Raw genomic sequence first — 71,647 nt, 5'->3', positions numbered from 1 at the left:
CTTTTTACTTTAAAATTTTGCATAAGTGTGTTTTAATTGTGCAAAGGGGTTTCATTGACATTTTGTATATGTATATGATTATTTTGATCCTATAACTCTCTATACTTATTTTTCATTATGTAATAAACAAGTATTACATGAAATGATAGATACACAGCACCTAATAAAGTAGGTCTGAGAGACAGGATGCATAACAATAAGTGAAAATAATTAGTAAATGAAATCAGATTTTACGTTCCATTCATACCACCCTTTCAAGGAATTTATTCCATGAAGCTAGTGTACATGGTCTAGATATATAAGCATGGGGCTCCTTTCTCCTAAGGAAATGCTGAACCATAAAAAGCTTCTTACTATCTCATGGTCTGCCTCTTATTGGTCTATTTGGGTAAATGAAATATTGAAAATTAAGTATTTGTTCACTTCAAATTAGTATGTCTGGGTTCTGGGTTGATTTCAAGAAGTTTACTCTTTTATATGACAGTTCAAGAACATTACTAAAATTTTAAATCATGTTTCAAACAACTTAACTAATTTGTTCATCACATTACATCATGTAATTTGGGATGACTTTGGAAGTGATGACTTTTAGAAATGAAGATGCCAAATAAAGTATTTCTAAACTATACGCATTCCTTTTCAATGAGAATTATGAGTAAGATCTTATATAATATAACCAGTGTAAGATAATATAACCATATAATGTGATATAATATAATATAACCAGAAATGGTCAGTGGAGGGAGCAAGAGTTTACAGTGACTTTGTTGTCTTTTTTTATGAACTCAAAAACAAGCCATGAGTTTAAAGTATGATGAATCCCAAGATATCGAGGAACAGTTTATATTGCGTCTGCCTCCGGTAAGCAACTTTTATATCTCAGAATAAATGTCTTAAGTGTAAAAGTGTAGTCTGCTTAGGTGACATTTACATTTCAAGCTATAAAAACTCAGAACATTTGCTTCCCAGAAACCATGTTCCATTAAGCAGTCCTTGTAGTGCATATTCTTCTCACAATATTTCTTTCTTCCTGTATATACCATCAATCATGTGGGTTAATTCCCTGTCAAAACAGCTATGACAATGACAATTACAGATCATGCAGTCATTTATCACAAACATTAACAGACAATTTTCTGGACAGTCAAGGTAAGACTGTTCTAAAATTCTTTCTGTCATCTCAGAAGAGGTGGTTGGAAAGACTACTGCAAATTCATCCCCAAGCAAGGTTGTCAAACTCATTTTAACATTAGGCTTGACTCCTTTTCTCCATTGATAACCATGTTCAAGTACTATTTCATTTAGGAGGCTATGATAGAGGTGGTTGGAAAGCTATTATGTATTATGGTTAATTAATGTGTGTAGTGAACTGTAGCTGAAGCCTCTCCTAAGAACCTACAGTGGTAGGATAAGCAGTAAGAAGTAAAACTGAAAAGCCGACAGAAGGCACCAAATGCAGTTCCTAAAAGATAATGACGAAATCTGAGTTGAGTTCATTTAACTTGTTTTATACAATTCATGGGCTCTCACAGTATAATAGCATAGTTAACATTTGGGAAATGTAAGGTTTCATTTAAGGAAGACCCTTTTTTTAAAAATTTGAATTAGAAACAAGCTAGCTTCACATGTTAATCCCAGCTCCCTCTCCCTCTCTTCCTCCCCTCCCTCTTCAGCCCCCCCCAATCCCCATTCCGTTCCCCAGGGAGGGTGATAAGGAAGACTCTTAACTAGACAATCTTTCTGATTTTTAATTTACTTCCTTTTTAGGAACAGGCTTATGCTGTTAGGAATATTATACATTCTAGAGGTGTTGCCATGAAGGATAAACTAAAAATTGACTTTGCTTGTAAGTAGTTAATATCAATTTACAATATATTATACAATAATTTGATACAGATTGCTATGTACCATACTATACTATGCATTAAAGGTATGAAAAAATAGAGTATGTTATCATTCTAACCTTTAGAAACCATACATGCACAATGCTACAATCAAATGCTTTATTTATTTATTTTTTTTTGGTTTTTATGAGACAGAGTTTCTCTGTACTGTTTTGGAGGCTGTTGGGCCAGCCTGGCCTCGAACTCACAGAGATCTGCCTGCCTCTGCCCTCCGAGTGGCTTTCTTTTTTAAAGGAATGTATTTCAATGAATGAAATTTGCTTTTAGTGATAACAAGAAAACAGTTGCTACTTTTGTCACCTTTGCTACCATTAGAAACAAAGTTATTTTTGAACTAATAACCTACAATATGTGAAAACAATATATGTATATATATGTGTCTTTCTGGAAGTTACTAATTGGGTATTGATTTTTAGCTTTTCAAAAATAGCAAGCTTTGTGGAAGCACTTGTTTATCACACATACACCTTTATTATTCAAATTCTTGGAAACTAAACAGTCCATTGGAATGTCAATATTAATCTTCTCTGCTTTTCTTTAGCTGATGGACATCATGCAGTTGTTCAGGTAGACAATGTCTCACTGCCTGCTAAGCTGGTTAATTTGCCTTGTGTTATCGGAAGCCTGAAAACTGTTGATAGAAAAACATTTTATAAAACAGCAGATATTTCTCAGGTATGAATTTTTTTGAGACAAGGTCTCCTCATATATCCCAGGATATCCTCAAATTGAGAATGCAGCTGAGGGTGATTTTAAACTTTGAATCCTTCTGATCTCAACTACCACCTGCTGGGCTTTTAGACACGCCTTTCTGCACTCTTGTGCTGAGGACCAAACCTAGGGCTTCGTGCATGTTAGACAAGCACTTTAGCAACTGGGTGACATCCCCAGATCTACAAAATCTTGTTTAGCGTTTTAGTGCTGTGGACCAGGTCCAGGGCCTCATGCATGCTACGCAAAGTGCTCTATTCACTGCTGAGCTCAACCACCACCACTAGGCTGATTTTCGTAATCTGGTTCTCATACCCTTTGTGGAATCTTCAGCCTTTCTGCCAGTATTCTGTTCTACTTGGCAAATGGCTAGTTAACATTTATAATCACCGGATCAATTGCATGGGAACAGAATGCCATGCTCTGGTTTGGTATCTAATACTTAACTTCTTATTCCTCTACTTTTACAAACTCCTGCTCCCTGTTTTCCATCTATAGTGACTTTCATCAATTTAAGAATATGAATGGCTAAGGCCTTTTTCTTCATTTTCTACTATAGCAGTGTGTTAACTCTGAAGAAAGTTTCTTACTTGTCATCTCTGTTGGTGCTTTCTGATTTCCTCTCTAAATCAAAATGCTAAAATGTATGTGTTTAATGATATTGCTTCCGCAGTGGTAAACACTAGGTAAAAGTCAAATCTATATATCGTGCTGCAGGGAGAAAGAAGAGAGAGAGAAGGGGGAGGGAAGGAGGAGAGGATGGGAAAGGGATATAGTAAGGAATCTGAATGTATATTACATAGTACTTGGTTTTTTGGAAATGCCAAGAATCTTCTGTGCTCCAGATTTCTTGTGGTCTGCTCATGTTTTATTGCTAACCAATATTTAGGGCGATAGTAAATTTGTCTCTTTTTGCTAAATATAGATGCTTGTATGCAGTGCTGGTAGTGAGCCTCAGTCATCCCCAGAAGAATCAGCTACCTGTACTGATCCTACTGTAGCTGGAAATGATGAAGAGAAGATAGAGAAAAAGAAATATAACTGGAAGCATGGCAGTAAGTCATCAATCTCTTGCTCATCTTGGCTCACTACATTTATCTCTTGAATTGCAAATCTCTATGAATCAGGGACCTCTTACCTGGTTCATAAACCTTATTTTTCATTTTTAAATATTTTTATTTCATTTTACATTCCAACCACAGTTCTCCCACTGCTCCTCCAAACCCCCCCTCGCCTCCTCCCTGTACTCCCCCCCCCCCCACTCACCTCCCCACTAGCCCAACACCAGTCTGCTCCTTCTCATGGGAAAGGACTCCCATAAGGAGTCAACATAGTCTGACACAATAGGTTGGGGCTGGGACAGACCCCTCTCCCAGGTATTAAGACTGATCATGGCATCCCACCATGGAGAGTGGGTTCCAACAAGCAGGCTCATGTACAGGGATAATATCGTGGTCCTACTGCCACTGAGCATGGCATCCCACTTTAAGGAATGGGATTCAACAAGCTGGCTCATATACCAGGTTTGTATTATGGTTCTACTGCCAGGTGCCCCTTAGCTAGTCCAGGCTTCACAACTGACTCCTACATATGGGGGGCCTAGTTTTGTTTCCTGGAGTCTCCACATTTGGTATGGAGTTCATGGGTTTCCATGAGCTTGGTTCAGCTGTATCTGTAGATTTCTCCATCATGATCTTGACCTCCCTTGTTCATGTATTCTCTCTTCCCTCTCTTCGACTGGACTCCTGGAGCTCAGCCTGGGTCTTGGTTGTGAATCTCTGCATCTGGTTCCATCAATTACTGGATGAGGGCTAACCTCTTATTTTTAAAGAAAAAAAAAGTCATGTCATGAGCATGACATATTTCTTTTTTTATTTTTTAATTTAAATTAGAAACAAGCTTGCTTCACATGTCAATCCCAGTTCCCTCTCCCTCCCTTCCTCCTCCGCCCTCCCCCTACCAGGCCCCCCCAGTCCCCCACCCAATCTCCACTCTGATCCCCAGGGAGGGTGGAGGGTGAGGCCCTCTGTGGTGGATCTCCAGAGTCTGTCATGTCATCCAGGGCAGGGCCTAGGCCCTCCCCCAAGAGTCCAGACTGAGAGAGCATCCCTCATTGTGGAATGGGCACCCAAAGTCCATTTGTATGCCAGGGATAAATACTGATCTACTACCCCAAAACCCCATAGATTGCCTAGGCCTCCTCACTGACACCCACATTCAGGGGTTCTTGATTAGTTGCATGCTGGCCTCTCAGCCATCAGTCTGGGGTCCAAGAGCTCCCCCTTGTTCAGGTCAGCTGTTTCTGTGGGTTAAACCAGCCTAGCCTTGACCCCTTTGCTCATCAGTCCTCCCTCTCTGTCACTGGGTTCCAGGAGTTCAGTTCAGGCTTCAGCTGTGTGTGTCTGCCTCTGCTTCCATTAGCCACTGGATGAAGGTTCTTTTTCCCAGACTCTCTGGCAGTGGGATATTTCTTAATCAAATTCATGTAGATATAGGACAGTCATCAGTCATATGACATATTTCATCATGTGTTTATTTTAGTTACTCCACCACTTAAGAATGTCAGAAAGAAACGATTCCGGAAAACAACAAAGAAGGTTAGTCTCCTGCTGTTTTTGTTTCTGCTGGGTGAATTAGGAAAGGACTATGAGAGGGAAAGAAAGGTAGAAAGTCAATTGGGAAATTCATCGATTCATTTATATGTCAAATAAACAATACCCACCAGATGTTGTGGTACGTACCTACCTGCAATCTCAGCTCTTGGAAGTGAAAGCAGAAGGATCATAAGTTTAAGAAAAATCCCTGGCTACAGAATGAGACCTTGTCTCAAAAATGGAAAAAAATTAAAAATATGCACAAGCCACAGATTTATGAGCTAGCAGTTGGGACTAGAGCAGTAACAGTAGTAACAATGAGCAGTTGTTAGGGAGTTAGAAGAATCATGAATTTGACATTTCAGCTCATGCTTTTAATTTTCAACTGCTATCAATTTAAAGGCAAGCATGTTGGTTACCTGTGATCTCAGCATGTGGGAAGCTGGAGCAAGAGGATTACCTTCAGTTTGGAGACATCTTGGATTACATTGCCAGTATTAGGCTAGTTAGGGATACATAGTGAGATGATTTTTTTCTAAAAAAGAGAGAGATAAAGTTTTAATTTGAACTCATCTAGGACTGAATAAAGTAGTTCTGCTTAAATCCATAACCCTACTTCAGGTGAGCTACAGGAAGAGTACAATACCTTGGAATCATTTAAAAATTCAGTAAAAAAAACTTTGAAATAATCAGATATTCATATGCAGTTGGAAGAAATAGAAGTTTTCCATGTACTCTTTTCCACTTTTCCCCTTTGTAGCATCTTACAAAACTACAGAACAATATCACAAATGAATTAGTGAAATTCACTAATCTTAATGAAATTTCTCATCAACCTATACTTATGTATTTTTATATGTGTTTAGTTCTATGCAGTTTTGCTATATGGCTAGATTCATGATCCATCTACATTGTCAAGATGTTAAACAGCTTTATCACCACAAAAATATTATTCACAATTGTCCTTTTATAACTATTTATACTTTCTTCTTGCCTTACATCCCTGGTCTTTTCAAGTTTATTTACATTCATTCAGTGTGTGTGCATGCATGTGCGCAACAAATGGAGCTCACAGGAAAATTTGAGAATCGATCCTAAGCATCGAACTCAGGTCATAAGAATTGATAGCAAGCATATTAGTGTTGAGCCACTTCATTAGCCACAAACATATTTAGTTTTATCAGGAACTGCCATACTATTTTCAGAGGGAGTATCTCTTTATATTAACACCAATCGTATATGAATGCATTCTCTACCTCCTCACTTGCATTAAGTCTTGTCATTTTTATTTTATGTTAGCCATTTTTATAAATGTGTAGTGATTTTAATATGTTATTAATTTGTATCTTTTGGATAGATAATTGCCTTGAATTCACAGCAACGCTCCTGCCTCATTGTCTGAATGCTGGGACTGCAAATACGAACCATGACACTTGGCTTCTTTGCCCATTTTCTAAAATGACTTGTTATTGTTAAGTTCCAAGAGTTCTTTTTCTATTATGTTCATTAACTAGTCTTTCATCATGTATGCATGGTTAATTAATAACTTCTCATAGTTGATAGCTTGAGTTTTTAGTCCTCATCACAAGAGTTTGGTTTTTTTTTGTGTTTCTTTTTTTTTTTTATTTTCCAGTTTAAATTTAGATAAGAAACGAGGTTGCTTCACAAGTCAGTTCCAGGTCCCTCTCCCATTCCCTCCCCTCCTCCCCACAAGAGCTTGTAGACAGTAAGATTTTTAGTTTTGATGAGGTTTAATTTATTCATGTTTTTGTTTTAAGGAATTTGTTTTTTTATTATTAAATATAAGGAGTGTTTTGCTTAGCCCACATACTGAAGATTTTACATTTATGCCTGAAATCCATATTTCAGTTTTATTAAAGCACAAGCTTTAATTGAAGATTCCCCTTCTCCCTTGCCTCTTCCCCCTCTCCTCCTCCACCTCTTCCTTGGGAATATGGTATGGGACTGTTTATGGCTTCTTCATTCTGCTCCACTAATCTGTGTGTTGATCTCTCCACAGATACTGTAATGTGGTAAGTCTTGACATCAGAAGATTGACTGCTACCACTTCATTTTGCTTCACCAATATTGCTTTAAAAATTTTAGAATCGGTGTCCTTCCATATGAATTTTAGAATAAGCTTGCATATGTCTACAGAAAACCTTGTCAGAATTTGGAAACTGTGTTAAAGTTGTAGGTCAGCTTTTCTAATTTATGTGTTAACATTAGCTTAGTAACCTGCCAGTCAATGAAATTTGTCTACCAAACATAAAAGAAGTTAAATATAGTTATAGATCTCTTTAAGAGTGACTTAAGTAGAAAAATGAAAATATAACATTGTTCTTTGCTGTGCTTTACTTCATAGGTTCCTGATGTCAAACAAATGGATGAAATCAGTTTCAGCGAGGTACAATAGTGGTCATAATCTTCGTTGTTTACTTTAATATGCTTTATATAAACATATGCATACATATATATGCACATACACTGGGAAATAATTCTTTAATGTCTTATGACAACTTCTGGGGGTAAAAAACGAACAGTTTTGCTAGTGTTACCATGCATTGCAAACTGCTTTCCCCCTTGTTTTCACTTCAAAAGCCATTCTTTGGAGTTCAGGGTTCAATTTACCAAACAATTGCTTGAACTAATGGGATTTCTCATCAAGAGCCTTCATTATATTTGTGTCATGAGAAATTAATTGCTGTGAAGTAATCATTTGAAACTGTGTTCAAATGAGAGCATGCAGATAGGATCTGATTTTTGTAGGAACACTTTAATAATAAAGATGGAAAAATGAAGTCTGGGAATTTGAATTTTAAACCAAGTTATTTACAAGTAACTAACATGGAATTATTGTCTTTGCCAATGAGTCAAGGCAAATAATAAAACATAAATGTTGAAAATCTTTTTCATAGAGTCATAGACAGATAAGGTTAAACATTTCAAGTGATTTAATTGTGAAAAATGAGCTTGTTATAAAAAAGACAGATTTTGGATAGATTCCTTCATAAATAGCACTATTTAAGTTGGACGAACATTTAACACAGTCTAATCATTTCAGTCTGTTAACATACAGGAAAAAGGTATTTACATAAAACTGGATGCTGACTGACATTACTGTTATCTCCTTCCACGCTTTGCTTCAGTATGCTGAATCTCCAAACGTGGAAAAAGAACTGAAGACACTGCTATGCTCAGATGCTGAAGCCACCAGTGTCCGTATCCTTTACATAAAAAACTTGCCCTATAGTCTGGTTCATCTCCTGCGCATATTCTGACAAATCTCACCTTTGCTTGATGGCTTTGCTTTTGTTTGAGATGTTGAAGATCAAATTCAAAGCCTTACTATGCTAGGCAAACTGTGCCACTAAGCAGCACGCTTAATTCTCACTTCTAGTGTTTAAGGGTCAGGTTTGACGTGTATAACTTAAGATTTTTGAAATGTTATTTTCTAGCTAAAAGCGGTAAATACAGACAATAGAAGTATATTTATGTGTGTAATTTAATATAAGGCAGTTCTCCACACTAGGAATGCAGATACAGTTATCTAAATTTGACTGAAATTTAGTATTAAGAGCCCTTTTAGTTAAAGACCCACTTCCCTTTCAACTGTGAGTTCTCTCTGCCTTTGCTTTTTCCTTGACTATTATACTTTCAGGCTGGGAAGTCATTGCTGATGATGAAACCAAGGAAATAGAAAGTCAAGGGTTCATCTCAGGCCTGCCAGGAACCCCACAAATGCGTGGTCCTAGGTCATCAGGTACTTTATTGAAGATAGAGGAAGAGCTTCATATAAGGGAAGTGTTCAGTGTGTGATAGGTCCACAGACTCACGGAACAATCACAGAAAAAGGGGCCTTTGTCCTTACTCCTCACTGGTCCTCCAGTGCTTTTAGGGTTTTTAGATTGGAATTCTTTTCTTTTTAAAACAATATTATTTTATATAACAATCCCAGTCCCCTCCCCCTCCTGTCCTCCCACTCCTCCCCCTTTTCCCCACCCTATCCCCATCCACTGCCCAGAGAGGGTGAGGCCTCCCATGGGGAATCATCCGTCACATCATTTTTAGATTGGAATTCTAATCTTCTATATGCCCTGATATTCAACTTCCTATGGGCCCTTATATTCTCTAGATATCTTGATAATTGAATACACAGAAGAAAGTTAGTGTTTCACATTCCTTGTCCTTATTTTACAAAGGGAATACTCTTCCCATAGGAAAATAATTTATAAAATTCACTGGTTGCCCAGTGAATTTCATCGTAACACATGTACTTCTATTTGGGGTAATGGTCATTTCCAAAGCTTCAGATTGGTTCATTTAATCCTTGCTTAAAATCAATAGACTATGATATGCTTCGAGAGATGCTTGGTGATTCTGGCAGTAACAGTAATGATGTGGAAGAAAATGATGATAAAATTGAAGATGAGGATGATGAAGAAACAAGTGATGGTGATGATGAGGATGAGGATGATGAAGAGGATGAAGAGGATGAAGAGGATGAAGAGGATGAAGAGGATGAAGAAGAAAAGGAGATAGACAATTCTGAAGCGGCCTTAGAAAGAGAGCTGCAAGTCAGATTTATTCAACATGGCTTCTATGAAACGGACAAAGATTACAGGTTAATAAGTAAGTCAGAGGAAAAGACAAAGGAATTGGGTGGGGGTGGCAGTATAAAAGGCTAACTCTGAACATGCATTATGTGCAATGCTTAGTTTTCAGAAGTTTTTTATCCCTGGAGTTTTACTTGATTTGTGACTTGGTTCATTATTTAAAGCTATATTTATATACAAAAATCCTTTCTCTACTTCTTTTAGTCACAAAAATTCAGAAATTGATTCATTACAAAGAAAAAAAGCTCCAACAGATTTATAAAAAAGCACAACGCCAGAAAGAGCTCCTTAGGAATGTGGAAAACTTGACCCTTAAGGTAAGTTCTCTCTAGCTGTTAAAAACATCCTGGTCCCTTGCTTTCAAAATTCCATTTCTGTGTTTCCACTCATGCCATCACTATGTAGTTCATTCATAAACCCAAATAACTTCTTAGAAACTTACACTAAAACATTCCTGTTTTATTTATCTGAATAATTTTTATAATTAAGCATTTTTTATGGGGAATGGGACTGGGTGACCGGAGGTAATGACCCATACTGAGTACTTACTATGCAAACAGTGCATAAAAGAGTTATGCGTTATTATCTAATCCTCAGTTCTCCGCAACATAGATCCTGTCACCATTCCCACTTTATAACAAATTAAAACTAGCTGGGTGTTGTGGCACATGCTTTTATCCCCAGTACTAGGGAGGAAGAGGTGAATCTCTGTGAATCTGAGAACACCTGGCCACACATACCAGGTTCCAGGTTAGCAAGGGTTGCACAGTACGGCCTTGTAACAACAACGATAACAAAAAAGAAAAATAGAATTAAAACTCCAAGAGGAATCATAGTAATTGCCAATACATAGAAAAAGCCTGTTGCTTATATCAAAATTTATTTATTTCAGTAAAAAATGACCAAATTAATTTAAACTTCTTATCATGCATGCTGAAACATGAACGAATTATTTTATTTTTATGGATACATTTTTCAGAGTTTCAGCAAAAGGAAAATATATTGCTATGTCACATTTACTCCCATCTTGATAGTAAGCACTAATCGAATTCTTTGCTGGATTTCATTTTTTTTTCTTTTTTTTTGTGGAGCGGCAGTTGTCAAAGGGAAGCAGTTTGGCATAGAGCAATCCCCACTTTGGCTGTAGTCCTTTGGAATAGCCAAAGGTGATAGATATAGATACATCTTGAAAGATTCACATATCTGATGCCATTGTGATATGTGGGATTTACATATATGTGGTTTGTATGTAGTGTTAGAAGTAGCAATATTCTGTTCTAGTGAGAGGAAATGGAGGGTTTATACAACACTAGGAAAAATGTAGCATATAGACATTTCACCCATTTACTTGAGGACAAGAAAAAAATGTTGTAGAGAGTACATAAAATAAGATTGGATTGTTAGGCAGCAGTTTTTATGCTCCAGTTTTTCTAAAAAGACCGTTCTTCCTATGATTGACAGCTTTCTTATCAAATATGTGACAAACTGTGTTCTGTGGTTATCTCTTCCTTTAAGATACATCTTTTATCACTGATACAATTTTTTCCAGAGGCATTTCCAGTATGTTTTGGGGCAGCTTAACATATTGGAAAAACAAAAGCGTGAGGAGGTAAGACGCATGTTTTTAATTAAATAAATTGCTATGAAGAACTCACCCATCTCTAATCTAATTTCAGGCCGTTTGTCTTACAAGAATAGTGGTAAACATATATTCTGAGTAAAAATAGCAGGGTGGATGAAGATATTTTTGAAAATCTGTTCATTCAGCAGTTATCGAATACCTCTGGAGTGAAAAGCACTGGATAGAGTGTTGAATAAGACAGATAAAATACTTGTCCTCCAGCTGACCTGAGCTAGTGGAAGCTCACTGATTCTGGACTGACAGCGGGGGGAGCCTGCATGGAACTGAACTGGGCTTTCAGAATGTGGATGACAGTTTTGTGGCTTGGGCAGTCTGTGAGGCCACTGGCAGTGGGACCAGGATTTATCCCTAGTGCTTGAACTGGTTTTTTACAGCCCAAGGTGTACCTTGATCAGCCTAGACGTAGGGGGGGAGGGCCTTGGTCCTATCTCAAAGTGATGTGCCAGACTTTGGGAGGTTTCATCCTTTCTGAGTAATAGATGGGGGTGGGCTGGGGGGAAGGTGGGGAGGACAGGAAGAGGGGGGGAGTGGGAACTGGGATTGGTATCAATTCTTTGATATAGTAAAAAAAAGAATTTTGTCATACTTTTGGAATTGTAATGAAGGATGGTTTTAAAAATAAAGCTTAGAATACCAGAAAAAATTAAGATAACTTTTATAATGCTTCTCTGCCTCTCTCTCCTTACAGATTTATCACCTGCGAGAACAACTGAAATGTTTTCTGAGGGAGTGAGGAAACCCTCAGCATAGCTATAAGGTGGATTCACCTTCCAGATGAAGACCAGGTGGAACCACTAGATACTTTGTCTTGACCAACTGTATTTGCTTATTTGAATATTTTTCACTAGTTATAGTAAATTTAAAGCTCATAGTAATATAGAAGGGAACATTATAAAATGCATTATAGGTTTAGAGACCTCCTCACTCAACATGAGATTTTGTTTTTCTTTGTCAATCTAAGATTAAATAAATATGTGTGTTTATTTTTGTCTTTTGTTCTATATTACCATGAGATCGTTCAGCGGTGCTTGTCAAAGGCAGATGGTGTAGCCTAGAAGGATGTACAACTGTTTTACAGATGTTAACTTCTCAAAGCTTGTTTTGAATATTCCCTACAATATACAAAATAATCAGCTTGTCAGGTTGTAATCCCAGCATTCAAAAGACAGAAGCAGAAGGGTCACAGTTGAAGGCCAGCCTGGGATATATACGAGACCCTGTCTCAAAAAGCAAAATAAAATAAAAGATAAAAACATGAAAACACCCCTAATTTCTACCAAGGGTTGGATCCTGTCACAATTATTTAAATGCTTACCTCTCAGCAATAGGTGCCAAGTTGTGCCCTTCGTTTCTCAGGTTAAAGGCTGCTTTCCTGCTTACCGAGGATTTCATACTACTTATTTTCACTCTATGGTTAGGTATTAAGGGGGGTAACTGGTTGTTATTCTTTTTTTATTTTTTTTGTTTTTACGAGACAGGGTTTCTCTGTTTTGGAGGCTGTCGGTCCAGCCGGGCCTCGAACTCACAGAGATCCGCCTGCCTCTGCCTCCCGAGTGCTGGGATTAAAGGCGTGCGCCACCAACGCCCGGCGCTGGTTGTTATCCTTTAGCTAAGAGAAGGATTAGAGCAAAGATGTTACCCTTATTTTAGTCTTCCCACTAGAACTCCCATAAGAAAAGATTAGTAAAAACTAAATTCCTGTAATACCTATGAAGCCTTCCTTAATTACCCTGGATTATTTCTTCTTCTTCTTCTTCTTCTTCTTCTTCTTCTTCTTCTTCTTCTTCTTCTTCTTCTTCTTCTTCTTCTTCTTCTTCTTCTTCTTCTTCTTCTCCTCCTCCTCCTCCTCCTCCTCCTCCTCCTCCTCCTCCTCCTCCTCCTCCTCCTCCTCCTCCTCCTCCTCCTCCTCCTCCTCCTCCTCCTCCTCCTCCTCCTCCTCCTCCTCCTTCTCTTTTTATTGATTCTTTGGATTTCACATCATGCATCCCAATCCCACTCATCTCCCTCCCTTGCTTCCACCCCTCAAAAACCAAATTTAAAAGTGAAAACAAAAAACCAACCCAAACAAAGTAAAACAGAAATCTTAGCATGGAAGCTGTAGTGTGGTCCAGTGAGTCACACAGTCCACCCTTTTAGTCTATACATCTTTACTTGTACATGTTCATTGCAAAGAGTCACCGGTCTGGTTTGAGGCCTCAGGCTTCCACTACACGATGGATACCGGGCCCTCACGGAGACTCCTCTTGGATGTCCTGTTGTTGTCCTGTGTGTGGAGATCCTGCAATTTTGGATCTGTGGGACCGGCCCCTTCACATGCTCCTACAGTTCATAGACGAGGTGGATTGGGGTGGGCTGCCTTGCAGTCCTGGTTCTGGGCCTGGGTGGTAGCTGGCTTGATCAGCCTGCCAGTTCTCTCTCATTGTGACTACCCAGGCAAGCTCTCCAGCACTGCACCTCCCAGCTCACACGCTGTAGCAGAAAGAAAGGAATGGGGCTAATTGTGCTCTCACACCATCAGGTCCAACTCACCCACACTCATTCCACGAGCGCCAGCTCTACCGTTTTGCCTAGTCGAGGTCCAGGGCACGCTCTCCAGATTGCTGCATTCGGCGAGGGGCAGGGCCAGCTCTTCCACTGTCATTGTCATGCCCCTGAGGCCAGCTCTCCCACCTGTCTCAGGTGGCAGGGAGGTGGGAGGAAGAGGGCACATTTCCCTTACCCTTGCCACCCCATGGCATATGAGGGAGAGGGTGGGGGCCGCTCTCCTGCTCTCACACCCACAGGTCCACTCACCTGTGCCCCCACCGACAGGATCAGCTCGAGTATGCAGCCCAGGTGAGGTGCTGTGGGCGCTCTTCCCGTGTGCTGCAGCTGAGGCCGGGCGGGCGGACCAGCTCCCTCCCTCTCCTGGCTCCAGGGTCACCTCTCTCACCTGCTGCAGAGGGCAAGGGGGGGGGGGAGGGGAGGGCTTTTTCTCATCCATGCCACACATGGCAGATGAGGGGCAGGGTCAATCCTCTTGCTCTTATACCCCCTAGGCCAGCTCATGGCACCCCTACCAACAGGGTCAGCTCTATTGTGCTGCCTGGGTGAGGTGTAGGAACCACTCTCCCGAGTGCTGCTGCCAATGTGGGGCGGTTCTCCCACTCTCGTGACATCAGGGTCGTCTCTACTACCCACCACAGGCCGTGAGGGGTGGGGGAGGGGGGAGGTCATCTCTCCCTTTCCCACTCCACCACATAGCAGATGAGGGGTGGGGTCAGATCTCCCATGTGAGTTCGAGGCACCAGATTACCTGTGGGGTCAGCTCTATTGTGCTGCCTGGGTTAGGTACATGGTCCACTCTTTTGTGTGCTGCAGCTGGTGACGGGTAGGCTCAGCTCTCCCAGTCTCCTGAGCCGGGAGCTGTGGGTGAGCCACGTGCAGCAGGTGGCAAAGGGGGAGGGGCAAGCGGGGCATCTTTCACTTGCCCCCACACCACCTGACAGACCATGAGGCTAGGTCTCCCACTCTGGTGTCTTCAGGGTCAGCTCACCAGCACATACGCTGGCAGGGCCCGTCCTACGGCGATGCCCTGAGGAGGTACGGGGCCTGCTCTTCCAAGTGCTGCAGTTGGTGAGGGGCAGGGCCAGTTCTCCCCAGCACGGCAGTCAGTCAGGAGCATGGTCTACTCTGTACAGCCCTATCCTCACTGCTTTCAGTGATAACAAGAGCCGCGGATGTCAACACAGACTGTGGCTGTGGCAAGGACAAGGAACCAGACATGGCCCCTGGCATCAGCTCAGTCCTGGATGACACCATGGCCCTGGGTGCCATCACAAGATACTCAGATCTGCATGGCTCTGGTAGAGGTTCAACCCTCAGACTACCTGGCTCTAGGTAGGGTAGCTGCCCGAGCCCCCGACGTTTGTGTGGCCCTAATTGACAATAGGACATGGACATCAATACAGACCCCCAGCTGTGGGTGGACCGTGGACCCAGACATGGTTCTTAGCAGCAACCTAGGCCCAGATATCACCATGATCCTGGTTGGCAGTGTATCCCACTTAGATTGGCATGGACCCAGCAGAACTGTGGTCCTTGAACCGCCATATGTCCCCAGATGTGACCCCAGATCCTTGGCATCCGCAGTGCCTTTGATGGAAACAGGAGCCTCAGACATTAATGCAGACCCTGGCTGTGGCAGGGCCCTCGACCCAGACATGGCCCTGGCTATAGCTCAGGCCTGTGCAACACCCTGGCCCTGGATGGTAGCACATGTTACTCAGGTCTACATGGGCTCAGTAGTATAGCCCTCATGAACCAAGAAGGCCACAGATGGAGGCCCAGATCATGGGTATCAGTGTGGTTTTTGGTAGCAACATGGGCTCTAGACATCAGCACAGACTCAGGCAGCAGTAGGACCAAGGGTCCAGACACAGTCCTTGGCAGCAGCCTCTGGACTGGATGTCGTCATGGCCCTAACTAGCATTGCAGATCACCTAGATCATCATGGCCCCAATGGCAGTGTGTCCCCCAAATACCAGAATGTTCCCAGGTGGCAGTCCAGACTCTGGGCATCTGCTCAGCCTTCAATGGTAAAAGGAGCCACAGACATTGACACAGATCATGTCTGAGGTAGTGTCATGGACCCAGACATGACCCACAGCTGCAGTTCAGGACCAGACGATACCATGACCCGAGGTGGCAGCACCGACCACCCAAGTCTCTATGACCCCAGCAGTGGCAGCTTGACTCTACAAGACCAACATGGTCTCAGTTGTTGGCCTGGCTTGCCAGCCTCTGCACAGCCCTCACTGGCAACAGGAGTATGGACATCAACTAAGCAGGGCCATAGACCCAGATATGACCCCTGGCAGCCATCTGGGCTGGATGTCATCATGGTCCTGAGTTGCGGTGTAGGAATCCTGGATTGGCATAGTCCCTGTAGGGGAACATCCCTTGGACATCTACATGGTCACAGGTAGTGGCCCAGACTCTGGGCATCCACAAGGCCCTCAGTGATAACAGGTGCCACAGATATATCAACACAGACCCCAACAGTTTCATCAGGGTCATGGACCAAGTCATGGCCTTGACTTTAGCCCAGGCCCAGACATCCCTGGGTAGCAAGCAGAGTATCCACCTCAGCCCGGATTTCACCACCCTTGCCTCTTTAGATCTGTGTCTCTCCCCGGCACATGAATTCTTCTCCGTCTCCTCCTTTCATCACACTGTGCACTGTGACAGTCCACATGGGCTTCTGGGTCAATTTTGTGTTTGTTCTCCAGACCCTGCCAGGCCTATAAACCTTGAGTTGTTTGTAAACCTGGACTTCTTTTTTTCCATATATTTTTTATTTAACTTTTTACGCATGTCACTTTCAGTTCGCTCTCCCTCCCTTCCTCCCCTTCCCCCAATCCTTCCAACCCCTTACCCCAACTCCACCCCCCCCTCCACTCTCCAGGGAGGTCAAGGGCCTCCATGAGGGATTTTCAGGGTCTGTCACATCATCCCAAGAAAGGCCCAGGTTCTTCCCCATGTGTCCAGGCTGAGAGAGCATCGCTCCCCATGGTATGGGTTCCCAGAGTCCTTCTGTATGCCAGGAATAAATACGGCTCCACTCTCCATGGTCCCACAGATTGCCAAGGCCTCCTCTCTGTCACCTAGGTTCGGTGGGAGGGTGTCTGGATCAGTCCCATGCTGGCCCCTCAGTCATCAGTCTGGGGTCCATGTGTTCCCCCTTGTTTAGGTCGGCTGCCTCTGTGGGTTTGCCAGCCTGATCTTGATTCCTTTGGTCATCATTCTTCTTTGCAAACCTGGACTTCTTAAGGCCTCCACAGATGTAGTCTGACCCCAGATGGCGTACAACCTGACTTACAGATTGTGACTTCTTGAACCTTTTTACATGGAAGGAGCAAAAAAAAATCCTCCAGGCCTTCTTGACCTAATTACCACTCAAAAGCCTCATATGCTGAAAACACTATATTGTAGACAATGTTTTAACATAAAAATGTTGGGGGGGGCACATTAATACTGGAGCATTTTCTGATAGGCAATGACACAAGATGCCATATGTACTGGATTTCTATAGGGGAAATGATTGGTGATGGTATCCTGAAATCTTGCTCCATCCACATGGGTCATTAAGGTAAAACTTAGTGGCAAGCTGACTAGGGTCTTAGTGGAACACCCTGTGACTTTCCCAGAACACCTGAAGTGACTTGTAAAGGTGACTACAAGACTGGTTACTCACCTCCCTCTCTTGATGGAAGCTACCATAATGCAGAGTCTCATCTGCCTTCTTCATTCTTGTAGGGTGGAAGACTTTCTGCTTCTGGGGGTCAGCTGTAGGCAACAGGCATGCTCACCTACAATATAGCACTGCCAACTCAACAACAGGGGTTCTACCATCTTTGATGTCATCTGAACCCTTTAATTTCACCAGCATGATTTGGATTTTATAGCACTATTCCATTTTTGTTGTCTCTGTAAGTAATAAACTGTATATCTGGGCATCTTGTCTTATCACAAGCTGACATCTTGACAACTCTGAAGATGTAGAAAACTGGGTAAATATTAAAATAATTTTTTGAATTAATTATAATATTAATTATAAATCTATAGTTTGGTGGATAGTATTTGTTGAGTGGGATAAAATATTAAAATGAATTTCCCCTATTCAGCTTTACTTTTTGGATGTGCTGCAAAATCTTAAATTATAAATGTGACTTGCATTTGTACTGAACAGTATTGCAATGGACAGGCAAGGAAAGAAACATTGGTGCAGATGAAGGACTAACAGCTTTCTTTTGCCATGAAATGGCATTAAATAGGTGATCATTATAAGTTCACGGGGCTATTTTAACACAAAAAATATACAGCCACAATCTCAGAATAAAGGATAGAATGTAACTGAATAAACATGCTTCCATGGAAACTCACAGCAGTAGCCCTGATTTTTCTCATATTGTTTGACCTGCTAGAAAAGCTCCGAGCAATGAGAAAATTTAGGAACCATTACCTATCCTATGAGGCAAACTGTCTTTTGGAAGGGGAAACTTGAAGGGGCCACAAACAGAGGTAACTGTGGCCTGTTTGGCAATATACCTGTGCCTTCTTGACCTATTATCTTCTCTTTCCATCCAAAATACTGGAAGAGGGTAGAATGTCATAATTGGAGAGAATAACCAGAGGAACCGAAGTAAACAAATACAAATTTATTCTTTTTAAAGCAGAATTCAAGGATAAAATGGGAAAAGCACCACAGTGAGTGGCAACTGAAGTTAACCCATTTGCTCCTAGCCCCAACCCTTCATCCCAAACTTTTATACAGTTGCATGCCATACTTGACACCTCCCCTCCCCCGGAATCCTGCCCCTAATTTTCATCCTTTTGATCCATTCTTGCAGCCAGTAAACAGCACAGCAGACTTCAGTCTGCCCTTATCACTGTCTTGAGAACAGCAAGGACATTCATAAGGTCTCCTTTCAAATATGGCATCTAAAAGAGGAGGAGGCCACTGGGAGAGGAGCCCTGGCCTTGAGTCTTCCCTTCTCCCACAGTCACAAGTGTTAAAACAGTGAGAAGTCTTTCTCTGTTCCAAGCACCAGGTTTCTGCAGGGAGGCCCACAGATTGGGCTACCCAACTGAGGAGCTAAGTTTCCACAGCCTTAGGGTAACGTCTCCAGGCTTTCTCCCAGGACTGTTCATAACAAGGCAGCAATTTTGCTAGTTATCTGTCCACAGTATCAAGGGAAACTGGATGGAATTACTGACAGAAAATAGTCCCAGATCTACCACTGAAAATATGAGTTCAAAGAATGCTCTAGCCTGAAGCTGGGCATGGAACCCCCAAACCCTTTTAAAACATATACCCCAGGAAGCAAGGATATTTCTTAAAACTAATCTGATCTCCCAGGCTTGGCCTCTGCCTTTCCTGAGTTTGTTTTTAACATTTGTGGTCTGCCAGACCGGTTCACAGAACACACGAAATCTCAATCAGGTTTCTCCACAGGGAAAGACTGCCTCATTCTGGGTCTTGCGAGAGACACTGAGAGCCTTTATTCCAATTTTTGCATTCTGAAGAGAGGGGTACATTTTCTCCTGGGTGGAAAACTTTCTAGGGAACTATGTACAGCAGCCTTATGTCTTCCAGCCAGTCAGCCTTCCCTAACAGCTGCCAATTAATGTGAATCTACTCTGCTCTAACTGAAAACACAGCTACCTTCCCAATGGCTTATTGTTCCCCATCGAATTCTGTCCAGAATAAATTGCCTACACTATTTGATGACAAGTCCAGTAAACACATTCCTCATCACTGATAGTAATCTCATAAGTCAGAAGGTTTTCCTTAGGCTACTAACCCAGCAACTCACACACTACCTTCCAGTCTAGGGTCATACATTACACAAGACTCCTTTAGGAGCTACAACACACAACTTATCCCAAAACATAGAACACATTTTGCTAAATTCAAGCCCAGTGTGGACTGACCAAGGAACCATTTTCATCACTGCATGCAAACTGCCTACGTATGCAGCAGTTACTGCTACTGGCCCTTGAACAATATACTCACCTCAGGCATTGCAGGTAAACACAAGATGGCAAAGTGCCAGTGACTCCCTTAGTGAGGCTTCAACCATGACCTGCTGCTTCGGCCTACCTCCAGCACAAATCCTACGTAACGAGATCAACATCTTTTCTACCAAGTCTAGCCCAATGTAGTTGTCACAGACCCTCAGCAGCCTAAGAGCTCTTGAGTGGGTGGGGAATAACAAAAGGATTCTCCTCATAAAAACTGTTCTATTGCATCTGTCCCCCTGAGGCATAGGGAGGCACATATTTCCCAGTTTTTGAGTCCCCTGCTCCATGTCAAATTTGTCTGAATACTGCCCACAATCTAGGACTCTACAAACATGTCTCATTCTGAGAATGACCTGATTCTGTGTGTGATGCTTGCTTCCCAAATGCTTACCATATAAGCAGATACCCTGAACCTACGCCTGGGTTGGGGAGAATGCAATCTTGGCTTCTCGAGACAAGCTACCACTCTTCCTCCCTGGAATCAATCAGTCTAGGTTCCTAGCATTTCTGTATGTTAGTCAAGGTTTGATTTATAACACAGACCTCCAATCATCTCACTCCCTCCTGACCTTGGTGGCAGCCATTTCATTCTGTAAGGTCATGATCCAGACCTTAGGAACTTAGGGGACCATAGGATGTACTCTGTGTCTTAGCCTGGCAAAGGCTAAAATACATCTTTTGTGCCTTTTTTGTGTGTGGAGTGGGTAAAGGTTAGATGTGCTCTATTTTAGTTCCTTAATCATTGTTTAGGGGTGGCCAGAAAAAAAAGTCCCAAGGCCCAAGTCTCGGTGGAATAAAGTTTGGAATTAGTGAAGAGAACACAATGTCTCTTCATGTTTGATTACTCTGTGGCCACAGACTTCCATTGCTTTGGTCTTAAGGTCAGCTCACCTCAAATATCAATGAAGAGAAACATCGTCGGGGCACAGCCAGGGTGTATCTATCTTCCCAACCAGAGACTGAGGCTATCAAAGAGCAAGGCAGAGCACTAATTCTTCAAGAAGTATTAGAATTTAATGTGTGAGTGAGGCTGGGAGAGCACTGATGTACAGTAGATATGTAGAGTAGGTATGCATGTATGGATAAACAAAATTTAGTCAATTGCAAGGCTCTGGGGCAGAAGCTCTCTGTAGAAAGTAGCCCAAGTGGACTTTGTCTCTGTTCCAAGTTCCCCAGCCAACTCTTCCCACCTCCACACTCAATTTTGAACAGTTGCTGGACAAAGGAATCATGGTATATACAGTCTAGAAAAAGTTAGTTCATTTTGAGGACTGGGCTCACATTTCAGAGTTAGCAACAGTTTTATGCACAGGAAGACCTTGCTGCTAGCTGAGTGGAATGTGGCCAGTTTTCTGATTCAAGTCTAGTAGCATTTAGGTAGGGACCACTATTCTGGCTGGTCAGTTTTAACTTTCCAGTGAATAGCTGGGGCTAATCAGCCACCTCATCTAATCCAGCCTAAGCTATCCAATGGTTATAGCCTGGAGAGTGGTAGGCTCACACTCCCCTAAGATAGAGGGTTTCTTTTCCTTTCACACCCAAGGGGAGAGAGACAGACAGACAGAGACAGAGAGAGAGAGGCATCCTTGTTGAAGATGCTGCCACTCCTGCCCCAGATCTGTGAGGACGGACTCAGAAGACCAAAGAGTGGCTTCAGAAGCGTTCCTGAGCATCTCAAGGAGTCTCTTGGGATGCCAAGGTCTTAAAGAAACAAGAGGATCGTGGGAAAATATAAACCCACAAGAATTTCTTTAGTGTTTCCAAGTACAGGGTGGAAGCACGCCCACAATGGATTCGGAGGCAGGAGAAACTGAAGATACTTGAGTAAGAAACATGTAGCTAGAATCCTGAAGGTGAGAACTATGCTCTGTAGCTGAAGTAATAGTTCTATTATGTTGCCCAGACTTTTCTCAGGGGCACTTTGGAGAGGTGTCTCAGGGATACCCACTTGCCTCTATCAATGGGGCCAGAGAGCAGGACTAACCCCTCCGGGGATCCATAATGCAGACACCCTAGGGACATTAGGCTTTTCCCTCCGTGATTCCATGCTGAAGAGAAAGGGGTCAGTGGGTACTGCTTAGCTCTGCAAGGTTATCCTCTGCTCCTCATCTGGATGACAGGTGTGATTTACCTTTGCCTGGGCTGCAACAGCAGGATAGCACAAGGGCCAGACTCAATCTTAAGGACTGAGGAAGCTCACTTGTCCTCCCCCATCCCCCGCCACATCTCACATACCATCAGCTCCCTGCCGCTGCCCCAGGTCCACATATCTCTGGTTGAGTAATGTGGGGCCAGTGGGTACTGGAAAGGTTGGACAAAGGGTGAGGGAAGGCATGGACAGGAATCAGGAAAAGAAATGGACTACAGGATGGGGATCTGACTCCATCAAGAGGCCAGCAGGGTATTGGCAGTCATATCAGAGCTTCGCACACTGGGAAAGGCGTGGCGGAGCTTCTCCATGATGTCTTCTAAGCATAGGCTGACATCCTGACTCTTTGACCCCACATCATCTAAGTTGGAAGAGAGAGATAGGGAAAGATTACTTGAGATCTCCTTTGTAAGAAGGAAGTCAAGAGGCTTCTGTTAGCTGGATAGCGAACAGGTAGACATTTTTAGAAGACACATATGAGAGAAACAGTTAAGAAATCAATTATACACAACCCTAGTCCCAGTTCTAGTAAAACTTTGGGCAGGCAATCTAAGCTAGGACAAATTGCTGGAGGAAGGCACTACATGGGGGAACTTACCTGCTGCCTCAGTGTCTGGAGTAGTCTGGCCCTTCTCTCGGGGATGACTGCCTTCTGACTGGAGTGGAGAGGATGCTAGGGATGAGCCTGCAGAGCCATTGCCATCTGATTCAGTAGGTGGCTAGCAAGAGGTAAGACATGATTAAGTGGCTTTGCCTTCCTGACCCCATTCTTAGACTCCCGAGCTTTGAAAGGGACCTTAGAGACCTCATGCCCATCCTTATGCCCTGGGTCATTAGGAAGCTTTTCATAACGCCATACACTGTGACTTTCCCCTTTAGGATACCCCTTAGACAGTTCAATTATCAATTAGATTCTTCCTTTGACAACAGGAGGCAAAGGTTCCTTGTTCTTATCAGAATGGCACTACACCTAAAGGTCTCTTGCTGTCATTTCAACTTAATTAAGCTATTCAGAGCCCAATTTTCTCTCGAGTTTCATTGCTGCACACCTGATTCTCGGTTCATGGAATAACAGCCTATGTTAGAAAACTCTAGGAATTCACTAAACACTGTCTATCGAACTAGAGAGAGCAATGAAATGCATGCCATAAAAAGGATTATGGGGGCCTGACTGGAGGAGAGAAGGAAGTAAACTAGCTAGAGGGGGAGAGGGGGCACCGGGAGGGCCATGGGGGAGAAGAATAGGTGAGAACAAAGTATGATGACACAAATGTACAGAGGCCACAATGCAAATATGACTTGGAATATGAACTTAAAAATTGATCAAGAAAAAACCAAGGCTGTTCCTCCGATAATATGGAGAAGGGGTGCCACTGTTTGTTGCGTATGATGACAATGACAGTTGACATATATGATTACTGTAATATATTCCCAGTATATTGCTGAATTCTGCAACATGCACTTTTAAAGTTTTTATTTGTTTGTTTTTCGAGACAGGGTTTCTCCGTGTAGTCATGCCTGTTCTGTAAACCAGACTGGCCTTGAACTCACAGAGATCTGCTTGCCTCTGCCTCCCAAGTGCTGGGATTAAAGGTGTGCACCACCAACGCCATCACATTATTTGATTTTTAGAGTGGTTACACAATCCTATTAATTTTTTTATTTCTTCTTCCTCTCTCCTCTCTCTCTCTCTCTCTCTCTCTCTCTCTCTCTCTCTGTGTGTGTGTGTGTGTGTGTGTGTGTGGTGTGTAAATCCACATATGCTATGAAGCATATGTGTAAGTCACAGGACAACTTCGTGGGAGTTACTTCTCTCTTACCACCTTTATGCGAGTTCCAGGTATTGAACTCGGATTGTCAAGGACTTTACTAGCTGAGCCATTTTGCTGGTCCTTTTTTGTAAAAGATTTATTTTTATTTGTGTGTATACATCTGTGAGTGTATGTCACATGTGTGTGGGTACTTCCAGAGGTCAGAAGCAGGATTCTGAACCCTTGGACCTGGAGTTACTCATGGTTCTGAGCTGCAGTACATGTGTTCTGGGAACTCAGGTCCTCTGGAAGAGCAGCAAGCATTCTTAACTGCTGAGCCGTCTCTTCAGCTCCATTGATTTGTTTCACTGAAAACAATTTTAGCTGGTATTATTATTACCTCTGTTTTACAGATAAGAGAACCAGGGCCAGATAAGGTTAAAGAACTTTCCCAGCACCCCAAAGTCACTAAGTGAGCACTGTATTCAAACATAAGCTGTCTGACTCCAGAGCTGCCTGACCTCCCACAGACAAAAAGGGCAAAATGCAACAAAAGAGCCCTTTATTGTAAGATATTTCTCTTGCCAAACATGTCCAAACCTGAAGATGCCACATTTTGGATGGCGTGCTGGTGTGTAAGCATGCGTGAGTGGGCACACATCTGACTGGACATGTATGGACATCCATGTGGGGCCCAGAGAACAACTTTGGGTGTCAGTCCTCAGGTGTGGTCCACTTTTGTCTTCTGTTTTCTTTTCTTTGTTTTAAACGACAGGGTCTTTCACGGACCTGGAACTCACCATGTAGGCTAGGCTGGCCAGCAAGCACAAGCAATCCATGTCCCTAGCACAGGGATTCCAAGCGTGTGTCACCACATCTGACTTTTTAAAAAAACATGGTCTCTGCAGGTCCGACCCTAGGTCCTTGAGCTTGGTGCTTTACTAACTGAGCCCCTTTGTTTCCGACGGTTTTTGAAGTTTGTTCTTTTAATACCAGATTCCAATGGGCTGTGAACTAAAAAGTCCTTCCCTTGCCTCCAGGCCAGAGGTGGTATGGAGTGAACTCGAAGAGGACTGGTTAGGGATGGAGCCATATTGCCCATTTTCTTCTTCATCCCAATTGCCAATCAGCTCTTCTCAAGAAGTCACCTGACGGCCACAGCCAGGGGGCACCCCCAGCTCTCTATGCCCTCCTCCTGAGTCAGGGGGTTCCAGCCTCACCTGCAGGAGTAGCTCCCTCAGTCGTTGCAGCTGAGACTCTAACTGCTTGTTGTGGTCTTCAAGGATCTGCATCCGGGTCTCCAGACGGCTCTTGTGCTGTCGCAGGATCCTGGCTTCAGCCAGAAGCTCCTCGTTGCGGTGGTCCGGAGTTGCTTCAGTGGAGCCCTCGGCCAGGGTGGGGGCCTCAGCTGCTTCCTCGTGCTGCCACTTCAGGCGCCTCAGCTCTCCCTGGAGAATCCTGCCAGGGAATTGGAAGCCAAGGCCTTGAACGGGGTCAGCCAGCTATCCAGATTCCACAGGTTCCCGTCTTTCCCAGTGTGAGGGGTCACTGTGCTCTCCCAGGCCAACCCCTGGCAATGCTCTGCTTGACATGGCCACAGCCACTTCCTCTCCGGTCTAGTTGACATTTACTCTGCCATCCGGAGGCCTTAGAGAAGTTAGCTGACATTTCACATTAGGGCTTTATGCTTTGGGGATTAATTTTGACCTTCAAAAGCAGGTAAGAACATGTTCTGCAAATAAAAGAGGCATTAGTGCCGATGGCTTACCTCTTCTCCTTATAGATTTCTAGATTCTAGGGGAAGACATAGCATAAATAAAGAGATCAGCCATCCTGCCTCTTCTCTCTACCGTCATCCAATTTGACCTGCTTTGAAAGCTTGTCATCAAGGAGACACTCCAAAGAGACAGCCTGCTTTCAGGCACATTACTTTCTGTTGTTTGGGCAAACAGAATCACTTTTCCTAGCAGTGCCTGCTCCCTACTGCTTTAATGCAGCAGTTCTCAAACCAACCCCAGAGAGAAGCCAGGCTTTTGAAAGTAGTCCACTCCATAGTATAGTGATAGTCTGTCCTAATGGTCACAACTAGTCCATAGTTCACACCACTGCCATCCCCTGCCCCTCATGCTCAACAACACTCAAACTGATCTAAGTCTGTTTAACGTGATGGACCACTAATTATGTGCTTGATCCTGACAATGTCCAATTGGCTAGAAAAGTGACCAAACACTTGCTCTGTGTGTGTGTGTGTGTGTGTGTGTTTATCTTTTCTAGACTGGCAACACACACTTTGCAAACTATTCTCACCTGCCTTCCACCACTCAAGGAGCACTCTGCTAAGGTTTGTCATTCCAAGGGAGGCATGTGGACCAGTGGCACTAAAATCCCCTAACAGCTGCTTAGAAACAGAAACTCGGGCCCCTCACACCCGGGAGTCAGGACTTGCATTTTCCAAAGCTTTGCCATTGACTCCTGTGCACACGAAAGCTTGAAAAGCACTGTGCCAAGAGGCTCTGCAGATGTTACTGCCTTCCCCTCAAGAGCCTTCAACTTTCCTCAGACCCATGCAGCCACCTCTTCTCTTGTGGGGATTAATGCCATCCCTGGTACTTTGTCTCTTCTGGTCTAGAAATGTGGTAGGTAATGTCATAAGCCCTTGGGACACTTTCACTCAGTATCAAGTACTAGTTTTAGTACAAAAATTTCTTTGAGAGCAAGGATAGGTTATAGTCTCTTCTGCATTTTTCTAGGGCTCTCTCTATCTGTTTCTAGTGGGCACTTGGAAAAGTCAGGGTTATTTTACATCTGGTCTTCAAAGTAACCCTGGGAAGTTGGTATCATTATTATCCCCATTATACAGCTGAGAAAATGGAAGATCATAGGATGTAAGTGTCTTGATCTAGGTTGTATAACCCACAAACTGTCAAGCCATCAGCCCCTGGCACCAGCACATGTTTATGCTATGGCCACACCTACCGGTTCTCATCTTCTAAATGGGCCAGGATCTTCTCTAGCTCGCCCTTGCTTTCTGTCCCCATGCTGCATGGAGCCTGCTGTCCAAAGGCTGGCTCCCTGTCTGTGATGGGGCTAGAGTGCCGCAGCAGGTACTGGTCCTCATCTCTGCATGGGTGTAGGGAGAGGAAAGGAGAGGAGCAGGTAGGTGCTGAACACAGACACAAGTCAGAGAGCCAGTTCTGAGATCCCAGTTCAGCCCCTAGGAAACATACGCTGACAGTTCCACTTTGAAGTCACATAAAGAAAGCCAGGCCTCAGGTTTAGGCTTTGGGAAGTTGAAAGAGGCAGTATCTGAAAGAGGACTGGGAGATATTTCCAGGATGCTGAGGTTTCTGATGTCTTCTCGGGTATAAAGGGAAAATCACTTTTCTTTCTGTGCTGTTTCCCCCTCTAGGTCCCTTTTCTTTCTCACCTCTCAGAAGGATCTGAGTCCCAGTGAGGACCAGACTGTTCCATGTAGCCAGCTGTCCCTGGGTCTTCTTTACAGGCAAGAGACCTCCCTTAGAGATGCAAGGGACTTCCCTTAGAGATGCATTGGCTCTGTCTCTGTGCTATAGCACCAGGGCTCCCTTGGGCCACACGTAGTGAACTTTCTGCCTTCTCCTAGGGTTGGTGTGGCATTTGATGGAGTTTTGCATCTTGAGCACAAGACAACAGTTCTTTTGTGTAACTTTAAACACAGGCTTTCCTGCCTCAAAATTGGGCATGGATGGATGGGATCTTGTGATATAAGGGGCCTGGATAGATGGCTTCTCTTACTAAACATTGTAGTCAGGAAGCAGCATTCTCTCCTCAGAGAATCAAGGACCCTAGCCACCAGCCTCCCATTCCTAAACAGTAGCAGAAGGATCCCAAGGACAGCTATTTCTGGAAAATTAGCAGCTGTGGAAACTCACATGCTGTCATCCGGGGACAGGCTGTCATTAAAAAAGGAACAATTTTGACTTTCCATCTCAGCAAGCCTAGAAAGAAAGAGCCACAGTAGGAGAGAAAGCAGGATATAGTGCCTGCTTCCATCCCAAGCACGGTAATGCAGGATAACTGGCTTAGGGAGCTGACCCCACCCCCAACCACCACACTAAAGACTGGGCCTTGCTGGCTATGGCTCATTCCACTCTGAATTTCCCCTAGCTCATTCTAATTCTCCTTGGACTTCCTAGGGTCCCCACCCCCACCCCCATCGAAAAGCTGTGGTACCTGCTGGCAAAATGCTCAATTCGAGAGTGCGTGTCAGCATGTGGCAACATCGGGGAAGATGCAGGTCTGAAAGAAAGGAGCAGAGATTCAGAGGACCAAAGGCAACTGGAAGCCTAGCAACTCACCACTCCCACCCCTGCACTGCCCAGATGGTAATAAGATACAAAGAGTGGATCCTACTCTGTTCCTTGCTGCTAGGGTTTCCACTTGGGCACATTTTCGAGCTCATGAGGGACTCAGCCCCTTCCCAGCACATAAGTGAGCGGGATGAAGTCACCACAGCCTCTGCTCGGCCACTCATACTCACGTCTCACTGCAGTCAGCCTCCAGCACTGATTGCACAGGCAGATAACCTCGCTGAGGGTGTTTGCTGAAATACTGCTTTGAGCGGAATTTATTCTTTAAGGTTGTGGCAAAGTCCCTCATGTTTTCACTGGATGTGGTCTGCAGGAAGACAGGACAGAGGGACTCACCCGAGTGGCTACCGGATACTATGAGGTGTTGTTGCTTCTCCACTGGAGCACAGAATGTGACTGGCATCCCACCCAAAAAAATCTCCAAGAATATACCCTAAACTCTGAACTCTGGGAAGGTAGATTGGAGAGGCGAGAGCCAGGGTGAGGAGAAAGGAAGATTATCATTTGACACTTTAAACATCTCTATCTGCTTAGTTTGAATCTTTTACAGTACACTTTAAGATATCATTTTTTGTCATTATTCTGGGTTTATTCGGGTAACCATATTGTTAAAAGTTCATGGGTTCTTTGCTGTCAAACATAGAAGGCACTATCTCATAGCAGGTGTGATGGGGGAAGTCCTGTACATTTGTTAATAAAGCACTGTTGGCCAATAGGAATCTAGATGGGTGGGACTAGGAGTCCAGGAGGATTCTGGGAAGGAGAAACACAAGAGAGTCAAGATGTAATGCCATGGGTGTAGGAAGCCCGGAACCGTTCTCCGGTAAGAGAAATACTTAGATTAATAATTATGGGGTAATTACTTAAGTCAGAGCTAGCCAGTAAGAAACAAGCAAAGGCCAACAGCTTCATAATTAATATAGCCTCCTGTGTGTTTATTTGGGGACTACAATGCGGCAGAGCCCAGGCGGCTGGCGGGGGGATAAACCAAAGCGGCTAGCAAAGAAAAAGCTTCTCTTTACAAAATGGTGTCAGAAGTGGGATTCAAACCCACATATACCCTAAACTCTGAACTCTGGGAAGGTAGATTGGAGAGGCGAGAGCCAGGGTGAGGAGAAAGGAAGATTATCATTTGACACTTTAAACATCTCTATCTGCTTAGTTTGAATCTTTTACAGTACACTTTAAGATATCATTTTTTGTCATTATTCTGGGTTTATTCGGGTAACCATATTGTTAAAAGTTCATGGGTTCTTTGCTGCCAAACATAGAAGGCACTATCTCATAGCAGGTGTCCTGGGCTTCTGTCTCTTACAACCTCCCTATGTCCCTTTCTGTGATTGTCCCTAATCTTAGGTGCAGAGTTTGTGTTGAAGATCAGCCAGTTGAAGTTGGGCAGCGGACAGTCACTTATCTACATTTTGACTAGTTGTGAATCTCTGTAATGGTATCTACAGTGACACCACCAGCTGACATGCCAACATAGATAGGAAATCCCACATGGTCCCATCCCTAGACGAAGAGCTACAAGGGACAAATGGCTGCTGAGAGAGAAAGAAGCATTCTTCTCCAGGGACAAGCTCCCACATAGGTTGTCCAATCACAAGTGGTCCATCCCTGGACACATGTTCATACTATCAAAGCTGAATGGACTCAGCAGGTTCTATATATATGTGTACACATATGTGTATATAAGTGTGTATGTATGTACACATAGATATGTAACAATAATTAAAGAAGACATCATGCATCCGGGAGGGGACACAGGAAAAGTTGGAGGGGTTACAGTGTGGTGATGCACTCCTCATTCATGAAGTTCTCAAAAAATAAAATTACTATATAAAAATAATTTTCATTGAATTTTAAAACATTTGAAATTTTGTTTATTTACTTTGTGTGTGTACACGCACACACTGGGATGTGTAAGTGGAGGTCAGAGGACAACTCGCAGGAGTTGGTTTTCTTCTTCCACTATTTGTGCTCTAGGAATCCAATTCCAGTCATCAGGTTTGGCAGAGAGCGCCTTTACCTGCTGCCACTTTTCTATAAATTCTGGGAATGCAGAAGATGAGCAGGAGGCAGAGGATTATCAGCTTACCTCTTCTAGCTAGTCTTCTCTGCTTGCCCTTTATAATACTTTATGTAAATGATAATAAAGGGAAACTAAAGGGCATGTGCCCTACTCCCACTGGTTCACATATTCCTGTGCTAAAACAATTTGAAGATAACACCTTAGAAAAGGAGATTATAAAGAAACAGGTTGAAAATGGAGAGATGGGGTGGGCAAGAAAGCCAGTTGGAGTGTACCAGGGTTCTGGAAGAATCTAAGGGAATGGAAAAGTATAAAGACATCGAGGGCAGGACTGGAGAGATGGCTCTGCAGGTAAGAGCACTGCTGCTGCAGGGGACAGGAGTTCGATTCCTAGTACCCACATGGAAGCCCACACTGTTTGTCACTCCATTTCCAAGGGTTCTGACACACTCCTCTAGCCTCTTTGGGCACCAAACATGCAAGTGGTTCATAGACATACATATACCCAGACACATAAAATTAAAAATGAATAAATCTTAAAAGGCATTGCGGGAACAAGCCCAGGACACTACAACTCTGTGGCTGAGTTCACGGACACTGACTGAGATGGACTCAGGCAGCTGCGAAGGGAAAGCTGCCAAGGAAACCAAGTAGAATTTGTGAGTATAAGTTAAGAACAAATCGCTTTCCTGTAATGGACTGAGTAATTTGAGCACAGACTTTGGTACGGGTAAGAAGGGGTAGAAAAAAACAAAACAAAACATCTGAGCGTTGGTGGCACAGGCCTTTAATTCCAGCACTCAGGAGGCAGAGGCAGGCAGATCTCTGTGAGTTCAAGGCCAGCCTGGTCTACAGAGTGAGTACCAGGACAGGCTCCAAAGCTACACAAGGAAACCCTGTCTCAAAAACCAGACAAACAACAACAAAAAATCCAAAACAAAACAAAACAAATAAAAAACCCAACAAAACAAAGTAGCAAGAAAAGACCCAATGATTTAGTACGAGAGTCATTCAAGAAGCTAGCCAAGAAAACACACATGAGAAAAGGGGTACCGGGAACCACCTGGCTCTTTTTTTCCCTTGGGATATTTTTGGGCATCAAAACAGCTAATGATGATGAAAGGCTGAGAGTGTCCTCAGTCAACTGTGGCCACAGTGACAGAGAAGCTATGATGGAAGATTAGAGGAGCCCGAATCTCCCAAACCAATGAGTCCCTACTGTTTGGGGACTGTTCCACCAGGAGAGCTGACATGCGCCAATGCTATGCAAAAGGGATCAAAGCCTAGTGTCTGAGAGGTGCCCACCCCTCCCACCTGGCGCAGAGATGCCATACCGGTGTGTAATACTCCATGATGGGATAGTGCAGCTTATTGCCTTTGCTGGCCCTGCCTGTCAAGAAGCAGGTCTGGCAGATATCCACATTAAACTGTTTCAGACTCCGGTACCTTGGAGAGAGAAGACATGGTCACAAAGACAATCCAGTGTAGCACAGTGACTTCACCATTTCCCCAGTCCAAATAGGCACACAGAAGGGAGTGGGGCTCAACCTACTATACCTAGCAGTGTGAAGTTCTCAACATGTGAATAGTCTTATTCTACAGACCGAAAATCCCCATGAAGTCACAAGTCCCAGATCCTAGGAAGTGTGGGAATGGGCATTGCTTCAGCCAACATTTAATGGGGGCCAGGGAGGAGTAAACATTTCACTGTTGCAGCTTTCTGACCAAAGATGGTCCCAAAGGCCCCCTACGTACACTGGAGAAGTTAGACCACCAATATGAAGGCAGTTTATTCACTAGCTGTGGTTAAGTTGGCTGAGGTTGTTTTCAAAATAACTGTTTATATTATGACAATATAGACAGTCTTTACCATCTCCTTCTCAAGGCAAGCTAAACTTCCCTAGTCGTTTGAAATGTCTTGCCTTTCATAATCCAGTATCTATCCCCAGGTTTACAGCTAAATAGCCAGGTTATCTTGGGCAGTCATGTTTCAGCTCTGTGTCTAGTTTGCTCAAGTTATAGAAAGCAGAGTGTTTGTAGCGATAGTGTATGTTAGTACTCTAAAAAACTAAAAGGCTGGATGGATTGAGGGTGGCACTCAGTGCTTGCCTAGCATGGCCAAGACCCTGGGTTCTGTCTTCAGCAGCATACTGACAAACTTTAGGCATTTTATGAGATCAGATAGCTTTGCGAAGGAATGTGTGGATTATAATCAGGGAGGTTTCAAATGAATTTCAATAATGTTTTATTCCTTAAGTTGGCTCTGGTATACACTACAGTGTGCTGCAGTCAGTTGACACTGTAACATATTACCATCTATGAAGTTCATAGCTGAGAAGAATGTGCAATTAACTTACAAAAAAACCTCATGAAATCTGCAAGTTTATGATTTAGTGTTGAGCTGCATTTGTAGCCATCCTTGGCTGCATCGCGGCAGGTTGTTCATACCTATGAGACCATTCATATCTATGATGCTGGTTGGGTCTCTTTTGTGAAAAATGCTGGCTGTGTTTGCTCAGACTTTCCTGGCAGGGCATCCACTAAGCCAGAAATCCCTGATGGGGCATTGCCTACAGATCTCAGTTTTTTTTTTTTTTTTTTTGGTTTTTCGAGACAAGGTCTCTCTGTATTGTTTTGGAGGCTGTCCTGGAACTCGCTCTGTAGACCAGGCTGGCCTCAAACTCCCAGAGATCCTCCTGCCTCTGCCCAAGTGCTGGGATTAAAGGCGTGCACCATCAACACCAACACCCAGTCAGGTCTCAGATTTTTAAACATTTATTTGCTATGTATTTTATGTGTATAGGTGCTTTGTCTGCATGTAAGCCTGCACTTACTGCAAGAAAGCATTGGATCCCACTATAGATGTTTGTGAACCACCATTTGGGTGCTGGGAATTGAGCCCAGGACGTCTGGAAGAGCAGCCAGTGCTCTTAACTACTGAGCTATCACTCCAGCTCCTGAGATAGAAATGCTATGAATACTATGCATGTGAGTACGTGTCTCTTTCCAATTCTGCTCTGGAATCTTTTGTGTGTAACCTGATGTTCATTTGTGACAGGAGTATAAATCAGGTTTCCACTTTTTCCTTTCTTTCTGGGCAGTTGATAGTGAAAAATTTGCTGACTCAACACTTGTTATAAAGATTTTTAAAGTAATGTTTGCTATATATTTCAAAAAATCTGTAGTACTTTGTATTACAACTAGAACGAAATTGTTTCCTTTCTATTTTTCAGAAGTTAAATATTTTTCAATCAAAAGGTTACAATAATACATCAGTAACACACCACAAATAAATTGTAAAGCATAATAATTAAATAATGCCATTTTGTACCCAGTTTTTGTGTCCCATGACATTTTCCCCATGCCAGCAGGTATCCAGTGCCATACCTGAACCCCTTGATGGGGCACTGCCTACAGATAGAGCACTTGGTCTGATGCTTTACTTGCTCAGCAATGGTGACCCGATGTAGAACGGCCAGCCACACCATAGACTGGGGCTCCAAGTTGACCCACTCTAGGAACTGGGAAGCTTCAATGACTGGCTTGCCAGTGCTCTAGAGAAATGAGAAATTCAATGGACTTGACTGTGCCTACATATCTTGAGTGCCAGCCAGCTCTTAGTGAAACAGGGGAACCAGCCCCCTTCCAGCGGTATTCACCTTCTGTCTTATCTTTTTTTGTTTTTTGTTTTTGTTTTTTTTTTTGGTTTTTACGAGACAGGGTTTCTCTGTATTGTTTCGGAGGCTATTGGTCCAGCCCCGCCTCGAACTCACAGAGATCCGCCTGCCTCTGCCTCCCGAGTGCTGGGACTAAAGGCGTGCGCTACCACCGCCCGGCCTGTCTTATCTTAATGGACACCCTTCCCTGAAGGACTCAAGATCCACACTCCAGAGAACCGTTAGTTCTGTTGTCCCATCTCAAGAAAGCTCCTTTACCTCAGAGTACTTTGCACCAAAAGCTGAGACACTGGTTTCCTTCCTTTCCACTCACCATTCCTTCCATCTCACTTCCCTCCCCGCTTGAGTCTACAGCTCCATACTTACAAAACGGAAGCAACTACGGACACTGGGCTCCACATTGCTGCCCCCAAATGCTGCCACTTCACCCAGCTGACGGGGCACTTGAATGGCTTCATGAAGCAGGGCACCAAGATGGCGTTGGTCACACTGGCTGCCTGAATTGGCCACTTGGCTGAAGAGGTCTGCTGGGCCATCATCAACAAGAGCCAGCCCCAATTTAGGAATGGCCAGAGAATGGTGTGAGGAGGACAAAGCGGAAAAGAACCACAGAGAAAGAGCACATCGCTGAACTAATGACTTTGGAAACAGGAAAATCTAGAAATTCATGCCCAATTTCAACTCCCAAGGGTTCTAAAAAGAGCATTCCTGAGTTTGGGGTAGGGGAATTAGACAGACACAAACAGGACATCATGAATGGGAGAAGAGGAAGGAAATGGACAGAAAGGGAGGAAAGAGAGTGATGAAGAGATAGAACAGGGAAGAGAAAGAAATTAACAAACAGATATTGATGTAGAGGCAGGGGAGAGAGAGAAAGACTTAGGGGGAAGAGAAAGAAAGTGGAGAGATAAGAGGAGGTATGTATGTGTGTGTGTGAGAGAGAGAGAGATAGAAAGAGAGAGAGATAGAGAGACAGAGTGCACTAACCAACATAGTACCAGACACGGATGTTACAATACTGGGAAAGGAGATACCTCCTGAACGTGGGAACACACACTAGGCAGCTTTCCCTACCCTCAAGAGAGGGCAGCTCTTCTAGGACCACCTCAAGCCCAGGCCAACAACCTTAGCAGCCCCCCTCTGGACATATTGCTTCAAACCTCAGCTAAGACCTAGAAAGTACACAGGGGGACTGAAAAACATCACTAGGTGTTGCAAGTCCTCCTCTGCTGAGTCAAAAGATCTAAATTCTGCTTATTCTGTGGCCTCCGTCCTTCCTCCCCCTGCACTACACCTTCCCACCCAACATCACTGCAGATGCTGGAGTTATACTCACACTGGAGCTTTTCCTTCACCTCGGTGCCACACAGGCATGCGATGCCAGTCTTAAAGGACAACGCTCGCATCTTTCCACTGCGACCACTAGGTTTAAAGGAAGAGACAGAGAACATGGATATATGTACAGGGCTAATATCTTGGAAGTCTTTTTCCTCACTGATTGCACCCAGCAGCCAACCATGCCCTAAGCTAAACTGATCCACGTAGACCATGGGAACAAACTCTTCCAACCATGGCCAGTGGAGATGCCTCATTGGATTGAGCCGGGAGGTTTCCAGGACTGAAAGCTTTTACCTATCAAAAACATTGAGGAGCCAGTTGAGGCTCATGTCTACACACAGCGGCACATTGATCAGGATGCCTCTTTCCTCCTCCAGCCGTTCATACAAGGCAGTCAGGCAGTGAATGACCTCCACCACGTCCATCACATGTTCACTGGCCTGCAGATCATGCTCATTAAATATCTCCAGAGCTGTAGTCAAAGTTACCAGATCCACTGGGAAGGAAAGAAAAAAGGGAAAATACAGCCCAGGGAACTGATGCTGATACCCAGGATCTGGTATCAACTCCAGACCAACCATTTGCAAATATGCCATAAATTTATCCTTTCCCATGACTCCCATACCATGGAAGAGAAAGGCACTAAGAGGTCACCCAAGTTAATGTATAGCCTGTCTCTGTACACATAAGTTCTTTCACATCAGTTTTGAGAAAATGATGAGATGTGAATGAACACACCTCTTACTCCCAGGGGATCATATCCCATTTTAAGTTAATCTGTTTGCAAGGTTTCTTTTGTCTTTTAAACTAATCTTGGAGGTACAGAGGACTGAGCCCTGTTCTAGGAAGCTTAGTCCTGCTTGCAAAGGGTTGTACGTACGTGGCTTGGTGAATGTGACATACACCAGGAAGACGTTTTAATTACCTGCGATGCTGAGTCAGCCTAGCTAGACACCTGGGACAGGAAGTTTAAATGAACAGTACCTCTGAGCAAGGCCAGAAGGGACAATACATCTGCAGTACGCTGATGATCAACTACAGGCACTTATCTTAACAATTCTGTTGCTGCATCTAATAACCCCAAAATGGCAAACCACGGATCAGACACTGCCTGCTGCAAAGAAGTTTCTTGGTTATCTAAGCTGGTTAGGGAAAGGGGACTAGGAGTCGGATAGCTGTGGAGTCACTTTGAAAACAAAGCTTGGGGTGAGTGAAAAGATCAAGTTTTCACGGTCAATATGTCCCGGTATTTGTAGAGTTCCCATCAAAACATCAACAACTCTGGCCAGGGTTGGATGCAAATGGGAAGAAGCAGACAGGTGGGGAAGAGGAGGATGATAGTGAAAGCCTTGGGGAGAACAACCGAGGACATACGGCGCAGGGCCTTCTGGACTCTGCGGAGCTTCATGGCAGTCCGGTAAGCTGAGAACTTAATGTTGTTCAGATCAGCTGCAAAGAACAGAAAGAGACTCACTTAGACCAGAGGAGGGTAAAGAAGAACACGTGTCAACAAGGATATGTAGGAATCAGGGCTGTTAGTGGAAGTGAGCTCTGATGTGACCACCAGGAAAACAACTTGGTATTACCCAGTAAAGTGGAACCTATACATCCTGATATCAAAAGCAGCTATATTCCACAGCAGTCATATGCAAAAGCTTCTTTACTAAGACTCATAATAGAAATGTATTTTATATCATGACCCAGTATATACACACATTTCAGAAAGCAATTCTTAGATTTAATAAAAATATAAAATTAATATAAAATCTGGCCCTTGCTAAGGATCTGTTGCCCAATGATAGTTCCTACTCTATTTCAACTTTTGAAGAATGTGCTGGAACATGCTAAAATAATGTTATGACCTACATACTAAAAGCATGCCCTGGAAAAACAGAAGCCACACACAAGAATTCCTCAGGAGCATCGCACATATTCACTCTAAACTAGGGACCTATGTGCTTGTCAGCAACAGAATGGGTACAGAAAGGCTATATCCAGTAGTATCCCCTACAGCAGTACTGCATGGATAAACTTGTGACATATGAGATATTTCTCCTAGTAGGCAAAGACAAGGCATGAAAGAGTCTCCCTCATTGTAGACTAACGACTGCCTTTCAAATCAGATTAAAATTCATGTCTTCAAGACTAACTCCCTAATGATGCTAAAATGGTTGGGGGGTGGATAGAGACTACGCTATTGAGGAAGATGCAGAGGAGCTGTTCTACCCTTTTAAAAATTACCTTATTTAAGTACAATGGACGTGAAAAAGCTATGTGAAATGACAGTTAGGAAGAAGACATGTATTTAATGTATATACCGTGGTAATTTTGGTAATAAGTATACACCATGAAGCTATCACCACAATCTGTGTCATACACCTATCCATTGCTAACAAAGTTTCCTCCCATCTTATTTTGATCAGTATTACTACTAGTAGTGTATGTTGCTGGTAAGAATACATGATGTAAGATTATTCTCTTGGCAGATTGACACATGAAAATAGTACTGTTAACTATAATATATAGCAGATCTCTAGGACCTATTCTTGTGGCATAACTGAAACTGGCCTATGACCATTAATTCCTTGTTTTCTCCTCCCCTAGCCTCTGACAGTCACCATTCTACTGTCTAGTTCATGAGTCTGATTGTCTTCAATTCCTTATATAAGTGGGATCATGCAGTGTTTGATCTTCTTTTCAAGCCTTATTTCAGTTAGCCTGACATTCTTGGGGTTTATCCATATCATCCCAAGGGTATTGTTTTAAGACTAAAGAGTATTACTCCGTTTTGTGCACATGGTACATGTTCTTCATCCATTCATACACTGATGGAGTATAGGACAAAGATAACTGTACACATTCCCACCACATATAGGAACCTTGCATTCTCACCTAGGGTTTGGTATAACTCAGTCATCTTGGGATGGTCCCAGCAAGTGGTCTGTGCCTGGTGGCTACAAACAAAAGCATCAATAGCACCAAATCACATTCCCAACACCCTTTGCAGGCACAAGCCCATTAGTCAGTCAAAGGTGGGTGGCGAGAAGTTGCGCAATGCAAAGATGAACTGTGCAGATACTAATACACTGGAGAGTATCATCACCCAGGCAGAACCTTAAGCACTTCGGACAAGTTGGAGGAAGTATTAGACCAAGCAGGGAAATCTCAATGCACAGAAGTGACTGAGTTAGCAAACTGAAAGGCAGGTGATGGAGGGGATAGGCAGGTGACTGACCGACTCCTGGTTCCGATGATCACTCACTTGATGTAGTAGGGAACTTTATTGGGAGAAATTGCTCTTTCCCAGGGAACCTGGACAGAAGCTGGTAAAAGAGAAGAGAAAGTTGGCCACTAGTATTCTTCAAGCATCCTGACCTTTCTCAAATTTCTGAATTAGATTCATTCATTTTATTTTATGTGACTGTTTTTGCCTGCATGTATGAAGGAATGTGCACCACACGTGTCCTTGGTGCTTATAGAGGTCAGAAGAGGGCATCAGATCCCCTGCAACTAGACTTAGAGATGGCTAGGCGCTGCCATGTGGGGACTGGTAATTGAACCTCTGTTCCCAGCAAGAGCAGCAAGTGTTCTTAACCAATGAGCCACCTCTCCAGCCCATCTTGGCCTTTTTTGGGGGGGATGGCTCAAGTCAGGGTTTCTCTGTAGCTTCGGAGGCTGTCCTGGAACTCACTCTGTAGACCAGGCTGGCCTCAAATTCACAGAGATCCACCTGCCTCTGCCTCCTGAGTGCTGGGATTAAAGGTGAGCACCACTGTCCATTCTTAAACGCTATCCTTCCTCAAAGTAGTTAGACACAAAAGAAAATAATATTCCCTTCCAATTGTTAACAGCTCCCAGGGAGGGACACTTAAATAAACACATTTTTCTCCTTGATGTTGGAGCAAAAGAAGGGGAGAGGTTGTCAATGATGTCCTGTTGAACCAGACACAGGACTGGAGCATCAATGGGAATATTTCATAACCCTAATATTTTCCTTAAGCAGTCTTTTTTTACCTATTCAGTGCAAGTAACTGACTGTTCCTGCGGCTATGAAATACAATTGCCTCACAAGGCTCAAAGTCTTTCCCCCCAGAAATGCCAACCTCAGATCTGATGGGGAGGGGGGTGGTAATGCCCATTATTCTTTTATAAGGGGCTCTCTCAACCCTCTGTCTATATCATTGAGATCTTGACAGGGGAGGCTCAGCGTACTTGGCTCACCTGCCCACTCACTGCAACTTTTATGAATATAAGAATTCTCTGCAACTACAGCTCTGTGGACCTGGCTACAAGGCAATAATTCTAACCACGTTTATTGAGCTCCTCCTATGTGCCAGATACTATGCTCACGCCTTGAATGCACATCTAACTTTCCTTTTTGTATACTTTTGCCATCTGCACTGCTACCTCCTTGGTCTAGGCTGGTATCACCCTTTACATGGATTATTGTGCAATAAAATTTGAGAGAGCTCTGTTCCCACTCTGGCCCCTAACAACGTATTCTGAAATCATGCTGAAGTGTAAGTCAGATCATTCAGCCCACTCCTCAAACCCGATCAAAAATCCTCTATTCCGTTTGGAATAAAATCTCAAGTTCTTACTGTTACCTACAAGGCCCATTGTGCTCGAACTTCTCTGCTCTTCCCTTTGTGTTTTAGCCATAGGTCTCCCGGCTGTCCCCCACCACACCTCCCCGGCCCCCTCCTTTAAGGGTCCAGAATTTCTGCCTCATGTGCTCCCTCAGCTACAAATGTGGTTATTCTTTCATTGCCTTTAGAACTCTGTAAAATTGCCACCTTGTCAATGAGGGCTCTGCAGGCCTTTTCTCTCTAGCTGCATGGTTCATTCTCTCATAACCACTAGGGCTGTAAAACTGTCACCCTCTCAGTGAGGCCTCTTCAACGTCTCTTTCCTTTAAGCCTAGTCCTCCTTAGGCATGCCTTCTTAGCTTCAAGGCATATTTTCTTTAAATTTTCCTTAGCACTTGCCACAGATTTTCTCTTACACCTGTTCACTTATTTGATTATGATCTGTTTCCTCCACTAGGATGCAAGCGATTCAAATCTAAGGGTCCTTTCTGTGTTTTTTTCTCCCACCAGCATGTTCCCAGTGCTCAGAAAAGTACCTGCCTCATAGTAAAACTGTTGCACAAATAAACTTATTTAATATTTAAAACATTAAAAGCTAGGAAATCTTCCCTTATCAGATGGCAAAGATGAGGTTCAAAGAGATTACACCAGTTTTTCAAATTTGCAGAGCTCTTAGGTCAAGCCCCAACTCTCTCAGACTGGGGAGGCTGCTCTAACCACCACACTACACAGCTTTTTCCTTATTGCTTCTTGGATGCCAATATATACTGGGCTCTCACCAAAACCCCTACTGAACAACAGTAGATTTTCTTGGAAAATGGCTAAGGTTCTGCTACGTGCAGTCTACTTTGGCTCACGTACTGGAGAGGAAGTGCTGTGACCCAGGCCCAAAGTCCCGGTGGGCATCCTGGAGCTGCTTAAGCCTCTCACCAACTGACATCTACGGAAAGAACAGTGGGTTACTTCTAGCCATTTGGTATGGAATCTGCAGTTGCCTCCAAGTAGCCTTATGAGCTCCCTCACAGGCTGGGCTTTCTCCGGTTCCAATCCCCTCACGCATTGACAAGGATCGGGAACAGCCTCCTAAGTTCTGAGCCATGGTAATTCTCCCCAGTCTAACTAGTGTGCTTAAATCTAGAGAAGCCCCTCACATTCTTCCAGTTCAGCCACTTCCTGCAGCTTAGAGGTTGAGAAGTTTCTTTTCTGACTCCTCATTCTCTCCTGTTCTTTTCCTGGGTAGGTTTCATTTCCAAACCCATGATAGCCTTTGGAACTGCGTACACATCCCCCCAAAGCCTGACCATACCCAGATGCCCCCCAAGCTCATTTCACGGTGCTCCTCTACCTGGAGCTGTTTCCACCGGATGTTGATCTGTTCCAGAGCCCTTGAATTCTCCATTGACAAGTGCACATCAGAAATGGCCAGTTGGTGGGCCAGATCATTCACTAACTTCACTCCATCTTTCACAGGAGAAAATTCTTCTTTGAATAGCTAGAAAATCAGAACCCAAGTGCCATAGCAGATAGAGAATAGGAGAGAGAACACATTACTCATTCACCTTCCCTCCCCATGTAGAGGTTTAGCCTCAGCAACACCACCTAGCTACTTGGCCATTTGTGCAACAGACTAAGATTTGAGCAGTCACTGGTTTTAGACATTTCTTGTATTCATTTCGGAAAAGTAGGGAAAGAGAACAGTAGGACAGAGATGGCATCAGACAAACTAGCCCCCAATCTAGCCCACAACTAAAGGAGGCTTGGCTGAGGCCCAGACCAACAATTAAGTCTCAGCAGAAGGAAGATTGGCACTGTGAAAGGAAATCAGGAAAGGAGGCCTACGTACCTTGATGGCTTGGATATGCTCTGGGAGAGAATCAATGAAGAGATCTCCAATGGGCTCCCAGGTGGCTCGGACTCCCTCGGCTTGAGTCAGAGTACTGCTCAGTTCCTCCATTGTGCCTTGGATCTCCAATAGATGTTCGAGCGTATGCTCAATATGGCGATGCTGATCCACACAGCGGGCTGTCAGCTTCTCCCAGAGCTCACTGGCCACTGTTGCCTGCTTCCATACAAAGCGGCTAAGATTCTGAATTCGCTGTCTGGGGGAGGTATCTGTGAGTACAGTCAGGAAGCCCCGTCAAGCTACCTTGGCAGAGGCAATCCAGAGAAAGACTAAGGCAAAGTCATCCCTTTATACAACGTGCATGCTTGCCTATAAATGTGGGGCTTAGGACACCAGTGTGTGCATGTTTGTATGGAAATATTCATATTTACATATATATTTCCATGGCTGAGCTCCTTTTGCACATTCGGGGCTTTAAATTTTATTACATTTATTTATGTGATATGCATATTTATTGTCTGTGTGTGTGTGTGTGTGTGTGTGTGTGTGTGTGTGTGTGTGTGCTTTCTTCAGTGCCTGTGTGGCGGTCAGAAGACAGTGTGCTGGAGTTGGCTTTCTCTTTCTACAAAGAGAGTCCCAGGGATCAAACTCAGTTTATCAAGGTCTGGGGCAAACACTTTCACCAAACTGAGCCATCTCACTGGCCCACGTTCCAAGATTTTTTAAAAATTAAACTGTTCATCTTGAGATTACTATAGATTAGTTTTTGGTTGTAAGAAATAGTATTGATAATTCCTCTACTCTTTACCAAAATGCTAATAACTTGTAAACTGACAATACCATATAACACCCAGGATTTTGGCATTGAGATAATCTGTTTTGTTTAGAGTTTCCTGGTTCCGCCTGTATTCATTTTTGTGCAAGTACACACACACACACACACACACACTTAGTTCTATGCAATTTTATCATGTGTTGGTTCATGAATCTACTGCCACATGAGGCTATTTTAGTTTCCTCCCTCCTTTACATTAAGGTTTTCTCATTGTTAAATGGTAAGGTAAATAAAGAATAAAGCATTTAAAGAGGTGTGGTGAGGTAAATCATCCGGTCTCATTTATGTGCCCTCAGGAAACGATTTAGCACTAGTGTCTGCTGTTCACTGAAATCCAGAGAAAGGAAACCCCAGCCCAGGAATTCAGTTCAATGTGCCATGCTTTTCTACTTGAGCTCCTCATTTATAGGTCTCCTCCTTGTCCCTCACACTTCCTGCTGCAAGGGGTTTCAGTATCTATAGTCCCAGGCTACGTGGGATTGCTTACTCGGGAGCCTGCCCTACTTGAGGCCCATTGAGCAGCAAGTTATGTACTAACTGGCCCAAAGAGAGATCAGAAATCAACCAAACCTATGAACAGGGTGTAAAAATGACTCCACTAATGAAGGCTTCTTTCTAGTCTAGTCACTTCATGTGTCAGGGCTCAGGATTCTTTCTGGAGGGCTTTGCTAGAGTGCCACTCAGACTTACTTTCCATGGATGCTACATTAGCAGTTTATTCATTAGCAGTTTATTCGAATCTAGACAGAAAATGACCCTCCCTATGAAGTCAGTTCCAGAAGTCACTAGGGTCAGTGTTGACAAGGCACAATCAATTTTCATCTCAAAGGTCATTACCTAACTTCTTCGGTTTTACGATTATTTTGCAGGTTGTTGGAGACCATGAGAGTTACATCAAATGACAACTAGTGTTCAACAGGCTGACCTACCAAATGAGTGATCCTCTGTTTGGAAGCTCCACTTGGCATGGCCATGGGGTCACTGGCTGTGGATAACTGCTTGTCTCTGTCTGTAATTTCTCTCATGAGTCACTTCATGTCTTCCCTAAGAGTAGCTTTGGGTGTTTTTCCAGTGCTTGCGTGTTTATCTCATAAAAATATTCCATCTACTGGGTGCATACATCTGTGGATGGTCAGGAAAGATGAGTTCTCTCTACACTATGTTCTCCACATTATGGTGAGAAAATTCGATGCCTGTCCTCTATAACTAACTCCCTGACAGTATGATTTAGCCAGACAGAAGTCCTTGTGGAGGGATTACAGGAGGAACATTCACAGAGCAGAATTGCAGGTGTCTGGCCTTGCTAAATCTAAGTTCTTCAAAGATTTATGACAAATTAGGATGATATTGCAGATGCCTGTCATTGTTCTAGAGATCAGTAGCACCTAACTGACTAACCATGTCCAGATATTATTAATCACATTAAAGAAATGTAAAATAGGGCTGGAGAGATGGCTCAGCCATTAAAAGCTAGGCTCACAACCAAAAGTATAAAAGAAATGTAAAATAATACAGGTATTCTTTGCCTTTTCCTTAGATCTCTCAATGATTTAGCTTTCTCCCCTTGTAACCTGCAGCAGGAACCTCCCCAAAGCTGCAGCTGCAGTTAACTACAAATTAGATGATAAGTTTTGTTACATATCTTCAAAGAATGCCTATGCCTCTGAGAATTTTCTCTGTAGTTTTTTTTAAGTACTAACAAGTTGCTAATGAATGGAGTTATATATGCTTGGGATTTTGTAACAGCAAGTAGAATAAGAATATAGAAAGAAATAAGATTGAGAAGAAATAAGATCAGAAGAATGTAGAAGGAATAAGAATGATAAAATTGGCACAGAAAATTAGAGCTAAGAAATTATAGAAAATTGGGACAAGAGAATTTGAACTAAAGAAGAAATAAAGAAAATGACCCTCAGATCCTATGTGAAGTTACTATAGAAATCTTTTTCCCCCTTCTTCGCTCCTGAGAAGCATTTCACCTTTGGAGCCCTGGGCAGGAGCTGGAGCAGGTCTCTTAGCCCTGATACTGGCATTGTCACTGTTCCTCTATGTTGGAGTAAATCAGATTTTCTATTGTTTTTTATTTATGCTCCATTTATTCATTAGTATCATCTCATGCAAATATGAAAACGAAGATTCAGATGCACATGGGTAGTAAGTTCAGCCACTCAATCCCCCCTCTCCTTCCTTCCTTCCTTCCTTCCTTCCTTCCTTCCTTCCTTCCTTCCTTCCTTCCTTCCTTCTTTCTAATATCTCCTTACAAGGCCACACGTGCTACTCTGAAGAGCCACATATCTCTTTAGGTCACACGCTGGTGAGACCTGTTTCAGACCCTTTCCTTTTTGATAACTGTGACTCTCGCCCCTTTCTGACTTTGGGCTCACAGGAGAAAACTACCTTCCTAAGCAATGGCTGATAAAAGGAGCTTGTGAAAGGCACAGAGGTGTTTGTTTAGTGGTACGGAGAGTTCAAGAAGTGGGGAAGACAGGAAGTCCACCTACCTTTGCTCTCAGAGTGAGGTTCCTCTAATTCCTCAAATGGATGCTGGGACAGGAATGCCTGAGCAGATTCCAGGACGGAGTAGATATAGGGGCCCTTAGACTTGACTTCTTCCATAAAGGCCTGGCAAGGTTTGCAGTCAACAGGAAAAGAAAACTTTTCAATCACTTCAGTTTTTTCCCATGATCAACAAACTTTCTTCTCAAAGTAACTTGGTCCAGTGGCACTACTAGATACCTTAGGGTTACCCAGGGGTAAAAAGGTCAGTCCTTCCTATAGGCAGAAAATAACTCTATTGCTAGGAAGTCTGTTTCGTGTGTAATGAGTCTGGCTTTGCCACAGAATAGAAGAAACGTAGAGTAGAGCTTAGTTTTATGGAAGACTCAGTGTAAGAGGCCAACCTTGGTTTTATAATTAGATTGAGTCCAATCTGAGCTATGTTGGAAGCTAGCCAAGTCTATGTAGTAAAACCTTGTCTTGGGCTGGAGACATGGCTCAGCGGTTAAGAGCACTGGCTGCTCTTCCAGAGGTCGTAAGTTCAATTCCCAACAACCACATGGTGGCTCACAACCATCTGTAATTCAATCTGGTGCCCTCTTCTGCTCTGCAGGCAGAACACTGTATACTTAATAAATAGAAAAATCTTTAAAAAAAACTTGTCTCAAAAACAAAATAGAACAAAACAAAGAGACATCAGTCATTTTTTGATTATAGAGATGATGTCACAGAAATATTTAAAAGTTCAGAAACCTATAAATTAAAAATTAAAACTCCAAATTAAAGCTAAATTAAAAATTATAGAGAATTACACAATTAAAGAGATGTATAGTCTTATCACCTAGAGTTAAACACCATTTATATTTTAAACATCATATTATGTTCATTTGTCCATGTTCTCCTTATAAATCATGTCAGGGCTTTAAATTGTATGACAAGACTTGACTCACTCTGTGAAGTGCAAGGCCCAGACTAGGACCATCACCACAACTTCAGGTGTCTGGGTAGAATTGAGGGTCTGTGTGTCAGGGTACTGTGAAAGAGTATTTCCTGCTGAGAGACTCCTTAGCAAACCTCCAGGAGTCTAACCTACCGCATGTGTCTCCTTCTCCTGTTGTACCAGGGCCACATCCCCTTGCAGGGGCAGCTGAGCTGACAACTCCTCATCCTTTTGGCTGAGCCAGTCAATAATCTCTTGGAGTGGGAGCTGAAGTTTTCCACTGTGGTCGGAGAAGGCCTCTAGGCGAGCGCTGCATGTAACATGAAGACCAGTGACTCAATCATTTTTTAAGTAACAACATCTATTCTTCCTTTACTGGGGCTGGAGAGATGGCTCAGAGGTTAAGAGCACTGACTGCTCTTCCAGAGGTCTTGAGTTCAATTCCCAGCAACCACATGGTGGCTGACAACCATCTACAATTCAATCTGGTGTATATGTAATAAATAAATAAATCTTTAAAAAATCTATTCTTCCTTTACAATATTATACAAATACTTTAATATACAAAATGCATTCAAAGGAATGGCTGTAACTGAAGTGGAAAGAAGCCCAGAAGCCCCTCCCTCTTGTATCTACTCATTAATCTTCCTGAGGTCCCACCATAGGTATGCAGTATTTAAACAGTGTTTGGGAGCTATCCTATACTAAAGTGGTTTAAAACATAACCTTGTGGGTCCTGGTCACCCCAGCTGCACATCCAGCACCGTGCATGCTAGGAAGAGTAAGAAACTGAGCAAGGGCATTAGGAGTGACAGCAATCTGGCTCCCCTCTTGCTCTGGCAGAATCCAAATCACATCAGTCTGCTTGGCCACATAGGCTGCTCTGCACAGGAGAGAACGCAGTTGGTGGGAAGGGCGGGGTGGATGGCTGAATATGGGCACAAACATAAGCAAGGATGCACACAAACCCCACCAGCCCAAAGGAACTCAACAGATGACAAAAACATTGGCTATGGGTTGGAAATGCAGAAGCAAAAAATTATTATGTGATCATATGTCTGTTTGCCCCCGACTCCCAGATGAAATATGAGCTAGCGGTAGGAAGTTGAAGGCTGCTCAAGGCCTGATGCAGCTATTAATCCCATTCCTCTTAGTTGGCACTGACAACTATCTTTGTCCTCTGCTTCCCTAGAACTGGAAAAATTTCTCCTAAATATATGGTGTAAACTAGATCTTAAAACCATCTTATAGGGTAGGCCCTATTATCTCCAAAGATTAGTTTGTTCATAACTACATACTTAAGTGACTGACACAGATCTGTGATTTGAAACCAGTTTCATATGCTGCTACAGCCTGCTTTCTTTCAGCTTTTCTACACTGCCTCACCTCATTACACACCCCCAGAAGCCACAAGTTCGGGCTTTGTGGTAGGAAATAGAGATTTGAAAAGAATGAGACACACACAGAAAGGCAGAAAGAAAAAAAAAACATATGGAAATTGCCTTTAGGCTCTTACTGAGTTGCACCTACCCAAGCTGATAACCCATGGATGGGAGCAGAGGACATAAAAAGATGCAAGTGGGCTGGAGATGCAGCTCAGTTGATAGAGTACTTGCCTAGCATGCATAACGTTTGAGTTCCATGACCAGATAAACTGGACATGGTGATTTATGCCTGGAGTCCAAGGATGCAGGAGGTAGAAACAGAAGGATCAGAAGTTCTAGGTCCTCAGCCACATAGTGCCTTTTAGGACAGTCTGGGATACCTGAACCCTGTGTCTAAATAAATAAATAACACAAAATACAAGAAAGGGATGGGAGTGTACAGATGAAACCCTCCAAGGCTGGACAGTCATGAGAAGAGGAGGAGGGAACACTCACTTCATTTTTATTTACATGCCAACACTTTTAAGCTTATAAATCATTTTCCAAGTTATTTGGATGTTCATGACAATACTATGAGGTAGGTAGGACAGATATTATTTATTCCTCCATTGATTTCTTTTTCTTAAAAAAAACAAAAGAATGAAGCTAGGTGTAGTAGTGCTCACCTATGAGCCTAGTCCTACAGAGGTGAAGGAAAGGTTCAAGGCCAGCCAGCACTCTACAGAGAATGAGGAGCCAGCCTGAGCTGCAATCTCGGGAAAAAATCAAGCCAAGTGGAACCTGAAATTCAGAGGGCCCCAGCAACTTATTCAGGATGACACAACTACTTAAAACAGGTTAAGTTAAAAAATCTCCTTACTTCTAACCCAGGATTCTTCCTCTCGTGCCAGAGAAAGATGGAGAGAAGTAGATAGTGAGGCTGATGTGGGGGGGGGGGGAGGGCTGCAGCAACAGAAGGAGCCCAATACTGTCTCAGTCAATCCCTAAAGTAACTGTTTCTAGGAGTTAGTCCTTACCGGAGGTTGTGAGACTTCTTTTTTATTTCATTCCAACACAGATTCATGGCTGATGGTTCCAGGGGGCCAATGGCTCCAACCGACCCGTTCAGGAGCTTTGGACTTAGGCAGGGATCCCCGGCACCATCCCAAGGGGGGTGCAGGGATGGTGACCGCAGCTCTAACCTGGACAAAAACACAGAAAGTCTGTGGTCCCTGGACTTTTCCATACCCTGTTCTATGCTAAACTAAGTGTGGGACGATTGAAGAAGATGAGAGAAAGGTCGGTCCCAGGGTCCAGAAATCCTATCCTATTTTGTGTGGGTGTGTATTCAAGGAGTGAGTCCCACTCACTGGAAGGTCTTCTCTTGGGACCGGCATAGAAGTCCAGAGTACAGCTTCCTTCACTATCCCCCCTCCCCGTTAGAAATTTTGACAGGATGAGTGTGCAAATGGGCTCCTGCATCCAATTAGAAGCTAGTGGGATTTGTCAAAACACGAACAATCATAGCATCCAAACAGAGCTGTAAACACAATCCGCAGGGGCTCACACTTTACCCAAGCTTCTAGAAAATACAGCTGAGGGTCTGTCCCACAGACTCAGAGACAAGGCAGATATGCCAAAGAAGCGACCCATTCCCCATATCCAACTTTCCAATGGATCTAGGCCTTTGAGGTAACTTTCCCCCAGTTCTAACCCACACTTCAAACCACAGTTACAAAGCCTGGAGATCACTGGTCATGAAGGTGAACATGGACTGAGAAAGATAAAAAGGAACATTCTGGACTTTTCACTAAAAAGGGCTCTGACCGATGTCGGCAGCCAAGAGGCCCAGTCTTGAAGCTCATCAAACTGTAGCTTTGGTTCTCAGTCCCATGCTCTACTGTTGCTGCCTGGGCACTGGTGAGACCCAGTGAGAATATTGTTGGGTCTTGGTTATAGTTGGCAGAATCACCCATTATGAGCATAGTGCTGAAAATACCCAGCCAGGGGGCAGTAGAGGGTGACGGAAGGAGGGAAGTTGGAGTAGGGAATCTGTATCTGAGCTGAGACACCCAACCCAGAGATACTCTCATGCTTGCCGATCTACCTGCGTCTTGACTACACAGCTGGCCCTCCTAGAGGTTGGGACTCCTCAATTGCCCTCTGTCTTAAAATCATACTTCTTGGGGCTGGAGAGATGACTCAGAGGTTAAGAGCGCTGACTGCTCTTCCAGAGGTCCTGAGTTCAATTCCCAGCAACCACATGGTGGCTCACAACCATCTGTAATAATGCCCTCTTCTGGCCTGCAGGCATACATGCAGACAGAACACTGTATACATAATAAATAAATAAATAAATAAATAAATAAATAAATCTTTTAAAAAAATCATACTTCTTACAAGACTCTCCAAGCAACTGAGGGTACCAACCTTCCCAGTAAAACCACAGCTCAAGACTACAGCTTGAAAGCAAAGTGATAGGGGACAATCTGAGATGTCAGTCACCCTGCAGCCCAGGTGTTGACCCTACCTGTGCCGCCCGAGGAGTCCATGGCAGGACTAGGGAGTTCCATGATTTTCCCTCAGCAGGAATCTGGACTCCGTGTCTGTTGAGTGCGGACCAGCAGAACTCTGAGGAGCTCTGAGCAAACCCACTCAGGCAGACAAGCAGAGCTGAGCCAGGCCAGAAGGCGGGGTCAGTGGTGCTACCCTGTTTGTTTACTGACCCCCCAGGAATCTGGAGGGGGCGGCCATGTCAGAGCCTATCCAGTGAATCAGAGCTTTGTTGTGGGAAATTCCGGCTCGCTCCCAGGCTGGCAAGGATGGTGGGAGTGGGACTGAGCATTCCATGGTGCTGAGGAGGGGTGTGGAGAGGGCAGCCCCTGTTGACTAACTTTCCCCTTCTTGTGGGAGATACAAGGCACTCACTGCCTCCAGGCCCAGCCCTGCTCTGAAGTGGACAAAAAGGTAAGACAACTTCAGCAATAAACTTTCTGAAGGCAATTCCAAGGACTGATGGAGAATGAGCTTGGAACATAAGCCTTGCTCTCAACTAAGTGAGCCGCCTCCTCAGAAGGGGGGTGAAATGTGTTCCACACACCTGGGGACAGGGTTGTGGAATGTCTGCATTGGGAAGCTGAGGTAGCAGAATCCCTCTGCATTTGATTAACTTCCATGAGTGCAAGGGCCAGAAGATTCGCTGGATGCTACTGTGAAAATAAGGGAGTGCTTGTCCTGCCTTTGAGGAGTAGAGGGGGAGCCATGACCGGCTGACCTCTGTACCTTGAGAACAGAGTTAAGGGCTCTGGGCATCCGGTTGAGCCTCTATAATGGAGGAAGAGAGGACAATGAAATGTAGCAGCTCCATGAAAAGAGTCAGGGATGGAGACACCCCTGTTCCAGCCTCTGCTATGCTGGGTAGGATTGAGGGAAGCCACTGACTGAGGGGCAGAGCATCTACTGGAAATGACCATCAGTTTCCCTCTTTAGTAGACTTGCCTGGAAAAAGGTTAACATTCCCCAGTTCAGCCCCCACCCCTGAGCACTTTCAGAAAACACTATGTTTATACCAAAAAGGGTTCTGTTCCCATCCTTATTTATCTCCCACAGTCTTCTAGGCTTTCCAGAGTTCCACATTGTTTCCATGCTGAGGTCCACCTACAGGAATAGCTGTAACAGCTGCCTGACCCTTTCTAGAGGCCCGAGTGGAGCCAACTGGGATGGCTGCAGGATGGCAGGGGATGACGAGCCAAGAGTGGGGAGTGGCTTCTTGTTACAGGCATTACTTGTGTTAGGATAGTTGGGCTAAAGCCAGTGTCACAAAGTCCTTTGGACTGGGAATGCCCCAGAGTTGGAAACAGCCCCTTGTGACCCAGCCGTGACCAAGCTGTCCTGGCTGTGCTCTGGGGAAGAACACACAATGAGCTGGGCGCCATCGCTGTTAGCCTTTCATCCCCTTCAGCACTCTTTCTTCTTAGTTTCCTAAGCCCCATCCAGGTCTCTAGAGCCCAGTTCTCCTCCCATTTCCCCTCTGAAGAGGACCGAGGACATTTCAGAGGCAAATCGTGAGGAGGAATTGTTCTCTTTCCCTTTCCATGTCAGTTGCTTTCCCTTCCTGGTTTTTATGGATAAGACGTTTGCTGCTCACACCCCATCCACACAGTTCTTTCCACATACCTCGAGTCCTTGAGACAATGGTAGCCCAGGCAGGCAGAAAAACTACATCAAAGCAGGATGTCATGCCATTCACAGTCCCACACTGAAGCCCCCATGCGCTCTGCCCATATAGGGCAGCTTGCTGGGTGTGGGGAAGAAACGGGCAAAGGAAGCCTTTTGGAAAGACCCAGGCTTCTCAACACCTCAACACTATGAGAGACACACTTTAAGGAAGAGGTTGATTACTGGGCAGTTCTAAATTGACCCTGGTTTTGAGAATGTATCAGAAGCAAAACTTTTATTCCGGCTAAATTCAACAAGAAAAAGTGGCTAACAAAGACCTGATCCTCATTCCCGTCTGGATCTTGACTTTTCCTTATACAGCTTTCCCCAAATGATTTCCCTAACACCTGTATTCTCTCTATTGCTTTCCCCGATCTCTCCCATCTCCCTACAAACTGACCTGCTGTCCTGTGCCCCTAGAAGTGACTCAGCACTGCAGTTTGTCTGTGACTCTCTAGGATACATTACACTTCTTCATGCTGCACTGTCTCTAGACCCCAAAGCCTTGCATGGAAACTGGAAGTGTACCTATGTCTCCCTCTTTTCCAGACAGCTTCCCCTGGATCTCCTTCCTCATTGTCAGGAAAGACAACTTATCTTTCTAGATTACTACCTCTCATTTACCTACCAATATAGATAGGCAGGCAGGCAGGCAGGCAGGCAGGCAGACAGACAGACAGACAGACAGACAGACAGACAGACACACACACACACACACACACACACACACACACACACCAACATTACCGCTATCATCACCATACTCCTAGAAGAAGATAGAAAATTCCAAGCAAGGCTGACCCAGGAGCTACAAGGAAGACTAGTGACTTAAGACCATGAGCCAATGGAGAGAGAGAAAAAAAATTCAGAAGAATACAAAATACACTACCCAGAAACCAAGGCCTGGGAAGGATCTCACTCTGCCCTAAGCCATGCTGTGAAGAACCATGCTCTTTTGGGACCTCCAGAGACCTATATCCCTCAGAAGATTAACATGGGATCGGTCCCCATTAGTCACAATGGGCCTTTGGATTGCCTAACCTGGCAACTTTCTTTGCTGTATGTCCCCATTAACTACCTCACGCCTCATGAGGGATGGGCTGCAGAAGGCTCTGTGCTATCTAAGGGTTTTCACTTACATAGGAGTTTCCTGGCACCTTAGGAAGTACAGGTATCACATATGTTCGCCAGATCCCACATCCCGTCTTTTCACACAGGCCTTTCTTTTAGTAATGGACACTTACCTGAGGCTGGGGACAGGTGTTTCTGAGGCTGCGGCTGTGATGAAACCTGTCAGCAGCATGCCACTCATGACATCGTGGGAGGGTGTAAGGGCATCCCTGCATGACCAAAGGTTGCATCAGAACCAAGGCTCATGGAGGGTGAGGACTGGCAGTAGACCAACTGTTGAGCATCAAGCACCTGGGAAAGTAATAAGGAGAGAGTTAGAGACAAGACTAGAAAAAGCCAATGAAGTCAGCACATCCTAACAGCTGTATGGGCCAGCTAACTATGCAGACAAGTATCCACAGCTAACTGAACTACATAATAGTTCTTCCCAGGCTACTATGTGCCATACAGGATTAATTGCTAGCCAAGGAAGGATTATTGTTAACCTAATATGCTTTGTGCTAGAGACACAAAGATGAATTACTACAAGACAGATTGGAGACACAGCTAGGTGAACTAGTAATTATAATAAAATACTCATGTGTCAAATACTATTCATAAGGCTACACGAGGTCAAGGGAGCACAAAGCAGATCCAAGACCACCCAGATTCAGAGACAATGCATTTGGGGTCTAGGGAGATGGCTCAGTCCATTAAGCTTGCTACCAAAACATGAGGAATTTAACTTGATCCCCAGATCACACACGTTAAAAAACGTTGGGCATGGTAGCATGTGCTTATAATCCCAACACTGGGGAGGGGAAACAGGCAGATCCCTGGAGTACTCTGGCTAGTCAGCCTAGCATACTTACTGAGCTCTGGGCCAATGAGAGACAATGTCGAAAGAAAGAAATCAAGAAAGAAAGAAAAAAGAAAGGAAGGAAGGACGGAAGAGACAGACATAAAGTGACTCCTGAGATTGACCTCTGGTTTCCCTAGAAATGTGTGCACACATGTATATGCTCCTACACATGTATATGCATCCACCTGCAAACACACACACACACACACACTCACTAATGCAGAGACGCATACTACAAAGAGGATGTTTGTGATAAGCATTGGAGGCAGAGTTTGCCTACATAGAAAAGGGGAGAAGGGCACTAATTGTTGGCCCACCTATTTCTGATGTCACAAAAAGGCAAAGCATACTCAGGTAACAGTGAATTCAGTATAGCCAGAGTTTGGAAGACAGAGAGGGAAAAGGACATAGTGCCTGCTCCAAGGAGTTCACATACAGAAAAAAACAAACAGGGAGAATAGAGACGATCAATTATGTGCATTAATGTTAGAAATAGTGATGGAGTAAAGAAACAGAGGAGGACAAGGTGAATTCTTCCTGGCCATGTCAAGAAAATTTCCCTAGAGAAAATATGTTTTAGATGAACCATGAAAAAGAAGTAGGGTTGCATTATGTTGAAAAGATAAAACCAAAAAGAATTTTCCAAACGGCACATAAAAAGTGTGGTGTAAGCAAAGAACAAGATGCGTGCCTGATTGGGCCGTGTCCTGAATGACAAACAACAGACTGTAGCTTTTATTTTGTACACAAGAAGAGGGCACTGAAGCTTTTAAGCAGGAGAGTGACATGGCCAGATTGCTTTCTGCTTGCCTTGTGTGGTGATTCTCCCAGGGGAAGAACACGCTGAGAAGCTAGTATATAATAAATAGGCAGGCAGGATGCATGAGCAGACAGCAAGCTTTGCGGTACACCAGGGAGGTAAAACATTTGGGACTTAGTAGCCAATTGGATGTGAAAGGTAAGGGAGCTGAAGGAGTCAACATTTCTAATTTGGGAGCTAGGTGGGTAACTTTGCCAACAGCAAGAGCAGGGATACAGGAAAAAGAACACATTTCGTGTGGTAAGAGGTGAGGGTAATGTTGTATAATCAGATATGCTGGAGACATTTAGCTTTACACATCAGAACTGATGAGCTTTGAAAGGGAGATATATGAGCAAAAATTAGATGTACAAATCAAATGATGGCTTCATAAATATATACAGCATGAGTATAAGTAGTAAGGATGATGCTTGCAAATGATAAAGGTGACCTCTTTTAATGTGTGGCCAAAACAAACCCTTCTCCAAAGGGGACGAAGCAATGATCTTTGATCACCCCCGCCCCGAGGGGTGATGATTAAACAGTGACCATTTTAAGCTTTATTCCACTAGTCCCCAACATTTTACATATACGGGTCCCTTCCTAAGATGAGGAAAAAAGTCTCACTTCACCCACTCACACCCACAATAGTAGCTGTACTTTTAGAATGTACAGAATGAGAGAAACACTTAACACATTTAGACATCTGTAGACTTCATACATCAAGTATGCTCTTCTTCAAGGGTCCATGCTCCCAAGATGGAGGGCTATTGCAGATTCTGGTGTTTGTAGTGTGAAGGACACTGTTAAAGCTAAAAATTCCTGGCAATTACACAGCTACACATTTTTCTACCCACAAAGCAATTACCCAAAGGATGGCTGAAAATACAATTCCCTCAATCAAATACCAACAGGAAAAGATCAATCACTCAGATAAAACATAATGTATTGAAGTGGGTGGTGGGGTAGCCTTTAATCCCAGAACTCAGGAGGCAGAGATGGACAGATCTCTAAAGAGTGCAAGGGCAGTCTGATCTACATAGTGAGTTCCAGTCCAAATGCTTTGATTTTTGTTGAATTCACAAGTAATTCTTGTTCTCAAAATTAAAAAAAGCTTTTCCTATAGCGCCACAAGTTGACTCTGGGGACTTGTACATACTAGGCAACCTCTTTATTGCTGAACCATAGGTTTTTTTTTGTATTTAAACCTTTTTCATAAAAAAAGAAAAAAAAACCTTTTCATTTGAAATTTGTTTATTTATTTATTTACTTACTTATGTGAAGTGCTGGGGGCGGGGCCCAGGGACTTTCAAATGCTAGGCAAGAGCTATAGCCCTGAGCTGTATCTTCAACTTTCACGTACACTATTTACAGAAAAACTGGAAAATGTGAAGTCAGTCATAGGATGGAGCTGACAATAACTGCCATGCTGCCAAAGACAACCGTCACTAACAGACATAGAGATGGAGTCCTTTGTCTCTGAAAAATAAACACTGGTAAATTCCGGGTAATGTGGAGGGCAAGAAACTGGTTGCATGTGACCAGGAGAAGAAAAGTCAGAATAATTAAAAATAGACTGTTTCAAAGAGAGAAGGGGCGGAAAAGCTTTGGAAATTCAGGAAGATGGTATCAGTGAAGCAGAGAGAGTGAAGAGTACTCTAAACGGAACAGGCTTTGGCCCTGTGGTTCTCAGACAAGGGAAGGGAGCAGAGAGCCCATCCAAAAGCGCTTTGTTTTCTCCTCTCTGCATTGTCCTAGGGAACTGAGCCCTCCAAAGGAAGGCTGCTCAATCAAAATATCACCAAGGCAAACTGAAGAGTTATGCAGACAACAGATGTGCAAATTTAATCACAGAAACCCAAAAGCGCACAGCTCCTTAGTTATTGAAGTAAAAGATAAAGGAACTGGGTAAATGCTAGGTAAAGATTTCAAAAGTTTATGACTAAAGATGATCAATGACCCCCAAAGAGGCTACAAATAAGTACATGACCCTCATCCAAGACCTAGGCAAGAAAGCCAGTAACGTGGAAGAAAAATTCAGCAAGGAAGTTGAGATTTTGAGAACAGGAGAACATAAAATAGAAACATTAGAAACAGGGCCAATGAGATAGTTTAGTGAGTTAAGGTGTTTGCCACCACTGACCACCTATGTTTGATCAACAGGAAATACTCGTTAGAGGGACAAAACCAACTCTCAAAAATTACTCTTCCCACGGGGGGGGGGCGTTGGTGTTTGAGACCAGTATGGTCTACAAGAGCTAGTTCCAGGACAGGTTCCAAAGCTACACAGAGAAACCCTGTCTCCAACAACCCCCCAAAAATGCTCCCCCATAATAAGTAAATAAATTTAATAAAATGTTAGAATGAAAAGTCAATAAATTAAAAATTAAAAAAATAGTCAAAACACCAGCAGTAGGCTCAATAAAGCTGAAGAAAGAATATCAGGGATGGAGGACAAGGTTAAGAAAACACTATATTTTTACAAACAAGGGAAAATAAGAAAAAAGGCCAGGTGTCACAGTACACACCACTTGGAAGGCAGAGAAGGGTGGATTCCTGTGAACTCAAGGACAGCCTGTTCTACATAACAATTTCCAGGACAGCCAAGGCTACACAGAGAAACCCTGTCTCAAAAACTAAAACAGAAAGAAAGAAAAATGAACATGACTGTAGCTTCCACAAATTCTGGGTCAAAAGACCAAACCTAAGAATTCATAGGAAAGGAGTTGAGATAAAAAAAAACAAACACAGTGAGAATCTAATCAATAAAATAACAACATAAAAAGCCTCAAATCTAGAGAAATAATTGCAAATTCCAGGGACATTTGGAACCCAAAATAGGCATGAAAAAGATCCTCTCCATGACAAGAAGTCAAACATACAAAACAAAGAAACAATTTTAAAATCTTTAAGAAAACTACCACTTACTTACAAAAGCAAACACATCATAAAAACATCAGGTCTCTTATCAGCATCCCTAAAACTAACCAAGGGAGGAGGAAGAGGAGGAGGGGAAAGAAGAGAAGATATTTCAAGCTCTGAACATTAAGTAACTACCACTCAATACTGTTCTATCAAACACAAATCTATATTTTAAAATTGATGGAGAAACAAGGACAGCCAGCTCTAGCACAAGCTAACCACTGAGCATAAGGTATTTTCAATTTATTCTTTGTGTCTTTTACATCATGCATCTCTATCCCATTCATTTCCTCATCCCTTCATATCCACCCTCTGCCCTTGCAAGCACCCCACCTCTGCCATCAAGTAAAATAAAATTTAAGAGAAAAAAAAACAGAGAAGGAAAACATCAGTTGCCCCATGGAAGCTGCAGTGTGACCCTGTGAGTCACACAGTAAACCCTTTAGTCCATCCATCTTTACTTGCAAGTGTTCATTGCAAAGAGTTGGTTCGAGGTCGCTGGTTTCTGCTACAGTATTGATGCTGGGCCTTTCCTGGGAGTTCTCTTGGATATCCTGCTGTTACCCTGTGTTGTGGAGGTCCTGCAGCTTTGGGTCTGCAGGACCGGCCTCTTCACGTGCTCCAGCAGTTCAGAGATGGGGCGGAGGTTGGGGTGAGCCAACCCATAATCCTGGTTCTGGGCCTGGGTTGTTGCAGGGTTGGTGAGCCCGCCAGCTCTCCCTTGTCTTCACCACCAGGGTGAGCTCTCCAGCATTGCCCTGGCCAGTTCACCCCTTGCAGCAATGAGCAAGAGGCAGGGCCAGTTCTGCTTTCATGTCCTCAGAGTCAGATTCCCGCACAACTACACCTTCAGGGCCTGCTCTACTGTGCTGCCCAGGCATGGCTGGAGTTGGGGTCACTTTCTTGCATGCTGCAGCTGATGAGGGGCAGGCCAGCTCTCTCACCTGCCTTGGGTGTTAATGGGGGTGCTTCTCTCCCATGCCCATGTCACCACATGCAGATGATTAATGGGGACAGCTCTCCCCATGCTCACAGTTTCAGGGTGGCTCACCCACGCCTCTGCCAATGGGGTTGGCTCTATCATGCTTTAGTGTACTATTGTGCTCTACTGTGTGTAGGGCCTAGCAGAAGATATTTAAAGGAATACTACACACAAAGGAGAAAGAAAAGCAGAAAGTCTCAATCATGAAAGGACAGGAGAGAACAAATTTCGTGAGAGAAATAGATGAACAAAGGAAAATTAAAGAATCAGTTGTGGCCAACACAGTAAAGCAGCAGACTTCATACTAATAAAAGATAAAGAAAAGAGCAAACAATAATCAAACACAAAAATGAGAGGAATTAATATTTTAAAAATCTCTCAATAGTAACCAGAACTGTAAGTGACCTCAGCTCATCAACAAAGGGATGCAGAATAGCTGGATTAAAATACTACATCTAACTCTAACTCTGAGTTATCAGGAAAGAAACTGGCAAACACACACTGAACATCAAAGGATGGAAGTCAACCTATTAAGTGAGCGGAAGCTGAAAATAACCGGCATAGCTAGTCTAGCACCTGACGATGCAGATTTCAAATTAAGTTAGAAGAGATAAAGACATACATAACAATAAAGAGACTATCACAATCATAAATACACATGCATGAATATTGAGGCTCCCAACTTCAAAAAACAAACACTAATGGGCATAGAAGGTGGCGTGGGTCTTGGTATAATGATAATAGATGACTTCAGTATTCCACTCTCCCCAAGATATGACTTCTAAACAAACAAACAAACAAATAAAAAACTAATAAATATTTGAAAAAATTAAAAACTACTTTGTGAATCCATACCAACCCTTATCAGAGAAGGGACCAGGGAATGGAGGCAATGAGGAAGGGATATAAATTAGAATACAGTGACAGAAAAATGCCATAATGAAACTCATTACTTTGCATGCTAATTTTAAAATCTAATAAAAATGTTCTTGTTCCTTGCTTCTGAGACAGGGCTTTTATATGTAGTCCAAGCTAGTTTAGACCTTGTATTTCTCCTGCCTCTACCTCCAGTGTGCTGGGATTACTGGTATGTGCCATCATGGCTGGCTTTCAAGTACAATGAACTCGCCATATGCCATCTATCATTTGTATCCTGCTTTGTTCACTTACCATATCATGGCCATCTCATAATGGTTTCTATTTCTCTCCCTCCCCCCAAATCTGTGTATGTGGAGTTCTTGGAATTGAACCCAGGGTCTCACACACACTACACAAACAAGCACTGTACCTCTAAGCTGTAGTCCCAATTGAAACATGATTTCTAATAACTGCTAAGAGTGCTGTGGTTGAGGTCCTTAGCTCTGGCATCAGGCCAGACCTTACCTCTCAGCGCATCAGTGCTCTGGTCTGTAAAACAGGGATAAGAATTATACTGACCCTATGGAATCGTTCTAATTATTAATGTTCATCATGGTTTTACATAACTTAGCATACTTTCTGGCATGGCTGAGTTAGCTGTCCTCATTGTCCCACACTATTTCTCTGAATTGATATACCAAGATTTATTTTAACAGTTGGCCATATCTTTATAGTCCTTCTGCTTTAGAAGTCAAATGACAACGAACAACATTGTGCATAATTAATACTGCCACCAGTAATGTATGAGAGTGACAATTTGGTTAACTGTGAGCAAAAATAGGCTCTTACTGATTACTTTGCATTTCCTCAATTCCTAGGAATGTGGACCATCCATACAGAGTTTAGCAGTCATTTGCATTTCTTTTTGTGAGATATTATGAGAGTGACTTCTTACCAAACTTAGTGGCACTTGCCTGTAATACCAGCATTCAGGAGGCAGAGGCAGGAAGGTTGCCACAAGTTCAAGGCCAGCCTTTTCTATATGGCAAGTGCCCAGCCAACCAGGTCTATAGTGATTGGAATCCTGGATCCCCCAAACCAAACCAACAAAATAGAATTCTTTACAAATTAGTGCTTCCCTTCTTATTGTTCTGCTGACTTGTTACCAGACAATACTAAGATAAACCAAGGAATAAAAAATCCATACCTTTCAAGGTCATGGTGGCACTGGCCTTTAATCTGTGCACTGAAGAGAGAGGCAGGTGGATCTCTGTGAGTTCAAGGCCAGTTTGGTCTACAGAGAAAGTTCCAGAACAGCCAGAGAGAGACCTTGTCTCAACTCCATTCCCTCTCAAAAGAATTCATCGCTTCTAATCATAACATAGCCATAAAAGTATTAACCTCTTCTGACTGGGTGGCAGCAGCATATGCCTTTAATCCCAGCACTCGGGAGGCAGAGTCAGGCGGATCTCTGTGAGTTCAAGGCCAGCCTGGTCTACAGAGTAAGTTCCAGGACAGCCTCCAAAGCCACAGAGAAACCCTGTCTTGATAAAAAATAAATTAACCCTGTGTGGTCCCAGTATTAGGATCTTTATTTTTGCCTTTTGTTCTATGGCTTTAAGTCATTTCACCTCTCTAAACCGTATTTTTTAGATTTATTATTCATTGTCAATTTCATACATGTATTTAATGTATTTTGATCATACTCATTCCCCCATTACTCTCCGTCCTCTCCCTCCAGCTCATCCTCTTCTTCCCAACAAATTCTCCTACTTTTGTGTCTTTTGTTTTGTTGCGTTGTTTGGAAGACCTCACTGAGTTTAATTAGGCTATTTGCATAAACAGATGGGACTGGGACATTATTTACTGGAGCATGGGCAACTAACCAGCGACAACACCACTCAAGATAATAACTCCTTCTCCCCCAAGAAACCATTAACTGCCAATAAAAACTCCTCAGGGATGGGTGGGGCCTCATGAGCCCCTCCTCCACCTATGATTGCATATTGAAGGGCCCCATCATTTGTAGTCCTTTTGTAGGTAGGCGCAGCTGCTAGGGGTTCATGAGCTTACTTTTCTAATCTGTCAAATATAAGTGGTTACGATTGGCAGGCATCAAAACACCATTATTCCCACTCTTTGTACAGCATGAACTTGAAGCCTGCTAAACTGTCTTTCAAGATCATCTACACATAAGGCAGGCACTGTGGTCCATGCCCATAATCCCAGCAATAGAAGGTGGAGAGACGAGGGTGGAGATTTCAAAGTCATTCTTGAATACATAAAAGTTAGAGACTCTGCCTCAAGCAAAGAAATAAACAAAAGCAAGCAACAAAAAGCTGTCTTTTAGAATAACCTGGCAAGGTTGTTTCAGCTAAAATTACATCATTTTGAGGTGAACACACTGAAACATAATTGAACCTATTCAGGGCCCTTGATTCCTGGCCCAGAGCTTTGTTCTATGGAATGTGTGTGCATGTGTGTGCGCGTGTGTGCGTGTGTGTGTGCACACGTGTGCATGTGTGTGTGTGTGTGTGTGTGTGTGTGTGTGTGTGTGTATGTAACCGGGGATTCATTTTCATGCATGCTAGGCTAGTGCTTTACCACTGAGCTACATTCCTAGTCGTTTTCATTTTGAGACAGAGTTGTACTGCTTATCAAATTGGCCTTGAAATTGAGAACTTCTGCCTCAGTCTTCTAAGTAGCTGAAATTATAGGCATGTGCCACTGTACACAGCTAAAATGTATTTTCCAATGGTAAAAAGAAATAAACCAAGACTAACCATCTTGATTTAGTTAGCTTCATTTGCTCACAAAAAATGAAAATATGCCCTTATATTTGCAATAAAATATCTTCTGGACGTATATATGATAATTTGTTGCCATTGGAGGAGGGAAATGAATGGCTATTACAGAGAAATTCTCTCCCACTCCTTTGGGACTTTCTACCTTTAAAAAAGCAGTGTACTTATTTAAGAAAGTGCACTGAGCATGTATGTAAAATATAATGAATCATTATAAGTACAGTCCCATTGTAAATAAAATTACAATTCACACCATAAAAATCTCATGTCATCAATAGGAAATATACATTTTATTTATTTTTATGTATATGAATGTCTGCCTGCATCTATTCATGTGTACCATGTGTGTACCATGGAGGTCAGAAGAGGGTGTCAGATCCCCTAGAACTGGAGTTAGAAACTGTTGTAAACACCATATGGTCTGTGCAGTGGTGGCTCATTCCTTTAATCCCAGTACTCGGGCGGCAGAGGCAGAGTTTTTTGAGTTTCAAGACAACCAGATCTTTTACACAGAGAAACCCTATCTTGAAAGACAAAAACAAAACAAACACACACACAAAAATCTCTGTGGCACGAATAATAAAAACCAGAGACAAATATTGAGGTTCAAGCTGAAGATCAGAAAAGCAAAGTAGCCAATGACTAGAGAGTTCTCGCCTCTACCAATGCTCAGACAAAGAAGAGGTGATCCTGCCTTCAGCGTGACTGCAGACTGACTCCTGTCTCCTCCTGTCTTATATATTCCTCTCTGGTGTTGGGATTAAAGGTGTGTGTCATCACTGCCTGGCCTCTGTGGCTAACTAGTGTGGCTAGCTTTGCACTCTGATCCACAGGCAAGCTTTATTTGTCAGATCATAAACAAAATATCACCACAAATCTCCATGTGGATACTGGGAACTGAACCCAGGTCCTCTGCAAGATAAACAAGTGCTCTTAACTGCTGAGCCACCAGTCCATCTTAGAAATACGGATTTTAGACTCAGTATTTGTTTGTACTTTTTGCCAAAACATTATGGATATTTTTTTGAGACAGGGTTTTCTTTGTGAAACAGTTCTAGCTGTTGTTTGTACTTTTTGAATTTTAACCATGCAAATATATCAAGACTTTAAAAGAATCTATTTTCTCCTTTCTCCCCACTCTCCTTCAAGATGCCAAGGAAGTCTGTGACAATTAGTGCTAACTGTCAACTTGACAGACTCTAGAATTACCTGGCAGACCGTGAAAAATTATTTAGATTAAGACTAGGATCTGAGGGAGGAGTGATAAGCAAAGGGGTCAAGACCAGACTGGAGAGACCCACAGATGGCAAGGAGGGGGGAGCTCATGGACCCCAGACTGATAGCTGGGAAATCAGCATAGGACTGTCCCAGACCCCCTAAACGTGGATGTCAGATTGGAGGTCTGGACAATCTATGGGGCCTCTGGTAGTGGATCAGTATTTATCCTTAGTACGTGAATGGACTTTGGGAGCCCACTCCACATAGAGGGATACTCTCTCCGCCTAGACACATGAGGGAGGGTCTAGGCCCTGCTCCAAATGATATGACAGACTTTGAAGATCCCCCATGGAAGACATCACCCTCCCTGGGGAGCAGAAAGGGAATGGGATAGGGGGTTGTTGGAGGTAGGGGGGGGGAGGGGAGGGAGAGGGAACTGGGATTTACATGTAAAACAAGCTTGTTTCTAATTTAAATAAAAAAGACTAGGCTCGGAGAATGTCCTTTAGGGGTTGCCTTCATTGTGTTAATCAGTGTAAAGAAAGGTCCATTTTAACTGGGGGATGGACCATTGCCTCTGTGGAGAAACCTGGACTGAATTAAATGGAAAAGGAGAGCTGGCCATGTTTTCACCCTTCTCTGTTGTCTCATTATGGATGTAGCATGACAAGCTGCTTCAGGCCCCTGCTTTCTTGACATGCCTGCTGTCTTAGTTAGGATTTCTATTGATCTGATAAAGTACTGTGTCCAAAAGCAATATGAGAAGGAAAGGGCTTATTTACGTTACACATCCTGAATCACTGTCCACCGAGAGAACCTGGTACAGAGGCCATGGATGGGATCTGTTTACTGACTTGCTCCTCACAACTTGCTTCAGTTGTATTGTGGAAAAAAATCATGTGTTTTTCCATATCCAAATGAACAACAGTAGTTAAAATCTTCTTACCAGGCATGATGGTGCATACCTGTAAAACTCAGGAGTCTGCCTGGGTGGTGGTGACACATGCCTTTAATCCAAGCACTTAGGAGGCAGAGGCAGGCAGATCTCTGTGAATTCAAGGCCAGCCTGGTCTACAAAGCAAGTTCCAGGACAGCCAGGACAGTTCAACAGAGAAACCCTGTCTCACAAAACTAAAAAAGAAAGAAAAAACCCTGAGGAGTCTGCAACAGGAGGATTATGGGTCTAAGGACAGCCTGGGCTACACTTAGAGACCCTGTATTAAGAGAAAATAACCTACCAAACACACACACACACACACACACGTATGTATGTATATATCTTAACTAAATGTATATATATTTCGTTCTCAGATAATCCTATAAAACAGTCATTATTGTCTTCAACATGCAATGAGAAAACAGGCACACAGACAAAAAGTAACATGTGAAGTCATACTGAAGCCATGTGGCAAAGAGCTGAAATGTGTACTTGGGCAGTTCTGTCCAAGAATGCAAGTTCTTCATCATTACATGATGTTATCTTTGTAAATTCTAGAACCCACTCTATGAGGCATTGTTGCCACTGGTCTCCTAGCAAGCAGAAAAGGGGAGGTGATTGGGAATATGAAGGGGATTAGAAGGAAGAGTAAGGGGAAGAAGAGAAAGTAAGAGAGTAATGTGTGTGTGTGTGTGTGTCTGTTTGAGATCTAGATACATTATGTACATGCATAAAATGTCATAAATAATACACACATATACACATAACAATAATAATGAAAATGAGGCTATCAACTTGAGAGTGGGGGAAACATAAGGTGGGTTCCAGGGAGAGTAGCTAGGAGGAGCTGGAGGGAGTTAAGGGAGGAGGGAAAATGATGTAATTCTTTTTCAATTTAAAACATTATTTTAGGCTGCATGTGGTAGCACATACCTTTAATCCTAGCACTCAGGAGTCAGAGACAGATGGATCTCTGTGAGTTTGGGTCCAACCTGATCTACATAGTGAACTCCATGACAGCTAGGGCTATGTAGAGAAACCCTGTCTTTAAAGCTAAAAACGGAAAAGAAATTCATTATTTTAAATAAGTTTAAATTTTATTCGGCACAGAGTTTTAGAAGCTTTGCATTCAAACGGCACGACACGGGTTCAGGCTGTGTCCCATCCTGGTGGGGCCTTTGCATCTCTCTCTGTGTATGCCCTCTTCTCCCTCCTCATTCTTCCCTTCTCTAATAATGCCAGTAGCATTCAGGCATTACGGCTCCACCCTAATGATCTAAACTAACCACTTCCCAAAGTGGTGGTGGGTTTTTTATGTCTTATGTATGTATATGCACACATATATAAATATGACCTGCTGAGTCTGTTGTTATTGGTAGTGTGTATATGGTTGAGGGGCTGAGCACTCTGTGTTGGACAACCAATAAGGAGCTTATCCCTGGGAGAGGCTAATTTTCCTTCTAGCATCCATCAATTGCCTGTAGTACTTTGTCAAGGGGTGGTAGTTACACTTGTTTGTGGACATAAGGATAGTTTCAGAATGTAGTAAGGAATTATGCTGGTCTAGCAAAGTGGCAGTGGCAAATTCTTTTCCAAGGTCCATGACCTCACTAGCCCCCAGAAGCTGCCTGTGTTTCCAGTATCAGGCATGATTTCCCTCCTGTTGAGTAGGCCTCATCTAAGAAACCTCTCTTTACAGCAAATGGGAATGATCACAGAAAAACACCACTGGACACAATGCAGCCAAATGAACTTTACTCACACACACACACACACACACGCATGCACACATGCGTGCACGTGCACACGAACACACATGCATGCACACACACACGAATGCACACACACTGGAGCATGTGCGCGCGCGCGCGCACAAAGGCAGATGCAGTGAATCTGTCTGGGGTAGTATCAGGCTAACAAACCCTGCAAAGCACTTAACTGCCCTTTGCAGGACATCTTAGAAATAAATTTCTGCACTGACAAGCTTCTCAGTTTGAGCTCAGAGCTTCCTCAATATCTAGAGCTCGATCAATACTTTAAAATGAACAAATAAACTCTTCCCACCTAAAAGCTGATGGTTAGAAACTTACACTACCGAGAGAGTTACACAAGTAGACAAGGATGTCTACTGCAGTGTAATGTGAGAGAGCAAAAATGGGCAATTGACTCAAATGTCCATCACCAGGGGACTGGTCAGTGGACTATGCCTGAGGAAGCTCAGCATGATGGTTAAGGGCATAGGCCCAGAGCCAGAATGTTCGCCTCTGCATGTGGCTCTGCCATTTCCTAGCGAAAATCTGCACAAGCTCTCTAACCTTATTGTACTTCAGCTGCTATGTCTACAAAACAGGGCAACAAAAGACCCAGAATGCATGCGTCCTCTTTTACTGCCACACTGGATAGTAGAAACGCCACATTGTGAGAAAGGAAAGGTGGTCAGTCATGCAGTGCCACCTTGGACTGACAGAGAGAAGTCTGGAGCCATGGGAAAGAGAGAGATCTGTGTCTCACTGCCTTGTTGCAAGCAGTTAATGCATGCGCTCTGCTGTTAATAGCAAGTACTCAAATGTTTTCGATTGGAGCCAATCACACAGGACTGTTATGCAGACACAGCTCTCTATGTACTCACTCATCAGCTGCTATCTTAATTTGCTTTCTATTGCTGTAATAAACACCATAACCAAAGCAACTTGCGAAGGAAAGGGTTTATTTCACCTCACGGCTTCTCAGGAAGGTATCAAGGCCGGAACCCAAGGCAGAAACCTGGAGGCAGAAACTGATGCAGAGGCCATGGAGGGGTGCTGCTTTCTGGCGTATTACTCATAGCTTCCTCGTCCTGCTTTCTTACACAGGACTCTCTGCCCAGGGGTGCACTACCCACAGTGAGCGGGGCCCTCCCACCTCAATCATTAATCAGGAAAATGCCCAAGGACTTGCTCACCCACCAGTTTTACGAAGGTACTTCCTCAGTGGAGGCTCCTTCCTCCAAGGTAACTAGCTTGTGTCAAGCCGACAATACTAACCACCACTGATTCCAAACATACCTTCTAGGTCACAGAAAACAAGTGTTAGAATGCTGTGCTTGACAAAAGTTCAATTTTGTAAATGCATTTATAAGTCTATGTGCAAATTTGTGCAGAAAGCCTAGACAAACATACACCATACTGTTTATTGACACTTCTGGGGAGCTGCATAAATGGAATTCTCTCATTTTTTTCTTTATCCCACATTTTTCGCAAACCATTTAGTATTCTCAGAAAAAAAAGGCCTCATGTTTTAAGATGGCCAAGTGTAGGGACACACAGAATGAGAATTCTTCCTGCAGCTACGGACTCCTCACCTCAGTTCAAGGTGACACAGCATGACCATCTTCCCTTTCACAATGTGATATCTCCACTAGACAACATGCTAGTGAGAGAGGAGGTCCACATAGGTATATGCTCCTAAAGTCACTTCCTGCAGCATAGCCAAAGACAAGTTTCTACTTCAGATGTGACTGACTCAATGAATAAACCTGAGAAATCCAACTGTCATACAGGACGAGACCTGTGGGGTCGTCTAAGCAACCTCTTAACTGACAGGTTGAAACGAGGAAAGATGTTCCTGAGATAAGACCTATCAAGCACTTTTGAGGAATAAAATTTATTTCCCATTCAGAAGCCTAAAGATACATCCTCATAGATGAGAATTTTATTCTGAACCAATTAACTCAATAAAGCCGGGACTTTCCTACACTGCTGAGTGAGAATGTAAGTTAGTAAGCGATTTTGGAGAGGGAATTGACAATGTCCCTTAAAGATGCTGCTGCTAATAGTTTGTGAGTGGATAATTCTACTTCCTGATTGAAGCATTCACCTCAACTTAACTACCTAAGAATGAATACAGAATGGTCACAGCTCCAACCTGGAGGGATAAATAAATTCTGCTTAGTTCATGAATACATAATTGAAAAATGAATGTTTTGAATTAGAGCCACATATTACAACATGGATGGATTTCACAAATATAATATTGACTATAAAAACGAGTTGTAGAATAATACATACATTGAATACCATTGATATAAACTTTTACAACAGGAACAGCAGCATATGTTCGTTAAACACATATGCATACATATATGAATATATACATATATATATATACAGAGAAAGAAATGATTAAAGTATGAATAAAGGAAAGAGAATAACAAACATTACATCCAGGATAGTGTTCACTATGGAGGGAGGGAACTTTAATTATGAAAGAATAGACTCTATTGGTAACGTCTTTCTTAACCTGGTCATCAATTTATTCTTTATGCTGCTTAGAATGTGCAAATCATAAAAATAGCACAGTAATTTTAAAAATGCAACAAATCCCATGCTAAATGGAGAACTGATCATTTTTGGGTATAACAAGACACTGAGCGCAATGTAATAAATATAGATGTTGCATTCAAAATTAGAAGATTCCTCCTTAAGGCTTCTTCATTTTCCCGGGACTAGTTCCTCAGAAGGGAACCCACTAGAGACCTAGCAGTTGGACGTAGTCAGCTGGAGATCAGGAGATAATCTCTCTGCCACCCATCAGCTGAGGGAAGGACAGCAATTCTGTTAAACTCCGGGGTGTGCGTGTTTTAATACACAGCGCTGGAGCAGACTGCCTTGCAGAGTTTCGTTTTCACATGACTGCTTCCTTCAAGTCCTTTTGTTGTTGTTTGTCTGCTTGGTTAATTGGTTAGTTAGCAGCAAACAGCTAAACCCACCCCTGTACAATGCTCAAGGGTCCCCTACATCAAAATATTCACATTTATTCATAGCAGCATTCCTCAAGCCTTTAACATGATTTATGTGCACTGTCACTCTCTAAGAGGAAAATTCAGTGAAAAAGAATTTCCAAAACATTGCTGTATCCACCACACACACACTTTAAAACAGAACCTATTAATATTCTCCTAAAACTGTTGCCCTAGAAAGATTTTCTTACCACTTTAGCTGTCAGTGTTTGGAATCCTTTGGAAGGACTAGTAAGATGGCTCAGTGGTTAAGGACACCTGCTGCCAAGCCTAAGGACCTGAGTTTGATCCCTGGGACCACATGATGGAAAGAGTAGAACTGGCTTATACAAGTTGTCCTCTGACCTCCACATGAGAGTTGTGTCACACGCCCTTTCTTTCACGTGCACATGAAATAAATTAAAATCTACTACTAGAAAGATAAAAAAGATTATGTTCATTTTGAAAAGCAGACTATGATTACATACTGCAACATCTACTGAGTGGGCTTTCTCTCAGTGAATGCCCTTGATCAGGCCTCACATGTATTATGGCAGATGGAACACCAGAAACTTCTGAGCATTTGCGATGGGAAGGGCTGTGTCCTAGATGTGTTCTTTTCATCTGGGTTTTGGGCCTATCCTAAGTTTGTTGCTTCAAGTCTGGCTCCTCTCCTTTAGGTGTCAGCAGAGCTGGAAGGTGTTTCTGGTGGGAGCTCAAAAGCCCTTAGCTAGGGCCTAATCCAGAAGGTACGAGTAAGTCTCTCCCTACGTGCCTTCACTCCATCAAGAGTTGGCAGGGATCAGCACTTCAAGGCAGAGAGACCTGGTCACCCAGGGAAGGAGTGGCTCCATCTTCCTTTAGGGACAGGACAGTCCCTTCAATGTCCAGCACTGAGATTCCTTGGACCCATCTCCCACCCAAACCTCAGAAGAAGAATCTGCTAAGGTTTGTGGCTTCCACCAGACTTCCTTGGAGGTGATTTACTCAGGGGGCCTTTAATTTAGAAACAAAGGTTTCATTGTAAAAGTATACACAGAGATTTTGAATGCCTTTGTTCTTCAGAACAATTGAAAGGAAAGCACAAGAAGTGTGTCCTCTTCCTCACAGCAAACTCCACGCTCTCAATAACAGCTAACAGAAGATGCTCCCAAGATCACTTCTCCCCAGCCCCAGACACCTCACCTGCTTCGAACCCGTGAGGTCTGTCCCTGTCTACCTATCAAGAGAAGGATAAATCCCATTTACCCATCCAGTCCCAGGCCCATGAACCAGGTTGGGGCACTCAGCCTGAGGCTAGGAGAGGCAGGGGGTGTAGAAGGAACTGGGGTGTTGGACTCCGGAGAAGTCACTCAAACTATGTTCTGGAGAGGTAAAGGCTGCCTCACCGTTCCAGGAGGCAGAGAGGGAGTCAGAAAGCACAGCAGGCAATGGGGGAGACTGCACCAGGGAAATGAAGGGGTCAGAAAGTCAGTACAGAGATGCTATGATCCCTTCGCCCGGATTACTTCAGGGAAGAACTCCTATGTCCTGTCTCCTGGCCAGAATACTCATTTGTTCAGAAAATTAAAGGTCCGGTATTGCCTCTCTTCTCTTTCCAGCAAAGGCTTTCCACACATACCCCTTCCCTCTCACCAGTAAATCTACCCTTAGACAAAAGCATGTCACTGAAAAAAATCTAAGATTAAATAAACACCCTGTTCCTATCAAAGAAACAAATCATGGACCTTCCTCTTATTCATCATTTAGACCGCAATTGCTCAAATTGGCTTGAGTTACCAGTCTTCCGTATCTTCTTTCTCCTTTATGAATCCAATCAGTGACTACTTCATTAGAAGCATTTATTTAATGCAAGTTTTCCCCCAAAGGCACATGCAGGCAGACCAGAACAGGCGTACAGACACCCCCTTAGACAGTGCTATCCCTGAAGCTTCCCTTCTTTCAGCCAGCTGAATGAGGGCGAGGCTTGGAAATCATTTCTCTATGGCCTACCTTCTGATTCCGTGAGGTCTGCGAAGCAGGCGGTAGCTGGAGGCTGGGAGGCCCCGGCTAAGCTGCCTCTGTGAATCAGCGAAGAAGTCCCTGAGACAGGGATGCCGACAGCTGCTGTGTGCACTCTCTCTCTGTCTCTTCCACCTCCCTGTCCTCCTCCTCCTCCTCCTCCTCCTCCTCCTCCTCCTCCTCCTCCTCCTCCTCCTCCTCCTCCTCCTCCTCCTCCTCCTCCTCCTCCTCCTCCTCCTCCTCCTCCCCCCCTCTCCGTGCTGCTCTGTGTTGCTATGCAATCATCACCAGGACTAACAGTGCCATTCTAACCTCAGGCAAAGATACCCTTGACTGGACAAATGCAGAGAGAGCAAGGACAGTTTTATGAAAGTACCAGAGCCGTGGCAGCTCTCGGAGATTTCAATTCATTAGAAGCAGAAGAGCAAAGCGGAAGAGCCTGAAAAGCAGAGGGAGAGAGGGGGAGAAGGAGGAGAGGCTTCCACTGGGAGGAGGAGACAAAAGAGCCCCGGAGATCAATAGGAGCTGCTGAGCTGAGCAAAGTGTCTGGCCCCCAACTTCCACATCTCCAGCCCAGAGCCAAAACCAACTTCGGAGCCAGCAGCTGGCAGGGGCCCCTCAGTAGTCAGTCCAGGATTCAATTTCTGTTCCGGGAGCTGAAACACTCTGCTCTAACAATTGTCATTGATACTCAAGGTACAGTCTGGGGCACAGCACAGTCTGCCAGTGACCTCTGAGCGCTTGGAGTCGTGTGTGAAACTCAACAAGTAAAGGAAAGAAAGGGG

At 43.6% G+C, this 71,647-nt stretch overlaps 2 protein-coding genes across 4 annotated transcripts in view; one reads left to right on the top strand and one right to left on the bottom strand.

Moving 5' to 3' along the window:
• Positions 1 to 12,427, top strand: part of Taf7l (TATA-box binding protein associated factor 7 like) — a 17,349-nt gene extending 4,922 nt beyond the window's left edge. The window contains exons 3-13 of the mRNA XM_040743767.1: positions 1,768 to 1,846; positions 2,404 to 2,579; positions 3,541 to 3,670; positions 5,157 to 5,212; positions 7,575 to 7,616; positions 8,359 to 8,431; positions 8,871 to 8,972; positions 9,557 to 9,841; positions 10,030 to 10,142; positions 11,375 to 11,434; positions 12,156 to 12,427. Coding sequence (XP_040599701.1) covers positions 1,768 to 1,846; positions 2,404 to 2,579; positions 3,541 to 3,670; positions 5,157 to 5,212; positions 7,575 to 7,616; positions 8,359 to 8,431; positions 8,871 to 8,972; positions 9,557 to 9,841; positions 10,030 to 10,142; positions 11,375 to 11,434; positions 12,156 to 12,200 — 1,161 coding nt within the window. The 3' untranslated portion in view covers positions 12,201 to 12,427. The remainder of the gene's footprint in view (positions 1 to 1,767; positions 1,847 to 2,403; positions 2,580 to 3,540; positions 3,671 to 5,156; positions 5,213 to 7,574; positions 7,617 to 8,358; positions 8,432 to 8,870; positions 8,973 to 9,556; positions 9,842 to 10,029; positions 10,143 to 11,374; positions 11,435 to 12,155) is intronic.
• A 6,224-nt stretch (positions 12,428 to 18,651) lies between these two features.
• Drp2 (dystrophin related protein 2) lies at positions 18,652 to 70,999 on the bottom strand. 3 transcript variants are annotated; one of them, XM_013115233.3, is made up of 23 exons: positions 70,854 to 70,999; positions 52,858 to 53,035; positions 48,433 to 48,597; positions 46,185 to 46,341; positions 45,097 to 45,217; positions 41,761 to 42,029; positions 41,263 to 41,409; positions 40,779 to 40,857; positions 38,591 to 38,651; positions 38,221 to 38,282; positions 36,703 to 36,777; positions 35,623 to 35,824; positions 35,327 to 35,412; positions 34,357 to 34,514; positions 33,701 to 33,867; positions 31,648 to 31,759; positions 28,452 to 28,588; positions 28,145 to 28,210; positions 27,844 to 27,909; positions 26,909 to 27,052; positions 25,153 to 25,390; positions 22,780 to 22,900; positions 18,652 to 22,542 (listed from the first exon to the last, which is right to left on the bottom strand). In XM_013115233.3, the coding sequence occupies exons 2-23, from the start codon at positions 52,923 to 52,925 to the stop codon at positions 22,418 to 22,420; spliced, it is 2,826 nt and encodes a 941-aa protein (XP_012970687.2). In that variant the 5' UTR covers positions 52,926 to 53,035; positions 70,854 to 70,999; the 3' UTR covers positions 18,652 to 22,417. The 3 variants fall into 3 exon arrangements, with proteins under 3 accessions (XP_012970687.2, XP_040600315.1, XP_040600316.1); XM_040744381.1 differs by lacking the exon at positions 48,433 to 48,597; XM_040744382.1 differs by lacking the exons at positions 52,858 to 53,035; positions 70,854 to 70,999 and adding an exon at positions 49,926 to 50,046.
• Between the last annotated feature and the right edge of the window lie 648 nt (positions 71,000 to 71,647).

The sequence above is a fragment of the Mesocricetus auratus genome, unplaced genomic scaffold, assembly GCF_017639785.1.
Source record: "Mesocricetus auratus isolate SY011 unplaced genomic scaffold, BCM_Maur_2.0 Super-Scaffold_100003, whole genome shotgun sequence".
Lineage (NCBI taxonomy): Eukaryota > Metazoa > Chordata > Mammalia > Rodentia > Cricetidae > Mesocricetus > Mesocricetus auratus.
The sequence above is the reverse complement of the archived record's forward strand: the minus strand, read 5'-3'. Positions and strand labels throughout refer to the sequence as shown.

Excerpts from the sequence above, each read along its gene's own strand:
- Drp2 (XM_013115233.3), bottom strand. The coding sequence starts at position 52,925 with ATGAGTGGCATGCTGCTGACAGGTTTCATCACAGCCGCAGCCTCAGAA. Across the intron at positions 41,410-41,760 it reads AGCATATCCAAGCCATCAAG|CTATTCAAAGAAGAATTTTC; the intron begins GTACGTAGGCCT and ends CTGATTTTCTAG. Across the intron at positions 38,283-38,590 it reads AAAGTTCCCTACTACATCAA|CCACCAGGCACAGACCACTT; the intron begins GTGAGTGATCAT and ends TTTTGTTTGTAG.